Genomic DNA, 72,089 nt, shown 5'->3' on the forward strand with positions numbered 1-72,089 from the left:
GAGAGAGAGAGAGAGAGAGAGAGAGAGAGAGAGAGAGTACACACGATATACGTGGTTCACCCAATGTGGGCTATGTCCATGGGAAAGCAGCCACTCAATGGCTTTAGCACTTCAAAAGAAGAAGTAGTTTACAAAGGGATTAAACCCTTAATAGAGCTCCCGCCTTGCTTCACTCTTACCACCTCACAATCACCTTGTTGCATCAACTTCACACTATGAAATGTGTGTAGAAATGGCCTCCTTTTATAGGCCAAAAGGGTTGCCCTCTCTTATGAGAGGCAACCATGTGTAGCCGCCCTTGTGTGAATAAGTCCAAATCGGACCCTCCAATCCGCCCATGTGTGGTCGCCCTTGAGAAGACAAGTCTGCTTTTGAATTCGGCCACCAGCCATTGAATTCAGCCACCAGCCACCGGCCATTGACTTTCGACCACCGGCCACAGGCCATTGACTACCGGCCACCGGCCAACCGACCGGTTGTTTTCCGACCACTTTCCGGCCGCCGTCCGGCCATAATATTTCGGCGAGGAAAAAAAAAGTCTCGGGGGCCTCTATCCCCGAGGCCCCTAAAGTTGCCTTTGATTCTTGTCCGTGAAAATTTTGGTTTCCAGTGAGTGATTTTCTTTCACGCACGATGGCTTCTCCTCATAATGGGGGCCTTACAAATGTGCGCTTTTACCATAGAAAATTACAAGGGTAAATCAGGCTCCATACTTAACAACCTTACAGTGAGCACCTATTCCTAAGATAAACATGGATCACAAATTTTTCCCGGGGGATATAAGATCTCTATATGGGGATGTTGGGTCTGTCATATCTGAAGAGAGTAAACCACACTCCCTAAAGACGTTGCCATCTTTCATAGGAGAACACGAGACAAAATATGAGGTTAAAATGGTACCTTCTCAGTGGAAAGCCACACCAAAAATGATGAATACCAAGAGCTTGCATGAATTGATGTCTTCTCCTATACAATGCACACTTTACCTCTTAGAGCTACTAAAAATTCAACCACGTCTATGGGGCCAAATGGGCAAACACCTGGAAAAGATGGGGTTGAAAATCCCTTCACATGACCAACTTGCATATGAAAACATGGATGACACCTTGCCTAAGAAGCCACATACAAAACCAATACTAGTAAATAAGGTGGGTGACTACTGTGAAGGAGAAGAAGGAAACACCACCTTACCACTTAAGTACAAAGGAGTAAAGACAGTTGCTATATTAGATAGTGGGCCAGGAATTGCCATTGCAACCAAAGAGATATGGAAAAAATGGGGAAAGCCTGCTCTTAGGAAGACTCAAATGAAACTGCAATTAGCGGATGGATACACGGAGAAAACGATTGGAATATTAGAATAAATCATTGTATCCTCGTGTGGCATAGAGTATGAGCACACCTTTGCCATAATGAATTTTGACAAGAGTAGCAACTTTGACATCATATTGGGCAGACCATTCATGCGTCTGTTCAAAATGGTACAAGACTGGGGCTATGACTATATCTACTTGAGACACAAAGAGGTCACAACAAAAATCAGTGTAAAGATCATAGTTATAGAGATGTAGTGCGAACCCGGGGGAAGACTTAAACTCCACAACTAATTTGGAAAGCAAAGTGCATATTTGGATGTACGGAGCTTTTGAGAGTGGAAATATTAGAAAGCAAGATTGCATCCTAGAGAGTTCAGTAGAAGATGAGGCATATGTACCAAAACCTTTTCCAGAGGAGTTATTTGAACCCTTTGGATGGGATCAAATACTAGCGACTTTTGATGTGTGTGTGAATGAGGCGACCTTGACTAAATTTTGCGATGAAGATGGGTATGATATAACTCCCTTACTTACGATAGAGGTGTTGAAGGAAGCTAATGAAGTTTGTGAGTGTGAAAGCAAAAACGTTTAGACAGATTGCTACATCATGGAGCATGGTTCCAAGGTGCAAACGAAGGAAGCAGAGCAACCACAAGAATATGTCATCATTGACATACCTGAAGAATTGACAAAAGTTGTTTCAAAGAAGCCCTCCACAAAAAGCACAAATGAAAGCAGATGAAGGAAAAAAGTTTCCAAGTTCACCATCAAATGGTCAAAAAATGCAAGACCAAAAGAAGAATAGGGACAAAGAAGAAGATTGACTGTCTCCTACGATGATAAATTCAGCATATGCGGAGAAACGGGACTCAAAATCACATGTTCAGCTGTGATAGATCCAGAAGCAACAAAGAATCTAATGTCTTATGATACGTGGATAATAATGGGAAAGCCACCAATCAAAGAGCTAGAGGAGATAGTGTACACAAGTTCTAAAACGCCAATTCCTAGCTTCGGAGTGGCAAAAGCTGTACTCAAGTTGAGTACCAGGGAGTACAAGGATACTTTCCACATAATCGACTCCCATCACATCAAAGAGAGTCTGGTCCTGAGAGAAATCTGGAGGAACATCTTCTTTCAATCACAAGGAAAAATATTCAACAACAACACCATCAAAAGCCTCCCAAAAGCACCTCAAGTCAATGCAAAAAAGGAGCAACCAACCATCGCGGAAAAAGGTAAAGAAAAAGTCGTTGAAGTATATCAACCTCACAAGACGACTTTACCTTCAACGAGCCTACATCAAATTTCCCGTTAAGCCTCTACATCAAGATCCAAACCATTGCCAATGCAATGGAAACCGAAACAAAAAGTCTATCAACCAAAGTTTCCATCACAAATAAGAATCAAGAAGACGACGAAGGGAATCAACCAAGTGTTAGTATCCAAAGAGCACATCCAAGTCAAAGTCCTAGTTTGGATACATGAAGAACAAGTTCAGCCTCAACAAAAAAAAGTGACAGGGTGGGTAGCATCAAATGAGTCAATCACTGCTTAAGGCTACTTCCAAGGAAACACTAATGTTTGGGCCAAAAAGCCTAAAATAATAGCATGGACCTACCCACCTCAACTAGCGAGTTCTACAACGAACAAGACGCACTGTCAACACAAGGTAAACAACTTAACCAGGAGAAAGAACGACCACAAAAAGGCAAAAGCAAAAATCAAAGCAGCGAGAAATGCAAAAAGTTTGGGTTCCAAAGTCAAACTTCAACGAAGCTGCCCAACACAAACAGGTGAATCAGCGGACAATTCCAGTAAAGCTACTCAAAGCACAAGGATTTTATGGAGGTAACACTCAAATATGGTTACCGAAAGTTGTAGCTCAATCTGGGTCACCCAAGAGAAATCAGGCAGCACAAGCTTCTACCCCAAAGCAAGCAAAGATGACCAGCATCCAATAGAAGCCAATTGCAACCAAGGCTGTTGCAATCTATAGATGGATACCTCATCATCAACTAGAGAATCAGTGCTTCTACAACGAAAATAATCAGTTATGGATATCGAAGCCTAGTGTCCATGAAGTCATCGAGAAAAAGAATCAAATGCAAAAGATGCTCACACAAGGACCAAAAACAAGATGGGTTCCAAAATCTCTAGTGGAAACTCAATCACAAAGAACCCACACACATCCACAATCGCTTCTCATGGGAGATAAAGCATAGGCTACATCAAGCCCTTTCAGAGCTGAAGGACTTGTTTTACAAAGAAGTATCAACATACAACAAGCAAGTCAAGAGGAGCCAAAATATGCCAACCTACTCGACAAAATGGTGGCATCCAAAGACCAACACAATGGAAGAGGCCTAAATTTCGAGAACTTATGGAATTGGGTTTCTGGCCTTGAACAGGTAAGTCCAAGTCGCCATTAAAAATACATGGCATAAAAGTCAGAGTCGGGCAGCTAAGCCACTAAATGAGCGAGGCATTAGTCCCAAACCTTCATGTAATATTCTCTGTGGTCTAAGCGTCTTAGTTATTCTAGGTACTACTCAAGCTGGAAGAGTTGAGTATAATTACGTTATGTCGCTCACGCTGGTATAGGTGAACATAAGAGTCGAAGTCATTGTAGTATAGCGGTAAGTGAAAGAGGAAGTCCAAAAGACACACACTCAGCACAGTAAGATATGAATGGAGAAGCTTCTACATCCAAAACCCTTCTTGGAAACATGGAAGCTATTGAGACATCCTTTGATGTCACATGTGCTACATTTGTTCCTTGAAGCACCCATCAAATCCATCTTTTACACTACATGCTTTTTTTTGACAAATTTTCATATGCATATAGAGTGTACCATAAATGGCATTAGCATTAGGCACTCTTCCTTTGTTTCTCCCAAGCACTCACCTTGCATGACAGGTACTTCAAGTCCAAATGCTCAACTCCACTAATAAGAGAGTATACCACAGGCACTTTTTTCGCACCGGGTTTTTTCCCCTTTAGTCATCGAGGTTTTAACACTAGAATGGTAACAGGACACTTTTGTGTCCTGTTAAGTGACCATTTTGCTTGAATTATTTGAAGAGTATGAAAAGGAATTTCTAGGTGCTATATATCCACAAAGTTGCCTTATGAGCTGAAAAAAACTGAACATTTTTTTTTGAGTATCGATCTCACCATTAACCTTACTCTTGCACAACATTTTTGAACCTAAACTGTGTGAAAAAACGGGTCCTGTTTTTGGCCTCTTTTCAATTTTTGACAACTATACCACTCTAAAATTCATGTTTGTGAGGTTTAGATGGCTAGAGGTTAGGCCTTCATAGTTCTCAACATGTTTTGATGCTTGTAGGGAGAGCTAAGTGTTAAAATTGAAAGTTATGACCAATTTATAAGAATTGAATAATCCGGTTTTTTGGCCAAAATTAGCACTTTTATGATTTTTTTGGTGGCTTTCTTGATATCCAAATTCAATTTTGATTGTGTAAGTGTAATGTATAACATAAAGATAATCTTCCTTGAGTTTTGGGGGACCTAATATGCTATATAGCATAGTATATGATGATGGTTGAGTTTTTTGATTGCTGAAGAATACGATACATTTTAGAGTAGCAAGTATAACTTTCTCAATATTACTAGTTTCTTAGGCCAATTGTGTGTATTTTGTAGGTAGTAACCATATCTAATCATAGACTACAAACTTGGCTAGATATTGAGTAGTTTTTATGGGTTTCTAAAGGTCATAATTCCAAACCCAGTTTTTTCATGTTTGCTGTATTTAGCACTTTTTCATTGCCCCCAAGGTTCCAATTGTAAGAGATCCATTATCCTTTTGACATGCTCCATGGCTCCTTTTGAATCCAAAGGCCCAAAGGAAACTAAGAAAACATGTATATAGTATCTGTATTGAGCATGAATATAGAAACTTTGATTATAGGTCCGCAGAATGGAAAAAATGCAACTCTTTTGTACCTATTTTTTTTGACAAAAAAAAACTAGTGAGGTAAAAGCAACCATATCTTTTGGTCACCAACCCATTGAAGTTAACAGGGCATTTTATCTCATGTCCTACGAAAATACCCAGTCTTATTTATATGCAATCAACCGTAAGAAATTGCTGTTTTGGGCAAAATGCACTGGTCCATCAACTTTGGAGGCTTGTAGTGACTAAGAGATGAAAAAAATTACAAGTTTCTCATTTTTTCCATATGTAGTAGTTATTGAACTATAATCTCATGAAAGGATTTTTCAAAATGAGTGGATCTACTATGATTTTGGAATTTTTTCCCAAAACCCTGAAAGGACACTTTTATGTCCTGTTAGGTTACCATTCTAGTGTTAAGACCCTAATCTAGAAACCCTCATCCTCGACTTCTTGTATATATTTCTTCTACGTCAACAATAAGGAAATGTCTACCCAAATCAATCGACAATGACTTGGAGCAAAATTTGCAGATCTGCATATGCTTATCAAGAGAATCTTTTATCTCCAAGGTTGACAACAAAGCTCCATCAAACAATGGCAAGTCAAAGAATGGACTACAACGACAAGCAATGACAAATTCCGTAAGAGAGTGATCCAGAACAATCAAAAGTAGCTCACACAGTGGTAACCTATTGTAGACAACTCAAATTCCAGTGGACCTTGAAAGAAAATCCATTATAAAGTCCATGCCCCAAAGAGGTTCAGTTCTACAAGCTCACGCACATCAACGTCTATCTTCCCAACGGCCAAGACTGGCAACAAAGAGGAGAATGCGTAACAAGAAAAAAAGTTGCCTTAACAATGACGCTTAAATCAAGTATCAACAACACGACAATTATGAATCACTCAAGAAAGGGGGGAGCGTCATCAACGACAAAGCACTTCCCAAGCTGAAGTTCAACCTTGAAGACAAAGCTGAAGACAACTCTATGACAAGACTACACAAGGTCGTGTCAAGGGACGACACACATTAGGAAGGGGGGAATGTTTGAGGACAGATCAAACGGGCACCCACCTGGCCAAACACGTAGCCGGACACCACATTTGTACTCTATTAATTGTCCGAGCTAGTGTAGTGATACTCTATGTAAATCCTAATTCTAGAGTAACAGGTCAATTCCCTGAGTTGCATGACAATTGTAAAGGTCCGTGTGAGCCAGCCACTGGCCATTTAGAAATCCCTAGGTATAACGGTCAATGACCTTGATGTGAAGGAAGGCTTATTTTTTAGAAGAACAAAGAGCTATGTTGTATGTACGCTCAAGTTACGAGCTACTCCAACTTGTAAATAATCAACTTTTCTAATGATTGGGTAATCCATTTTCAAATCTGAATCTTGCATTGTGTTCCTCTCTCTTTGCTCTTTCAATTAAGTGTAAGCATTGTCAGTTTTGCGGTGGTTCACGACTACGTGTTAGTGAGCCTTAATTGCAAATTTGAGTGCTTAAATCACTGTTTTTAGTCGTTTTGACCATAGGAGAGTGTTCTTAGACCATAGGACGACATTTCTGGCATGTTCTGTTGCAGTTTTCAGGACCTTTTTCATGATGGATTGTGATTTTGGTACCTTGTCAGATTGTGACCAAACTTGCTAGGATAGTGCCCCTAGGTGTCATAGACCTCCTCCTAAAGTTTCATTGCATTTCGAGTCCGTTCGAGTGCCAAAATGGCGTGATGACCTAGAGCTGTGAGAAAGGACATAGGCAGATTTCCCTGATCATTGAGTGTTGGTTTGCTTGTAGAGTTTTTGTGTTTTCTTGTTAAGGTTCACTTCGTGATATTGACAATCTCATAGAGTCTCTGTGCCCCATCCAAGTCACTTTCCTTGAGTAATGACATTATGTTAGTGCCAGAAAGCTATGCTGCAGACGTCCGTCGCGGTGAATCACTAACACAGGGCAACTCCCCAAAGGTCAAGAGTTGCTGCATAAAATGTGGAAAAGCCATACTGACTGGGATGGCATTTGAACTCTTGTGCAAATCATCTACCACATGTGCTTAGCCATGTGCCCTCACATGCTTACATTCTTACTGGATTGTTTATTGTACAGGAGATGGTTTTCACACCAGCTCTACCGGTGTTATGCCAAAGGCCACAAACCCCAACATCCAAGATCATATGGATGCTAAAACTTGCTCGTCAAAAGCACAAGATAGATACAAAAAGTACACTGATGAGAAATGTTGGCAAGTAACCTTCATGGAAAGTGAAGAGGTATTTTTATGTGTGCTAGAACATTCTGAAAGTCTTAAAACTAGGCCAACACCTAAATTATCATCAAGATATTGTGGAACTTTTAAGATGAGTACTCAAGCGAGTTGGAGATATGGCTTACAAACTTTTTTAGCTGTGCACTCTCGTATTCATTTGATTTTTCATGTAAGTCGTTTATGTTAACGCTTGCATAGGGATGACAATGTCATTGAACATCGGATTTTGGTCCATTTCATTGAACCTCCAGCCCATCGCATGAACCTGAGCGCATTTTAGACTATCATGATTTACATACTCGTTGTCGGGGGTTTAAGGGTTTGAAGATAAGCCTAGATAGCATCAGGCTGCTAGCTGTGAGAAAAGTGAGGAGAGGAAGAAGTACCACACTGTACATTAGACCAATAGTTGCTTTGAAATAAGATTATGTATGAAAACAAAAGGATATGCTAACATGAACAAGAGAAGACACACAATTACCAAGCGGCACCGTTATCAGCACCATAATGTAATTAAGCTGTAGTTGTTAGACAAGGGGAACTAGTGCCTTGGAGTCCTGGGGGATTCACTCTATATACAAAATGGGATGCCACCAGCGAGCGGAAAACTTTGATAAAACCCTTATATACGACTCATATTAATTAAGGAATATGACCCCTCTCTCTACGATTATATGACAATCAAAGAGCATGTAGCATAGTGACTAGCAACGTACTAAGGAACCACTTCTATTGATAACTAGATGTACTCTCAATGTGCCTTAGTTTAACTTTCAAACTATGTGTCCGTTTAGTCTGCACTCTAGTTTTTTGTCCAATTCTTCCCCATCTAAATTACTCAAGAAACATGGTCATAAAGTTATGTTAGGTTCTTCTTGTAAATTTGCATCTATACAAATTCTTTATAGCTTTCATCCCTCAACAAATGAACTACAATCACAAAAAACTTAATTGATACAAAGAAGTGTTAGTTCTTGCATGTATCTTTGTAGCTATTGACTCACAAGTTGGAGGGAAGACTCTTTTGTGAAGCCATGGTTTTGAAACAAAAAAACTTCCTCTCATTTTTTCCTTTTCTCAGTTCTCCCCCCCCCCCCCCCCCGCCACCACCCCCCCCAAATATGATACCCCCTCCCTTATTTTAAAGCTTGGGAGATAAATTATTGGGGGTCTACCCCTAGCTTATACACTTATGTAACTTGTGAAAAAACCCCCTCCCCTGCACTTATGTGGTGCGGTATGTTTTCCATGGTGAATCCCCCGGGCTTGGAGTCCACCTCCCAACCACCCACTATATAGCATGGCCCCTAGACCTTTGCCCTAGTTTAGGTCTTGACCCAGTTTTTAGACTTTCTGAATGTTTTGGTACACGTAAAAATACTTCCTTCACTTCCTCAAAGGTAATTTTCCGACGTTTCTCATCAGCGTACTTCTTATACCGATCCTGCGCTTGTCGGACATTTTGACGAGCGAGTTTCAGCATATCCATGAGGTCTTGGAGAAAATCCTTAACCTGTTGGAGCTTTTCGGTTGCCAACCCCACCGTAACAGGCGACCTAGGTTGAAACCCATACATGTCCACGAAAGGACTAAGTCCAATTGTGACATGCTTAGCACTATTGTAGGCAAACTCAAGAATAGGTAGATATTCTTCCCAGTATGACTGTTTCTTGCTAACGTATGCTCTTAGCATATCCTCTAGCACTTGATTAACTCGTTCAGTCTGACCATCTATTTCTCAATGATCGGTTGTACTAAGGTTTAGTTGTGTACCCAATAGTTTGAACACAGCCCTCCAAAAATGACCGTTAAACTTGGGATCACGATCACTGACAATGTTACTTGGCAAACCATACAACTTGTATAGATTGTCCACAAATAACTTGGCTAGTTCTGGAGTCTTAATCGTTGATTTGGTTGGAATAAACTTACATAGTGTAGTCAACCGGTCTACGACCACCCATACCAAGTCATGACCTTGTACAGTGGTTGGTAAACCAACAATAAAGTCCATAGAGATACTTTCCCATTTTCCATTGGGAATCTCCAAAGGATGTAAGAGTCCTCCTGCTTTCAGGCGCTCTGCTTTGTTAACTTGACATTTTTGGCAATGCAAGACATAAGCTTGAACAAAGCCATGTAAACCTGGCCAGTAAAACTATCATCGTACGAGAGCGTAAGTCTTTCTAATACTCGGGTGCCATGCACTTGGACTATCATGACATTCATAAAGAATTTGGCGCCGAATTTTTGTGTCCGTTGGTACACAAACTCTCTCCTTATGGAGTAAGTACCCATTGTCGATGGTGAAATGCTTCCATCATTGTAGTTCATCACTCGATAGAGGAGAACTACTTGTGGAGGTTAACATTACACTACCTTCATTGGAGTGAGAAGGATCCCTCATTTGTACATGGCTCCACACTTTGGAATATGCTTCATCACGCTCATATTTTCCCTTTAGAGAATCCAAAAATTCACTGCAAAGTTCCGTGAACAAGAGAGAATTGATCTCAGGCATACGACTCAGAGCGTCAGCCACCACATTGTATTGTCCTTTACGATACCGGAGCTTGGTGTCATTCCTGAAGAAGCTCGGCCCACCTGTCTTTTCGACCCTTCAAATCCGTTTTTTGTGTAAACCATTTGATGCTTTCATGCTCAAACACAATCTCAAATTGATCACCATACAAATTGATCACCATACAAATAATGCCGCCATGTTTTTAATGCAGACACTATTGTATAGAGTTCACGCTCATAAGCAGAGTAGTTCTGATGTGCTCCATCAAGCTTCTTGCTTTCAAATGTAATTGGCCGTCTGTCTTGTCACATGACTGCTCCAATAGCACGGTCACTGGCATCCGTTTCCAAAACAAATGGTTTCAACGGATCTACAATATTAGCTAGTATGGGATCTGTAGCTAATGCATCCTTGAGCGTATCAAAACTGTGCTCTTGAGCGGGTCCCCACTAAAAACCTTTGCCTTTGCCTTTCAGTTGGTCCGTCATGGGAACAACAATATTAGCATAGTTTTAAATGAACCTTCGATAAAAACCTGCAAATCCTTTAAAAATCTATAACTCCTCCAGATTTTTAGGAGAAGGCCATGTTGGAATTAGGGTTGCAGAGAAACGCACACAGCTTGGAGAAGACGAAGGAAGCTCAAGGCACACAATAGAGAGTGTGTTACTTAGTGTGCAATGGAAAGATTGATAGCCCTAGAGTGATGGGCGTATATACAATGCACGGGGGGAAAAACCTCCTAAAGAGGAAAAAAATGCCCCGGCGGTCCTAGTCTGTTCACACACATCACTACCACATGTATATGGTAACAAATCCCCCCTAGAGTGATGCGGTGAATGAGAGCTGGCACATGAGTAAAGGGAAGTGACATTCCCTAAGGACATGATCAATCCACAAAGGGGAGTAAGCCCAAAGCTTTGCAGAAAGCTTCAAGCTTCGCACAAGCCAATGCCTTTGTGAAAAGATCTGCAAGGTTGTCCTGTGTTGGCACATAAGCCAAGCTGATCTCTCCTACTGAGAGCCTCTCCCTGACATAGTGGTAATGCACCTCAATGTGCTTTGTGCGAGCATGAAAAACTGGGTTCCTCGCAATTGCCAATGCGCTCTAACTGTCAGTGTAGATAGTGTTGGCAGTGTCTTGTCCAACACCCAAATCAGCCATAAGGCGTCTAAGCCATACACACTCAACTGTAGCTGTGAAGACTGCCCTGTACTTAGCCTCACAAGTCGAAGTGGCCACAGTAGGTTGCTTCTTGCTCAATCATGATATTGATAGCCGTTTTTTGGCTTTCCATAATTGCCATAGTAAGCTACCTCACCCTACCAAAATCACCCAAACACTATGGCTATCCCTACCATTTCACTGTAAATAGGCGTGTGTGAATTAGGGGACTTTTCCCATATTTTCTTAAAAACCCTCAGCTAGCTAGTCACTGGGCTAGTTGAGTCAAAAAAATAAATAAAATCAAAAAAATAAAATATATTATGGCCCATTTGTGTGTAAATATTGCATTATATATATGGCCTAAATATAGGGATTCTTATAATTATTATGGTATTTTATTTAAATATTTATACTTAGGTGTGTGTTTTATTAAACCCATGTACACCTTCTTTCATCCTCTTACACCATAAGTATATTTTGCCAATGTGTACATACTCTAACCTCATATTTTTCTTTATACAAATCACTCCCATATTTTCACCCTCACCCTCATGAAAACAAAAAATTGATTTATACTCATTGGTCACGTTTATTATATTATTTACTTGCATACCTTTTCCTCTTTCACCCAAAATAATACAAAAAGGGACCATATCATATGATTTCAATATCTTTCCATATCCATACTTCCTCCATATTTTTATTATTATTTTTACTCATTGTTCTAACACCATGTGCTCATTGAGCTAAAATCCATGAATAGTCCATACACTAGTCCCACCATGTATATATTTCTTTATTCACCAATAATCCTCTTCCATGCATGTGTAAAGGGAAACTTGGATACTTTGTATTATGATATGACAAAGGAGGGGCTCACTCTTGGATGCATTGTACAAATTCAACAAAGGAGGGGGCCACTAAAAGACTTTTGCAGGCATAAAAACAGGCTTTTTGGTGAGAATTTTGGCATCCATCTCCACTCCGAATTTGGAGCGGTGGTCAAAAGAGAAAATGCAGCCCGCGCTCTGAATAATCACCTCAAAGTTTTCCATGATTTTTGGAGCAACCACCGGTGAGCTATGATTTTTTGAGTGGACCCCAGTCTGCCCACTTTTCTCACAAGTAGCCCATAGTCTTCTCTCACCTCTTTCCACACTTCTATACACACACACACACACACACACATTTCTCTCAATCCCTCACTCAAACGTGCACCTTCAATGGTTTCTCTCACCTTCTTCACCATTAACCTCCCCACTTACTTCCATAGCTCTCATATGAGCTCTCCATGTACATACACCATCTCTATGCCTCTCTCTATTATCTCCAAAGTACAATTCCATCTTACTCCTTATATATATACATAAATTCAGCATGTGTATCATGCCTAACCTCTGCAAATCAAGAGATCTCATCCACGGAATTACCATTTTCATCACGATAATCAACCTTGGCGGCGGTGGCGTAAACAAGGGAAGACGAAGAAGAAGATCGATAGTCATTTTGAGAACCTACACAAGTAAATCCAAAACTTCTTCAAGCTTCACCATCACAAGGATTTGTTCACTTCATTCAACCATCTTACTTCAACCATACACCTCATTCTACTCATTGTAAATGTAACATTAACTTTCTAGTGATTACTAACACTAACCACTAACATACTAACACAAAATAGCATTGACCTAACCATAAAAGACACCTCACCTCAAGACATGTACAAAGTAACTCTCTCTCTCTCTCTCTCTCTCTCTCTCTCTCTCTCTCTCCCCTTACTTAAAACTTTACTTTCACCTTATTCACCATCAATAATGCTCTCTTTTGAGCCCACATCCATGACTTAAGCAGACAAAGAAGGCCCGCAATGTTTTGATATTCAAAAAAATCATAATCCTGATTTGTTAGCTTGTAAATTAGGATTTCTAATAATCTTAATGAGGGGTCTACAACCTATAAATAGGCCCCTCTCCCTCTTGTAAAAAAATCTCCAACATCTCACATAGCACCCCAACACTCTATGCGTGAGGAGAGACTTAGGTGTAGCAACCACCTGTGAGCTTCACTCTTGGTGTGAGAGAAGCCTTCAAGCTACACATTACAAGTGAGAGAGCGTGAGTTCCACAAATCTCAAAACCACTATTGTATATGCTCTTTAACCATCGATAAATTGAGGTTTGGTGCATCAAAGACATGATTCAACGATCAAATCTTCGTCCTTCCATTAGTGCAATACGGTTTGATGAATTCAAGGTGACTTGTGTATTTTGAGTTTTTATCGGTTGATCTTGATTTTAGAAAGTGTTTTAGTGTGTTTTTCATTGCCAGTTTTGTGTCCATTGTAAGAGGGTATTGTGGTGAGAGGTCTCCCACACCCTAAGACAGTGTGTGTGTGTTTTGGCAATGTTTAGCAATCACTAAGCATTGAGTGAGTTTTGTACAAGTTCTACGATAGCATCATAACGAACCATCTCCATTTGCAAGTCACAAATAAGGTATTACGCAAAATCCATTCCTCTCTCTCTTCCCTTTGCTCTAGCTCTCTCTGGTCCATTTTATGTGTGTCTTTGTGTGAGGTTGCTTGTGGATGTTGTGTGGTGCATATTCTTCGTTGTGCCAAAATCTCTCTTGCGTCCTAGTTCGCATACCATAACTTGTATGACCGAGTTTAATTTCAAGGCAACAAAAATTGATCTAGAATATGGGAATCATGAAAACTTGTATGACCGAGTTTAATTTCAATGCAACAAAAATTGATCTAGAATATGGTTTGGATTAGCATAACATAAGAAAGGAAAAAAACATTTTCACATAAGAATCTAAAATTCATGTTGAAAGACCTTTCAAAACTTTGTGTAGTTAGTTGATGTCATGAGAGAAAATGAATATTTGGAACTAATCTTTGTGTGGTTCTAACATTGAGAGACTATGACACACTATACCTTTGATGATATCCCAATCTTCTTCGGAAATCTAGAAGAAGATGTTGATGATTTTCTTGCCAATTTTAGAATGGTTTGTCGTATCCTTGGTAAAATGGATGACATTGAAAAAGGGGATTTTCTATTGCTACGCCTTAGAGGCAACGCTGAGCAATGGTTTTGGAGTATGTCTTCTCAGATTGAAAATGGTTATATCCAAATTTCCAAAGCTTTGAAGACCAGATTCTCTAAAATTCCAACAATAGAGACAGCATGGGCTTCATTAGGGAGACTTCAACAACACGGTGAAGACTACTATGCTTATGAGGATTTTTTTTCTCGTCAATGGGGAGGATGTGGATTTAATTCTACATTTCCAGATTATGTAAAAATGGAGCAATTTATTTCGGGTTTGTCTCCTTTCCTAAAGACTAAGGTTACTTGTAGTGGACCCTCTACCTTTGAAGAAGCGGTCACTATTGCCCGAAGGAAGTTTCACAAGTACTTCTGCATCAAAAATGGTTTCCATCATGCTGGAAGATCCAACCATCATGAAAGTGTTTCTATCAAGGAGTCATCTCCTTTGCCATACTTGTCTCCTTCTACTCTGACAAATGTTGAAGAAGTTACTTACATGCCAACTGATTATTCAAGTGCTAAAGTGTGTGGCCAAGATTCAAATGAGGAATCTCTTTCTTCTACCTTTATCACAAGCATGAAAAAATCGACACAAGATATCTCAAATGGCATTGATGATTCAAAAATGGATACATCCAACCTTTTGGCGGAGGATCAATTTCTAGTCCGAGCAGACGAAGCTTTTGTGCAACATGACTCTATGGAGAATGAAGACCTTGAAGGTAACCTTGATCTTTTGGAATGTTCTGAGAGTGTATCTTGTCTAAAAGAAGAGAGTGAAGAAGAAGATGAAATCATAGGTAGGGAGATCATGGACCACATTGATCATAAAGAGATGATTGTGTACATGGAATGCCAACTCCAAAACAAAGTAGAAGAGTGTGAGTTGAATCCATGTGAGAATAATCTTCAAGAAGTGTTTGAGGATGTTGAAAAGCATTGGTATGACCCATGTATATTAAGCATGGAGGAACCTATCATGCAAGAAGCCAAATGTTTCACAAAATCAAACAGTAATCCATCAACCTTTGAGGTGGTACAATGTGAGGAGTTACAACCTTGCCAAAGGGGGGGCTTAGAAGGGGATGAAGAACATGGGAGAGTAGTAACAAATAAAATCATAAAAGGAAACTATCAGAAGGGTATCATTCTCTCCAATGGTGTTTTAGTGGTTGGCTCTTCATTCATGGGACAATCTCTTAGCAAGGAAATCCAAGCTTTTGAAGCCCCAATCATCTTCATATTGGGTTTCAACTCTTCAAGGTCAACTTCTCCTCTCTTCACATATACCTTTCATCGGGGGCATCATACCTTCTTAAGTGGAAGAGGACATGAATACTTGGTGATGAACGGATGTTTCCAAACCTTCTTCATTTGGTTCTTGAGAACCTACACAAGTAAGTCCAAAACTTCTTCAAGCTTCACCATCACAAGGATTTGCTCACTTCATTCAACCATCTTACTTCAACCATCCAACTCATTCTACCCATTGTAAATGTAACATTAACTTTCTAGTGATTACTAACACTAACCACTAACATACTAAAACAAAATAGCATTGACCTAACCATAAAAGACACCTCACCTCAAGACATGTACAAAGTAACTCTCTCTCTCTCTCTCTCTCTCTCTCTCTCTCTCTCTCCTTACTTAAAACTTTACTTTCACCTTATTCACCATCAATAATGCTCTCTTTTGAGCCCACATCCATGACTCAAGCAGACAAAGAAGACCTGCAATGTTTTGATATTCAAAAAATTCATAATCATAATTTGTTAGCTTGTAAATTAGGATTTCTAATAATATTAATGAGGGGTCTCCAACCTATAAATAGGCCCCTCTCCCTCTTGTAAAACAACCTCCAACATCTCACATAGCACCCCAACACTCTATGTGTGAGGAGAGACTTAGGTGTAGCAACCACTTGTGAGCTTCACTCTTTGTGTGAGAGAAGCCTTCAAGCTACACATTGCAAGTGAGAGAGCGTGAGTTCCACAAATCTCAAAACCACTATTGTATATGCTCCTTCATCATCGATAAATTGAGGTTTGGTGCATCAAAGGCGTGATTCGACGATCAAATCTTCGTCCTTCCATTAGTGCAATACGGTTTGATGAATTCAAGGTGACTTGTGTATTTTGAGTTTTTATCGGTTGATCTTGATTTTAGAAAGTGTTTTAGTGTGTTTTTCATTGCCAGTTTTGTGTCCATTGTAAGAGGGTATTGTGGTGAGAGGTCTCCCACACCCTAAGACAGTGTGTGTGTGTTTTGGCAATGTTTAGCAATCACTAAGCATTGAGTGAGTTTTGTACAAGTTCTACGATAGCATCATAACGAACCATCTCCATTTGCAAGTCACAAATAAGGTATTACGCAAGATCCATTCCTCTCTCTCTTCCCTTTGCTCTAGCTCTCTCTAGTCCATTTTGTGTGTGTCTTGGTGTGAGGTTGTTTGTGTGTGTTTTTTTTGTGGTGTATCTTCTTGGTTGTGACAAAATCTCTCTCGCGTCCAAGTTCGCATACCATAACTAGGTGGTGCCCCTATCTTGTTTGGGTTTGGCTGTGGGTTTGCTGTTGTGTGGTGCTTGTGGTTGCCCCAATTGAGCAGCACGGGAGCCTTGAGGGGTGTTTAGAGGTTGCCTCTCTTGTTGCCTGCCCCAGACCGCCTCAATATACATGAACTGCCAAGCATGAAACAAAAACCACTTGTGGACACTCGCGTGTCAAAACAACCAGCCCAATCTTAGTCCAAAAAAGCATGTAAGATAAAACAAGCCAAGATGTAAAGTGCCACTAAGGTAGCGGAAAATCCTCTTGGCAACCTGCCAATGCTTAGACCCTGGGCTATGCATAAATCTGCTGACCTATGAGACTGCAAACTGAATATCTAGCCTCGTGTTGCATACATAAATGAGGGACAGACTCGAGAGAGGTGAACAATTCACGATGTGAGGTAATGTGCTTTGTGGCACCACTGTCGAAATACCACACATGTGAATCTGCAGCAACTAACAAGCATGCATCATGGACAACAGGATTGTAAGTGCACTCTGCACTAAAAGCCCATTCTGCATCAACATCAGCAACACATTCTCCTTTCACAGAAGACTCAACAATGGCTGCATTTGTAGTGGAACTAGCATTTGCAGTGGAACCACCCTCTTTCTTCTTAGCCTCTTTGGCCTTCAACTTAGGACACGACTTGATCAAGTGATCATTAGCTTTACAATAATGGCAATGCATCTTCCTTTTGCCCTTGTCACCAGAATTGCCCGACGAAGTGCTGCCAGTAGAAGCATTAGGAACAAAAGTTATGTTACTCGCAGCAGAACCATAAGAAGTGGCTGCATTGCTGTTACCACCCTTTCTTTGAGAAGCAATCAAAGCCTGCTCAACTCCACGCTGTCTAGTCCTGTTTTTTCTGGAAAGTGACTCTTGCAATAGCAATGTGCATAATGCATCAAACTTGACAACTTCAGGATTTCCTTGGGTCATAAGTCTCCAAGTACTAGCAAAAGTCTGGTAAGAATCTGGTAAGGCATCAAGAAGAGTCTACACAAGGAAATTGTCTGAAATGACTTCTCTTGCATAAATAAGTTGCTCATTGATATCCTTGACACTAGAAAGAAAAGTGTCCATATCATCTTCCTCATGCATAATCTTCGACTCCAGCTCTTTACGCAACAAAGCAATTTTAGCCTCATTGCGACTTGCATAAAGACCAGCCAAACTATCCCAATCTTGTTTTGGAGATTTTGCTGAACGGATGTGAGGAACAATGAGCCTGCGCATCCTTAACATCCCAACGAGCTTGTTCTGTCGTAGGCAAAACAACTCTAACAGCATCAATCCTTGCAGCAAGACCTGCAACATCCTCAACATCGCCTACATCCTCAGAACCAGGATGTGCATCAATGCCCTGCACAATGTTCCATACGCCCTTTGACACAAGAACATGTTGCATCATATAAGCCCACATAGGGTAGTTATCCCCATCCAACCTATCCTCAGCAGCAAACATCTTGAACGCATCTGTGTTGTTGTTGTCAGCCATGGTAAATGCTGCACCTGATGTGAAAACTGCCCGAAAATAGGAGAAATGGAGCGAGAACAACATGCTCTATAGCACAAACCATAGAAGACTATAAGGAACCTGTTATGCAGAAAACGGCACTGACAAAAATTTTGCACAAAATGACGAAATAGCCTGTGGAGTACTGCCTGTAGTGGAAACGGAGGCCGAAATGAGCCCGAATCAAAAATCTAAGCAGACTTAGCTCTAGAAGCTTTCCCAAAATATTTGTTGACTTGCGAACGCTCGCCAGACCTCATTGTAATTGGAGAAAGTGAGCACGCGTGTGCTGGAGCAACTGGTGACTAAGCCCGGGAGGACGCAACCTACTCTGATACCAATTGTTGGTATTTAGGGTTGCAAAGAAACGCACATAGCTTGGAGAAGATGAAGGAAGCTCAAGGCACACAATAGAGAGTCTATTACTTAGTGTGTAATGGAAAGATTGATAGCCCTAGAATGATGGGCGTATATACAATGCACGGGGGAAAAAACCTCCTAAAGAGGGAAAAAATGCCCCGGCGGTCCTAATGTGTTCACACGTATCACTACCACATGTATATGGTAACAGGCCACTGCCGGATTGTGGCCACTTTGGATTGATCCACATATAGCCCATTAGCGAAAATAACATGCCCAAGATAGTAAATTTCTTCTTTCAAAAAATCACCCTGTGCGCTCCTTGCCGCACTGTCGAAGCAAGGGACTTGCCAATACACCGTGTGCGAGCCACAAACGGCTCCAAGCACACAACAAGCCTAAACTAGCAAGCTCAAGAAAGCAAAGGGTGTGTCACTCACCGCTCTACGCTCGCCTTCGTGGTGGATTCCTCGCCACGATGAAGAAGAAGCTGCAGTCGTGCCGCGCTCAACCGCCTCGTCGCCGTCGTGCCTTCGTAATGCTCGATCGCACACACACTCTCCCTCCCTCTCTCCCTCTCTCACACACACACACAAGGAGGTGAAGAAGAAGAAGATGGAGATGGAGCAAGAGCACTCTTCTATTGCACAAATGAGAGAATGAGTAAAAATTAGGTTTAGTTGGCTTTTATAGGAGCTCACCCCATTCACACTTGGGCGCCCATGCTTAGCCAACTAATCCCTTGAATGTCCCAGTTAGAGTGCGCCTCTCATCGGCGATCACTCTTACCCTTTTCCTATTGGTCCGACAAGCCCGGTACCTGACTCTAAATAATACATAATACACGTCCGTCGTAGGTGATGGGGTGTCCGTGAGCCGTGAGGGTTAACATGCCCCCCTTCCTGATGTAGATTTCGTCCTCGGAAGCTATTGAGTTGAAGCTGGTTCGTCGAGGTGGAAGAGCATTTGAGATGAATGTCCTTAGCCTTCTTCAGTCACTGCAAAATCAAACAACATTGGCACAGTAATGGCATTCTCTTAAAAAGCATATGCAGTTTTAGGTAGAAAAATTGATTGGTCAAAGAATTTCAAACAATTTGTTAGCAATGAACATTAAATTGCAATGTAATCAAATGCATAAACAGATGTAAAGGTAAAAAATTAAACAAGTCTGGGGTCGCTAATTTGACGGTCGAAAGGCACTAGAGATCAAATATTAATACCATGGGTAAGCTTCTTAATTTTTTGTGGTCAATTAAGTTGTTTAATCGCGAGAGCCAAGTATTCATGTTCGAGGGCTGACTAGAGGCTATACCTAGAAAACCTTGTAGTTAAGCTACCATAAAAGGAATTTCTCATGAAATCATCGCCTGACTGATTACTTTTCGTTGACCCCCCAAGGTCTTTTCACATTGACTCAATTTTGATGTGTGTGCTTATTTTGTATGCCTTGGGTTTTTTGCTTTTCAAGGAAAAGCGCCCACACTGGGAACCTCTAGGGCTCTAGTACCATAGGCGATACATGTGAGTGAAGTACCAATTTAAGCAGGGATTTCTCTTCCAGCTTAAAATTTTACATTGTGGCACTTTGATTTTTTTGCTTGTTCATTTTCAGCATTTAAATTTTGTAACTTTGGGGGGTCATATAACACTGTTACACTCCCCAGGCTCATCACATTAGTAAACTCCCTTTATAATACTTAAGCTAAAGGTCAATAGGATTAAGCCCACTAGAAAGCCCTAGTACATTTCATACAATGCTGCCTAAATCGGATTAAGAACCTAAGTAACCATTACTTATTAGGAAGGCATTCTCCATGGTATTAAGAGAAGATTTCTAATACCTAGCTTGGTCAAACTAGCTTAGTCAGACTGCTTGATTTTTACACCTAGACAAGTGATTATGACAAAACATTACATTGAATTAAATGTTTGATACTAAGCCAATGCGATGAGTATTATGCTATCAATCACAATCAAAGCAGACAAACATGGATGCAAAAAGATAAGGGCAATGCTAATGGACAAGAAACACCTGTTTGTGTCGATGGTCGCGCTTGATTTGAAGTGTGAATGAGAGAAAGGTTCCATGAAGGTCCAAATCCTATCAATAGCAACACGCTCCTGTACACACTAGGAAACAAAAGGAATACCTCCAGGAGGCACATTAGTGGGAAAAGAGACTTCGCTAATCTCTCAACTCTAAAACAGAAACACTCCTATCGTACTAATCTTACCTACCCTCCATCACTCAAGTGATGAGGATCAAAGGTGTTTTATGGCATAGGTTTCTGTTTCACTGTACCAGATGTGACATGTGTAGGTATGAGTCAATGTTTTGACTTTTAATGTGCATACTCATTTGCTAATTTCTCTTGCTCCTTTTTTTTGTTTTTTGTGAGTATAAAGCTTTATATGTACATTCCCTAAGATTGGTAATTGAGAGGTCAGGGAAAAAGGTTGAGAGGGAAGCAAGTGAATGATGGATGTCGACAAACACTCCCCCCTTCCTTGGGTAGATCATACCATTTGAAATGAGCTTGTCACCCTTTGAAACCAATTGTTCCAGTTGGTAATAGGTGAGGATTTTTGCCAGTAGTTTTCTATTACCCTAGGTGCCTCGTCAAGTTGCAAGGGTGGTAAGGTACTCTCCCAGGATCGAACTTGAAGTGGTTCATTAGGTGATTCTTGAACACTGGGAGGTGTGGATTCTTTTGTAGCTTCATGGAGGTCCACTACTATAGATGGAGGCTGTGTAGAAGCTTTTACCTCTATGGATGTATTACATGAGGAGCTAGAAGCTTCATGGGACTCCCCCCTTCCTGAGCTAGGTGGAACAAATCGTTCTTTCTTTGGTACCCAAACTAGCTCGGGAGCGGGTGTGTAGCATTCTGTGATTTTTTTCTTTTCACGATCATTGATTCGTTTTGGAGCTACGGGATTGGGCTCACTTGGGTCAGGTGATAGGTAAGAGCACAATCTACGTTTTGGCACCCAGATTTGATCATTTCCTTGATAGTAGCCTTGGGCTTCCAATAGTCGTTTAGGGATCCATCGCAACATTTTCTTACTTTTCTTGGAGCGAGTGGTATGTTTCTTACAAGGCTTCTGTTTTTTAGCACTAGATATGGTCACTAAAGAAGCTTTAGGGACCCACTTGTATGTTTTCTTCGTTACATTAGGATGAGTCTTGTTGGAAGCGATATGCATTGCTTGTAGCATATTTAAGGGTATAGGCATTTCATCCCCCTCAGGTGTTACCCAGGTCGTCCCCCTATTTCCCCAAGTGTCTATGGTTGATGCTAGGTGGACCCAATCCACATTGTCCGACTCAGTCATCCCAGGTAGGATATCCATATAAGGAGAATCTTGGCCAATGTCTGTATCCTTCTTACAAGTGTAACAATATTGTAGTGGGGCCGAGTGAACTGTGGTGTCAGAGCGATGATCAATAATGGTTTTACTCCCTAAGGGGTGTACCTTACCAGTCACCAAATCCACTCTAAGGACAGAGTCTTGGAATTGCAAATAGACATGATTTTTAGACCAATCATGAACCATTTGTGCTTCCCTCATGAATGGTCATCCTAAAATCATTTCATATGACATAAGGTGTTTAGAGAAATCCATTACAATGAACGTATGTCGTACCTTGTGTCCTAGAACTTTGATCTTAAGATCCTTGAGCATCCCCATAGGTTTGGCTATGGTACCATTTGCCAACTTTACCACAATGTTAGTAACACTGAGGCGGGGTTTTCCCATGGATTCCCAACAATCTTTTGTAACGATGCTAACTCCCGCACCACCATCAAGAATTCCCTTTATAGTTAATCCCTTGGTAGTGATGGGTAGGGTCGCATTAGACTCGTCGCCTTCAAAATACTGCCCTAATTCGTTAATGGGTACCTCGATCACAGACTCGTGTCCATCTAAGTCAAGTGATTGCACATGATTTTCCTCATCAATCATAATCGAGTCAGGCCTATTTGGTTGCGCAAACTACGGTAATCCCGTTCATAGCTCTCCGTTAAGGAATGCAAGGAATAACTCAGGATCTCCATACAGCTTTGCTATGATCATGGTTCGGACCTCAGAAGACATGAAGTCCACTAGTTTGGCAACATTCATTGGCATTTTGCAGGGTGTAGGTCCTTGACTAGGAACTGGTGAGGATGGAATCTCATATTCCTCAATGGGATCAGGTATTCCTTCGTTAAACATCCTTTCCAACAAGAAAGGTGTATGCTCACTTTCTGATGTCCTGTCCTCACTCCCTTCTTGGATGATACTAGATATGGCTAACGGTCTATGGTTCATGTGGGGTGGATGAACTTGCGTGGGAAACACTGTGTCATGAATTTTGACATGCATGGGTTCTGGTTCTAGTTTCCTTTGAGTTTCCTCCACTAAACCTCTTAGATGTTTCACCTTCTCAATCTCGTCTACTGGGTTTGGGTACGTCCCAATCTTCTTTTTATGATTTTTCCCTTTTTGCCCCTGCGGTTTATCTTGGGGGTCTTGGATTGGATTTGGAAACACTTGTGGTGTTTTCAGAGGCTCTTTATGGTTTTCTCTTATTCGGTTTTCATTTGGTTCCATGTTACGGTTTTCTTTGTCGGTCTTTCTCTTTGTGGTATTGGTTCTAATCTCCATTGTCTCGACTGAATCTGAATCATCCTTGAGATCATTCATATACACGGGGTCATCTCCTGTTCCTATGTTTGTTTTGGAACTTGGCTTTGAATTTTCCGTATTCTGCGACTTCTTCCTTCGTGTCTTCTTTTTCTTTGCTTGGATAACTGACGCGGTATCTCTCTCTTCGAGGATATGGCCTGGCCCTTGAAGCATGGACCGTGTAATCGCATAAGCGGGTGCGACGGGTGGTATTGGCGATGTCACACTAGCAATTTCGACCAAATTCAGGGGTGTGATTTTAGGCGCATTTGGGCTATAGGGACATTGGGCAATCAAGTGATCTATGCCACAACGATTACATGTGAGTATTGGCATTGCAGACGTGCTCCCTTGATTCATTTGCATCTATGCAGCATTCTTTTGCAGCCTAATAGGGCACTCCGCTGCTCGATGTGGTCCACCACACTCGTAGCATTGAAGAGGTGGCCTCCTAGCCTGGGTGTTGATATTTTGACCTCTGGATGCGAGAGCAGCAGCTTGATAAACCGACTTGACTTGTCCCCAACAATCTTCCATGTAGTATATAGGACACTCTTCCAATGTATCAAGTCCGTAGGCAATACTAGTGTCTATTTCCTCCTCACAGCCATCTGCATAAGCATTTGATGGCTCGCAACCCACTTGGTTCATAGGGGAGACTCTTGGATGCGGGGGCTGCGGTCCTAGCACAGGAGGTGGTGGCGGTGTAGCTTGTACAACATTTTGAGATCTAGGGACCATGTGTTGCGGTAGTTGCTCAACAGGTGGAGCAGGCATCAATACAGGAGCTCGAGGTGCATCCGTCCAGGCTACAGGTGGTCTATTTGCCATCATACGTTTGATCATTAAACAATCCTTAGCTTGGTGACCATACCTACCACATGCGTTCCAAGTTCCATTAAATTTTACTCTAAACGTAGGGCACTCACTAGTGCTATGTGGACCTAAGCAAATGGAACACCATTGTTGCTCCCTTCTTGGATACATGTGACTATTTTGAGGGGGTCGATTATCCTTAAGAGACTCTTGGATTGCCTTGGTGAGGTCTGTCAAGAATGTCTCAAATACCTTTGGCTCATTGGAAATGGGCTTTGCAGTCATGGGTTCATACTCAATGGCTTGTGAGCTAGTGGATCTCGTGTCAGTAGACACCCTCATGCCTGCTATCATCAAGTTGTCCTCTAATTGGATTGCATTGGCAGTGACATCTTCCCAGGTTGTGATACCTCTAATCACTAGTCCATTATAGATTCCTTCATTCCTCAACCCTCGAATGAATCGATCAAGCAGTTAGTTATTGTTGAAGCGCTCATTTACAGGGCAGCGAGAGTTTAAGTGCTTTAGACGACTAATGAAGTCCCTTACTGACTCTCCTTCCTTACGTTCGGCCTTCTGTAGCTGAGATGCTACACCCCAAAGCACACCTTCTCGTATGTACTCCTTTAGAAACAACCTTCGAAGGGTAGGGTAGATTGTTTTCTCGTCCACCCTTAGGGTCCTATACCAATCTCCAGCCTTCCCACTTAATGTCAAGCTTAAGGCATTGCACTTATGTAGTTCGTTGCGTTCCCCTAAGGAATCACATACTTGTTCAAACACTTCAATGTGTTTCCTAGCATCTTCGTCCCCATTGAATTTTTGCGTGAGTTTGGCAATTTGTACTGCCTTACTTCTAGGCTCTCTATCAGATGCGTGACGCATATTTTCCGCGATAGATCGACCTATGGTTTGAGCAAACGCTGCCAAGTCACCTATGTGAGGAGGCAGGGCCGGTGGAGGTACTCTTGGAATCATATGTGGGAGAGGGACGAGTACCGGTCTTGGCATATGTGTGGATGATGCAGGATATGGAACATAACCGGGCATAGGTCCACTCGGATAAGAGCTAGGGAGCGACACTCGAGGAGCATAAGCAAGTGGTACAATTGGAGGTGTGGGGGCCATGTGTGCATAAGGGGCTAGAGGCACATACGGTCGAGGCCCCATATTAGGTACTACGACACTAGGTAGTGGCACTGCGCTAACGGTAGATGTCATCGGTACATTCTCTGTCAGGCTTATCCCTGGAGTGAGCACTGAGTTTTCCTTAATAAAGGGTTGAGCCAAGTTAGGGAAGCTAAAGTTTTCGCTCGGAGGCTCAGATTGCATAGAGACCCCAGGTGAAATGACGTAAGAGGGGTCCATGGGACTCATTAGAGGAGTCTCCATTTGTGATAGAGTAGGCTGTTGAGCCTTGCTCGTATCCAGAAATCTCATGGGGCCAGTTGAGAGTATATTTACCCCTCGGTTTTGCCTTTCTAATTGAATAATGCCATGGATAACATTACAGATCATTTTCTGTTGATCTTCGATGCTCGTGGCACTAGAGGTGGATTGTACAATCTCTATCCATCCTACATGGTAGGCGTGGCCAGAGTGTAGATCCGTCAACACCTCAGTGTGGAGGTCGTATGTCCAATGATCATTAATGAACAATCCTTCTAGAGTCGACGTGCTAACGATTTCTTGTGAGGTAGAAGCAATGTTGCTCCCCGTGGTTTTACTTGTCACCAACGGTACTCTAGAGGGAACTTCTGAAGGAGGCAGCTCAACAGGGCCTTCTTGGTAAGAAGTTGGCAGGATATCCACATGGACACTCTTTGGGGGTGTGGGGTCCACGTGCGATGTGAAAGGAGAGTCCACTTCCCCACCCCCTTCGTGTGCTTCATTTGCATCAGGTTCCGAGCAAGTAGCTCTACCTAATGTTTCCATGAAACGGCTAAACATACTAGTACTAGGCTGTGGAGCTTCGGGAGGTGCATGGCCTTCTCTCTCAGTGTTTTGGGTAGGGTATGCTTCCATGATTTCTGAGTCGGAGGAGGAATCACTAGCGGCTATTTTAGGGTCTTGGGTGGTGCTACCTTGTGTCCCCGCTGAGGGTCTAGAGCTTATCGTGGATGGGTAATGGGTGTCCGTATGAACAGAGGCACCCTCAATATGCTCGTGTTCTAGCACCCGCCCAGAGCATAAGTGCATGTGCTTTTGATACCCTAAGGTGTCAAAAAGCTGCTCTAGGAGGCCTTGTGACTAGTTTTTAGCGTGTTTTTTGTTTGTTTTTTTGCTAAATTTTTTAGAGCGTGTCGTGGAATGGGCCGTGTGATAGCTCGAAACGAGCGTATCGGTCAGAGGGTTGTGCCGTGCTTTACAGCCCTCCGTTTGGTCACTCTATGCCTTCGGAATCCCTAAAACTGTCAATTTCCAGTAGGGAACTATGCCCAAACTAGAAAGTCTAAGGGTGCAAGTGGGAAGAGAAAGGAGGAGAGTGGAGGACTTGTCCCACATGCTCTCATTCTCTCTTGAGGGAGTAGGGTATATATATAAGAGTGAGTTTAGTATATATCATAAGATCGAGGACTGAGGCCTGGGCCTGGGCTTGGGCTTGGGCTTGGGAAATGATCCCGATCTATCTTCTATACAAACCAACCCGTCCGTTTTAAGAGTCACGTTTTTTATTTTTGAAAAATTTAACCGCCCGCTCACTCGCGTTTTTTTTTTCCGTTTTTTTTTTTTTTTTTTTTTAGAATTTTTTTTCCAGAATTTTTTTTTAAAAAAAATAATGCAGAAAACGCACAGAAATTGCAGAAATTGAAATGCAGAAAACGCAGACATTGCAGAAATTGAAATGCAGAAAACGCAGAAATTGCAGAAATTGAAATGCAAGAAATGCAGAAAATTGAAAAAGCGAAGAAAATGCAGAAAATTGTAGAAATTGGAACTTGACAGAAAATTTAACACAGAAAACGCAGAAAATTGCAGAAATTGAAACTTGACAGAAAATGCAGAAAATGCAAAAACGCAGGAAATGCTAGCTGTGCACTGCAAACCAGAAAACGCAAAAAACAGAAATCTCCACACAACTACACACCCTTATTCCCTGCCTTTCCTATGATAGAAATTGCACCACAAGAAAGCGTAAAGTGCTAACCGAGCTTAGTGTAGGGCATATCCCCAGCAGTGGCGCCAAAAATGTGCGCTCCTTGCCGCACTGTCGAAGCAAGGGACTTGCCAATACACCGTGTGCGAGCCACAAACGGCTCCAAGCACACAACAAGCCTAAACTAGCAAGCTCAAGAAATCAAAGGGTGTGTCACTCACCGCTCTACGCTCGCCTTCGTGGTGGATTCCTCGCCACGATGAAGAAGAAGCTGCAGTCGTGCCGCGCTCAACCGCCTCGTCGCCGTCGTGCCTTCGTAATGCTCGATCGCACACACACTCTCCCTCCCTCTCTCCCTCTCTCACACACACACACAAGGAGGTGAAGAAGAAGAAGATGGAGATGGAGCAAGAGCACTCTTCTATTGCACAAATGAGAGAATGAGTAAAAATTAGGTTTAGTTGGCTTTTATAGGAGCTCACCCCATTCACACTTGGGCGCCCATGCTTAGCCAACTAATCCCTTGAATGTCCCAGTTAGAGTGCGCCTCTCATCGGCGATCACTCTTACCCTTTTCCTATTGGTCCGACAAGCCCGGTACCTGACTCTAAATAATACATAATACACGTCAGTCGTAGGTGATGGGGTGTCCGTGAGCCGTGAGGGTTAACACACCCTTAGATTCCTTGGCATATAATTTATTTGGTTGTAACAATTTGAACACCTACCTCAGATGTTGTAAGTGTTCTTCTTCAGAAGCACTGTAGACTAGAATGTCATCGAGAAAAACGATGACAAATTTGCCCAAGTACGGATTATTTTCATAAAAATACGAGCATGAGTGAGTTTGTCAAACAACTCATCTACGCGTGGCAATGGGTACTTGTTCTTAACAGTAACCGCATTTAAGCCATGGTAGTCTACGCACATGCGCATACTGTCGTCTTTTTTCTTCACTAATAGGATAGGAGAAGCCCATGGTGAAGAATTGGGTTGGATAAACCCTCTTCTAAGGTAGTCAACAAGCTGACGTTCCACCTCAGCAGCTTCAGAGTAACTCATACGGTAGGGCGGTTTACTGACAGGTTTACTGCCTGCAAAACCACATCTATGCTATGTTGCACCGATCGTGTCGGCGGTAATCCTGGTGACAAATCATTACGAAAAACATCGTAAAATTCCTTTAATAAATTTTGTAACTCACTAGCAACTTTTGCTTGTTTGGAAGTAGCCATTGGTGGAAGAGATGGGAGAGAAGCATGCGGCATTGAGGAATGTTCAACAAATTCAATGTTAGAGAGAAAATAAAACAATGAGTAACACAATAAAACTTGATCTATTTCATTATCAGAAACGAGCTGCAGAAGCTCAGTTGTACATATCAATGGTGAAGAAGGTACATCCTTCTCTCCTAACAACAACACTGATGTGCGCCATGGGATTCGAACATCAAGCTGTTGTGCTCATAGCTACGCTTCAGTGATGGTCCTAGGCTATGAAACCATTCCCTACCAAGGACCACGTCTGCCCTCTCCATGTTCATAACCTGAAAATCCAAGGATGTGGAGTAGCGTTGTACTTCCAATGGAACAGCTCAAACTTGAGTATCCCAAATTTTAGTATCATGTCCATTCATCATTGCTACCTTGTAGCAATGATAAATGGACCCACCGCTACCTTGTAGCGGTGGGTACTCGGAGTTTGAGGCAATTTGAGTTTTTTCACCAATCCGTAATTGATAAAATTGTGAGTAGCACCGTCATCTACCAAGATGCGCACCTTGTGCCCTTGCAGAGCTCCGTATATACGTACTAACTCATGTGGTCCGAAGGTCTATTGCCACATGGAAGCTATGAGACAGCATTCATGCACCACCTCGGTGTGTGTTACTTCCACTGTAGAGAATCATGAGGAAGACTCAAGAAGCAGCAATTGCACCATGTGCAGTGCTTTCTCCTTGCCATGAGCAGCATATTTCCCCTTGGGACAATCCTTTTTGCCATGATCGCTTCCTAAACATTGAAAACATAATTTCTCTTTCTTAGCTTTATCAAAGTCCTCAGGAGAGAGAGGACCTCTGGACCCCTTGTGTTTTGACGTGCTTCTTAAGCTCTAATGTCACACCACGTATAAACCCACGTACTTGATGAAAGGTATCTAGGCCTTCCAACTTGAGGATAACATCCCGATAGTGAGATATATATTCAAGTAATGATGGATATTGGCACATGGAACACATGTCCCAAGCCGTCCAATTCCAATCTGCCTCATTTGTAGGCAAGGATTCTTTGTGAAGCATAGTTTCAAAAGCTGCCCAACTCTATGGTATGATATTCTTCTCCTTGAGAGACATCCACCATTTGTAGGCCTTGCCTTCCAGATTTAAACTTGTTTGTAGTGCTCTGACTGCGTCCGGAGTACGCCGTAAGGCGAGAATTCCATCCCACTTGCTGAGAAAAGATATTCACTACATCCTAATTGCAGTCTTGGTCTTCTCCCTTAAAAGTCGATCGTTTGGTGTTTTTCAACAACTCATCTACCTCTTTTACACTGAGAGTGTGCAAAGCATCGGCAGATGGACCTTGTCCATGATTAGAAGGGCCTTGCCCCTTTGTAGCAACGTGCTCATGCATGTGCGTGTCAGCAGGACCCTTGGACTGTTGTTGCATTAATTGGATTACTAACGTGGATAATTTAGTGACGTTTTCATTTAAAGATTTAAAATTTCCTTCCATGACTGATATGCGTGTCTGAAGTTCATGAAATTCTTGGATATCAAGCAATTCATAAGTGTCGTCACCTGCCATAGCGTTGCGGGCACTCTCCGTGAGAGCATCCGGCCGTGAACCATCATGGGCAGGATCAGGCGTGTTTGCTCGAAATCAAAGGTCATGTTGATATCTGAATCCATGGCGACATAGTGCATAGCAAGAAAAATACCTGATGTCGACAATATGTTCCGTAGATGTAGGATGTACTGCAACCAGTAAATATCAATAAAGAATCCCATTGATACCGGTAATTAGCCTTGCTATTTTTTTTTGTGCTCCAATTGCCATTGAGGATGTAATCTTGCTCCGGGTTCCAAGAAAACAATCCGATAGTGTAGGTGTGGTTTCCTTGAGCACCAATACTGCACTGGTCTTTGTATTTTGGAGAACTTGAAGACGACTTGAATGAAGTTATGAAAAAAATTATATGCAGTATACACAGAAGAACTAGAAACTTGTGCTTGGTATTTCCCGGCCTTGACCTTGAGCCACGGACTACCTTGGCATGTCGGTATGCCAAGCCTTTCCCGAAGCTTAATTCCATGAGCTGCGAGGAGTATTGCAGTGGAGTGCAAAGGGAGGTAGTGCAACCATAAGGGCAACACTGTAGGGGAGGAGAAGGCCGCCAAGGGGCTTGGCCATGAAGCAGGTTGTTGTATGGGAGAACAGGAAAGCAGCGCCACTTGAGGGGCCGGGTTCAGGGGCGACTCTTGCAAGAGCTTGGATAAGATGAGCTGCAAGTCAAGGGAAGGACACCATTTGTGAAGGGGTGGGCAGCATCGAGTCGGTGGAGAAAGTGTAGGAGAAGGAAAGCCACCAGGGGCTGGTCTTGGAAGGCGAGGAGGTGTTGTAGGTTGGGGTGGCCGCTTGTAGGGAATGCCGGGACAAGAGGAAGGGGGGGTACCCTGCTGTGGGTACCAACCCTTGGTTGTGGAAAAAATTAGGGTATCCACTAACCCAAAGGGTTGGGCGTCCACTGGTGTGAGAAAAAACATAACACGGCCGATGGAGAGCTCGCAGGTAGCTCGAGGTGCAAGCCAAGCTCACCCCGCCTTGGGTGTTGGTCGAAATCACCTGCCACAGGCACGCGAAATGCTCAGAAGGCCGGCGTGATGCCATCAAGCCCGAGAGGGGGAGATTTGGCGTAGGTCTGGTTTTGGCCCTTCCCCTCACTAGCCGTGTTTCCCACCCAGTCCGTCTTCATCGTCCTCCTCATAGGAGATGAGCTCCACGGTGCTTTTGACCCCGAGATGCAACTCATGCAAAGCTTTTTGTGGCTCCAAAACACCACACTTGTCCTTTCCCAAAAATAGGAACTTGGCTCTTGATACCAATGTTAGACAATGGGAGCTAGTGCCTTGGAGTCCACCTCCCAACCACCCACTATATAGCATGGATCCTAGCCCTTTTCCCTAGTTGGACTCCCTTTCCACACTGCTAGCCTGGCCTTGCCCTTGTCCTCATAGTAGAATATGGAGTTTAATCTCCCTTACAACGGGTTAACCCGGTTGATTACAGGTAAATAGAGAAATTAGCCACGGGAGATACGTAGAGGAAGTGTAAGCTCTCTCCTTGATCTTGCTCTCTCCGCTCAATAATCTCTCAAGAACCACCTTAAAAATGGGCTAAAAAATTTGTTTCTTATATCCCATTTACTCGTTTTTTGCTAAGTCCCCCCTTTTGCATGTCGAACTCCACCTTTTATAGGGCACCGGACACTTATCCCTGCATTGCATATGGAACTGCCCCTGGCGGGGGGGGGGGGGGGTCTTTCTGCTTAATGCACCACAAGGAGGGGCCCTTGCACTAGCGATATCGCTAGTGGGGGCTCCTCAGTTCCTCTCAAAAGATGTTGCCCATGGCGGGTGCGGGACCGTCGATTGATACCGGGGTGCACTGCCACGTCTCTTTCGCCTAAGCCACTGCCGCACGTCGCCCTTATGAACCAAAACTCACCATCTTCCCTACCCAAGCACTCAAATAAGAGGAGAGAACCTAATGGGGTATGTACGGTGTGCTCAATGGCACACGGATATAGTTCTTTCTTCCACTAAATCTCCCCCACGTGCCGTAATGCTACTCTTAGGGGGAGGGAAAGAGATAGTTCTACCCTTAGGACTGCACATATGCCCCACAATTAAGACCTCTTTAGCACCAAAAGTTGATTTTTGACCTGAAAGTGTTAAGTTAACTTCTTCAAGCCTAGATAAATAGCATCACAGTCAAGCAATATGTTGAGCAACAAACCGTCGGCACCCCCTCTGATCTTTTACCTTGTCTTTGGATCCTTCTTCACATCCTTTAATTGGTACATCATCAATGAAAGGCATAGTAACATAAGGGATAAAGTCCCTCAATACCTTATTCATGCCGTTTATCACATGAGCTATAGAATTAGTAGCACCCTGGTAGAGTGCACATCGTTACCAAACCAAGAGGAGTACACATTGTAGTAAGATCCTTGCTCTCCAAAGCTAACTGGAATTGATAGTATCTAGAATAAAGATCACCCATGGAGTAAATAGATCTACCTGCAAATTCATCCACAATCGGGCGAGTACCCACATTGTGGATTGTTACCTTATTAAACAACGACATATCCTAAATGAACCTTAACGTACCATTTTTCTTCAAAACAGTGAACCATTGATTAGAATATGGCGCACATGATGGCTCAAAAATTCCCATTTGCATCTTCTCGTTAAGCAAATCAATAAGCTTTGGCAGGCGAGCTTTAGGATCACGAATAGGATGTAAGCTCCATGGCATGTGAGGAACAATGAATATAACCATAGGTGAAACAACACTTGGATCCACACATCCAATCTCACTCGGCTCAAAAGAAAAAGCTTTATCGTGTTTTTCAAGCATACCTTGAAAGCACTTGATTTCCTTTTCGTGAAGAAACCATCTTCTCCAATCTTCAGCTCTGCTGCAATTTCTCCTTAGTAACTTTATACCCAATGTTCTTTGGATTTTTTAGTATAGGCTGTCGTGAAGCCTCCTTAATCATTCCATCACTCCCTTCTGGTAGAGGTGTAGCCATTGCCCTCACTTTCTTTGCAACAGTCTTGTACTTTGTCTCTACATGTGCTCCAACTGCTTTACCTGAATCATCCTTAATATGCATAAGTGCTTCATATATACCCAACTCTTCATACATGTCCATTGAGTGGACCTTAACCTCTCCAATTCTGCTTTGTAACCTGTATTGTCTGATCTCCTCAAGCTCTGACATAGTATCTACATAAGATACCTCTTCAAAGATCCCTAAAATCACATCATCTGATTCAAGCACATCACATCCCTGTAATTCACTTTGGATACTTGAAACATATTGTTTTTCCCACTTGGCAAATCATTAAATTTTCTACAAGATACTGAACCTTCAGATGTTAATCCCAAAAACCATGAGAGAAAGCTTCTCTTTGCGAGAACTTCCCCTCACTTGTACCATGATAGTCCCGCTTTATAGTGGCACTCCAAGAAAATCCTGTGCAAACATGTGTTCTTTGAACTCCTATGTATCTTTGGCAGTGGATGATCACGTAAACTATCTTTGTTCTTGGCATGATCAACACATACAATCAGGAATTGAACCGCTTTCTTACCATCTTGGCTCCGAACCCTGGCATAGGCTGAGCCATCATCCAGCACCTTGGTTTTCATCCACACAGCCGCAATGTAGGGTTGTCCCAAAATCAACGGATAGGAGGAATGCTCCTCTATAAAGAAATTTTTGCTCATTAGAGACATCCCCTATTGTTACCTTAATATTTGCACATGCACCATAGAGGTCGCCTGGAAGCATGTTGGAAGCTTCCTGGAAGCATGTTGGCAACTCCAATTTGCCAACCGTCGTCTACATCAATAGGCCATTTCCCCTTTTTGTGCAAGCTTTTTGCTATCAAATTTATCTCCGATCCATGATCTATTAGTGCTAACACCGTCCTTCAATGTATCCAAGCTTCACAATAGTTTCAGTTGTTGCCCTTGCCCAATGAGTCCTTGAAAAGTGAGTCTTGGGTATAATTTCATTGTTTTCCTCATCATTAAAATGAACATGTCTTACCTCAGGTACAATTGGGTGTGAAACCACCGCAGACCTCGCCTCTTCTTCTTCAAGATCTGCCAAATATTCTCCATAATCATCCAGAATTGCTTCAATGTGACGAACCGTCTGGATCTTAACTGATTCTGGCTCCTATTCACTTGGTATTTGCCGCTTCCTCTTGATAATCTCAATAATCTCCTCATGGAACTCGCATTTGGCAATCCCTGAATATCACCCAATGTGAGCTCCACTTTGCTATTCAGAATGCGCTCTTCAAAAAACTTTCTTTAGATCTGAAGCTAATTCAATATCAGATTTAATCTTATACGAGGGACCCCTGGGCTTACCTTGCTTTTTGTCCTTGGGTGCCTCCTCCATAACCACTTTAGGAGCGGGCCCAGGAGTAGGACCTTCCTTTTTCTTGTTGCTGGATCTCGTTGCCCTTTTTGATGTCCCTGCAACTTCTTCATCCCTTTTTTGTTTTTCTTCCATCATAGCCTCATTAGCTTGAGACTTAGCAATGAATGCGTATACTAAGAGGGAATCCACTGGATCAGTCCACCCTGTGGTTTCTCGAATAGAATTCCCTACTTGTTGTAGCTTCCCATAAGTTACCTTACATGCTTTTGATGTCTTCAAAGCATAAGGCCATAGTTGGCCCTTTGTACTTACACCATCATCATCACCCTTTCCACAAACCTGTAGTCCATATGTAGCTATTTCCACAAGAGCAACATTATGTTGTATTTCTTCAACTAGCCTTTCATGCCGCCCCTACCAAAGTTCAAGCAAAGCATCTCACTTCTTGCCCTAAGGTGAATCTTCTTGTCCTTCCAGAAAACCACATTCCTTTTGTAAGCTTCATCAAACTCATCACATTTCTTAACATATCTACGGTCTTCACTATCATGCCACATGCATCAATCCCAACTGTCAGGACAATGGCAAGGCCGGACTAGACAAGGGCAAGGCCGGGCTAGGCAGTGTGGAAAGGGAGTCCAACTAGGGCAAAGGGCTAGGAGCAATGCTATATAGTGGGTGGTTGGGAGGTGGACTCCTAGGTTCTAGTTTCCCTTGTCTAACATTGGTATCAAAATCAAGGTTACTATTTATGGGAAGGCACAGTCATGGAGGAGGGGAGCCACACAATTCTTGCATGTATTTTTGCATGTCGGGGTCAAGGAGGCATGGAGCTCACCCCCTGTGAGGAGTATGAAGAAGAAGGATGGCGTGGGCAACACCTCTTGCGAGGGGGGCGGCCGAAGTGCGTCTTGCACCAAATTGCACCCTTGCGGGCTCTACGGCATTGCGCCAGGCTGGGGAGCAAAGATCGACCGAGGGCCAAAGACCGCTTTGCACTGTATCGACTACCATCTCTCTCGCAAGCTCCTCGCTGTCGTGCAGCTCTGCTGCCATGTAGAGAAAAAGAGCAGAGAAATGCAAGCTAAGCTTCTTGAAGCCTATACATTTAATGGTCAGTGATCATGGCTTGTTAACAGGCCAAGTTTAATGATTAATGTATGTCAGATGTGGCTTAAAAGGGCCAACAGATGCATTAATGATGCCAAAAATGAGTATGTTTGAAGTGACCACAAATGAGAGATTATGATCTAGAATTGTAGTGCTTGAAGTGCTCTACCGGCCTGTCTTTATGGCTCGTCGCGATTGGAGCCACGGAGAAAAAGTTATGGCAATTTGAAGTTTCAGTCGATTGCAGATCCGTACCGGATTGGGCAACTGCAGCTGAGGTGACAGAGATGAAATGAATGCATGGGCTTGAAGTGTTCACTTTGTGGAGTGCGTTGGTCTTTTCAGATCAGTGATCGGAGTCCCTATCGCCAAGATATTAGCCGTTAAAGATTCACCGGGGGCCGCTCCGAGGGCCGGCTCCGTACTAGTTCGGTCCACTCGATCGGAGTGCCATCTAGGATTTTTATAGCCTCAGTAGGGTTTGTATGCATTTTATGCAGCTTGAGAGGTCTACAGGGATTTACGGCTTGTCAGACAGAGTTTCGCTTGTGATCAGATAATAAGGCTTGAGGCCGATGACAATTGTCGGCACTGCTAGCTGGGTAATTTTGGCATTATTCGGGATGCTGATATGGGCAGTAAAATTTGCGATGTTATTGTTAGTTTAGGGTTAATAAGAGCATTGATGAGGATGGCTGGCGTGCATGCCTAATATGGTGTCGTTACGAAGGCACAAAAAGTGGTTGAAGAGCTTCGTGTTCGGAATGTGATCTCTTGGAATGCATTGACTGCGGGACTACTCAAGGAAGTTGTCGTGCTTGGCAATGTGCTTTGTTTGACAAGTGCATGCAAGATGTGGTTCCCGACAAGGGCCAAGAGTTTCCCAAGGCAAGGCCACCCACTTAAGGCATGGCCGCCCACTCAAGCTAAAAATGACCGCCCAAGGTTTAATTCAGGAGGAGCTTTAGTGTGTAAGCAAGAAAAGGAAAGCAAGAGCAAGCGTGCAACAGCAGCCAACGAGCGCAGAGGAGAGAGGGAAGATGGGGCAAGCTGTAGGGAGCTTGGATGAGCTCGACTGCGTAATGAAAACTGAGCAGCAGGTCATGATGAATTTTTTGGCACTGGTTTGGTCGAATGCTATGCAGGTCCGGGTCCCGGCGGTGCCACGTGAGCAAAGTAGCAGTTTTTTTTTAAAACCACCTTAGCAACGACGGCGCCGTTTTTGCTAAGGGAGGGAGAGAGCTATTAATAGGGGTTTTTTGTTGCATGGAAGGGGCATTCGAAGCAAGAAACGAAGGGGAAAGGACGTTGCGAGCTAGGAAGAAGGAGGAGCTCTCTCTCTCGAACTTGCACAAGAGGATGCTCTCGGCTCGTCCTCGGCACACAAACACGCTTGTTCTCTCTCTCGTATTGAAGGGCGAAGAAAAGCTTGGCGAGGAGGTGAGGGCAAGCAAGGCGAGCTCTCCCTCTCTCGCGATCTCCAATCCAAGCAAGTCTCTCTCAATCTCCAATCCAAGCAAAGCTTGTTCTCTCTCGAGCTCGAGCTCGCACAAAAGCAAAGAGGTGCTCTCAGCTTGTGCTCGGCAAGGAAAGCAAAGGAAAGGAAGGGGCAAGCTCCTTCTATAGGAAATCTCTCTCTCGCTAGTTCTCGAAGCCAGTGGGAAGCAATAGAGCTTGAGCAAGCCAAGGTAAAAGGACATTCCAAGCAAAGTCGATAAAACAAGCAACCAAGATCGTCGGAGCAAGCCAAGGCAAGAAAGACAGATCCAGGTTGAGGCTTGAGCAAGCCGGCAAGGGAAGATTTGAAGTAGGATACGGCTATTTCTCTCTCGTGCATAAGCAAGTGACTCAACCTAAAGAAGCAAGAGGTCAAGAGCAAGAGAACGCCAATTAATGGAGTGAATTGAAGCTTGATGATTGAGACAGTGAACTGAATTGAAGCTTGTAGAATCCGCGAGGTATTTGAAGCAGATAAAGCGATAGAGGAAAAATTCCATCACGTCATCCGTTAAAGATTGAACTAGCATTTTGTTAAGTCCGGTGTCATTAACGGCCTGGTTAATCCTAAAAATGGGAGCTTAAACTCCTAGTTAGCAACTCATCCAAGTGACGGTGATGTTAAGATCGCCTTGGCTAAGCACTAAGTTGTACTCAAAGTAATATTCAATTAATTGATGATTGCGGTGATTGCCAGAGTTATCAGTTGTTCTTGTTCTCTCTGTTTCTTGTTCTCTCTCACTAGCAATTGCGCACCATCAATCGACGATGGTCACCACCTATGCCATCACAACCTTCAATCAAACCAAATAACACTATTACGTTTAATGGACATGTGGCCGACCGCCCATCACTAACTGCTACTAACCCTAATTGTACAACTATACACTTGTATAAGCCAATAACACAAAAGTAGAGTGTGTATTGTGCCTAAGTGCATAAGATGGTTAAGAGAAAAAGGGGGCACACAGTGTGTGTCGGCTCTCCCCTCCAACCTATGTGTGTGGCTATGGTGGTGTGTATGTGAGTGTGTGTGTGTGTGTATTCATCTTCCTCTTCTGCTATACTCTCGGCTCTCTCCTTCATCTAGTATTACAGCTGTTTCATTCTTGAAATCACTTCCACACGCGTGCACTTTCAAGAGTGCAAACATGGTTCCAACTTTGGCATCGGCAAATTCAGCATTTCGAGAGCGTTTCCATCAGGTGTCCTTGGATTTTACCCCCCTTTCGGAGCCATTCGTAAACCTCATTTGAGCTACAATCTAGGAGCTGCATTTTCTAGATCTCTATTGGTAGTTTGTGTTGTAGAGCTTCCATAGCCATTACAAGTACCATTGTTGCAGTCTCTTCCATCCATATACAAGAGCCCATGGCTCATTCGGGAGTGTGTAGCCTCTTTTGGAGTGTCCTCATACACACACATAGAGTGGGAGTTTGACGGCATTGTCTTCTTAGATTACATGTACAATACAGGTACATGTACAAGTACATAGAGCGGCTTGATTAGCTTTCTCTGTGATTCTAGGCCTCGGTTTTGGCTTTGGCTATGACATCAACTCATAGGTTATAGGTTTTAGTGCTTGCAATATTTTGGTTCCAGTGGAATAAATTTTTTATGCCTACATGCATATGTTGGCACTTTTGACAGTGTTTGAGCTCTTTTGAGAGCAGTTTGACTCCTCGCAGGGATATTTCTTTGCATGCACATGCTTTTGGTGCCTATTTGAGCGTCGTGACAAACTTGTATGTCTTTGTGGATACTTCTGTTGGGGTATAAAGCCCAATCTGGTCGCCCAGGTAAGTGGGCGGGCCGCCAGGTATGTACACATATTCTTTTGTAAAAACCTAATAAGAACTCACTATGCTCTACAAATTACAGTAGAGCGAGTTCACCATATCGTCGTGCTCTTCTTCTTGCACTCTCTCTCTCTCGCATCGCACTTCCGCTCGTACTCCTTCAACTGGTATCAGAGCTGTCATCTCTGACTGCATGGCCAATTGCCAATTCCCGGAGTCCTTCATTTGCACTGCTTCCTTGTAACATGAAGGCTCATTGCAATCAGTCAACATGACATAATTCATAGATGGAACAAACCTATCAGAAGGTCGCGTGACACGTCCAGATCTACGCACAATAGGTGGCTCAGGCTCAGCCACAACCTGTGGTTCCACTCTATCATGTCCTTGCTCCTCTTGAGCCCTGACATTTTGTCTTGCACGTGCAAGTCCATCTTCTTGGAAGACAACTCTTCTAATCTCCTCAACCCTCTCTGGTTTAGAATGATATTTGGATTCATTAAAGTGAACATCATTGCTGCGGACAACCTTTCTGGATTCGGGATCCCAAAGTCTGTACCCCATCTCACCAGAATTACCATAGCCTAGAAAGATGCACTTTCTACTCTTTGGCTCAAGTTTGTTCCTAAATTCCTTTGGAACGTGAGTATATGCCTCACAACCAAAGACTTTGAGATGCTTGTATGAGGATTGTAAGGAGCAGTAAGTTCACGTTTTATACCTTTTGACTCACAAAAGTCCTGAAAGGCCTTTGAAACATACTCTCCACCATTGTCAGTGCGTAAGCATTTAAGCTTCTTGCCACTGTGATTCTCCACAAGTGTCACAAACGTTTTGAAAACACTAAACGCTTCATCCTTGTGCTTGAGAAAGTAAACCCATACTTTCCTCGAGTAATCATCTATAAATGTCATAAAGTAAGAAGCTCCCCCTAGAGATAGGTTAGGCATAGGTCCACACAAATCACTATGAACAAGTGCCAACTGTGTATCTCTTCTACTGCTTCTATGCTTATGTGGCTGCTGTGTTTGCTTACCATACAAACAATGTTCACAGAATTCAAAATCATTAAATGAAAAGCCAGGCAAATAACCAGAACGAGACAAGATTTCCATTCCCTTCTTGGACATATGTCCTAACCGGCTATGCCACAAAGAAACGTTCGGCTGCTCGGTTACATTGATTACATTTTTAGAGACATTTGATACATAAATCATGTAAAGTCCTCCAGAATTTACTCCATGTGCTACTGTCATAGAACCCTTGGATATCTTCCACATGTTCTGTCCAAAAATGGTGACGTAGCCAGCATCATCAAGTAAACGTGTGCTGATCAAGCTCTTTGTAATTGCGGGAACATGTCTCACATTCTTCCGCGTGAAAGAAGAGCCATTCTGAAACTTCAATTGAACATCTCCAACACCTAAGATCTCACATGTCTGCCCATTGCCTAGCCGAACATGATCTTTAGTGGTCACATAAGAAGTAAACCACTCCTTGTTTGGAGACACATGAAGTGATGCCCCTGAGTCTATTATCCAATCACTCAGTGCATTTCCATCAGATGCTGTAAGAAGAGCTGAGTCCATTGTATTCTTCAAGAAGTAGATGTCTCCTAACACTAGACTGTCATCCTCTGCAACAGTGTTTGTCACATTTATTTCTTGAATCTTCACTGAGGACTTGTTCTTCTCACCATGGTCTAGTGGTTAAAGCTGAGTGATCTTTATGAGAAGCAGAGTGCAGCTTCACAGGTATACTGGCTTAAGAAGCTTGTTGACTTGAAGATGAAAGAAGGGACACCTATGTCCAATCATCTAAATGAATTCAAAACAATCTATAGTCAGTTGTCAGCTCAAGGTGTCAAGTTTGATGAACCTGTTAGAGCTATGTTCCTGTTGATCACATTGCCGGAAAGTTGGGACACTTTTCGCACAGCTTTGAGTAATTCTGCACCTCCAAATGGTTTGAACATAGCAGGTGTAGAAGGAAGTCTGCTTACTAAAGAAACCAATAGAAAGACAATGGACAAAGGCAAAGGAACAGCCTTAGTTGTCAGGGGAAGGACCAAAGAAAAGGCTCATGATAGTCAGCCAAAGTACAAAGCAAGGCTTGTTTCCAAGGGATTTAATCAAGAACAAGGCATTGACTTTGATGAAGTCTTCTCTCCGGTGGTCAAGATGACTACATTGAGATGATTTCTTGCATTGGTTGCCATATTAGATTTGGTGTTGCACCAAATGGATGTCAAGACAGCGTTCTTGCATGGTGATTTAGATGTGGAAATTTACATGCAGCAGCTAGAAGGGTTTGTTGAGAAAGGCAAGGAAGATTGGGTATGCCAGTTGTTAAAGAGTCTTTATGACTTAAAACAATCACCGAGGGCATGGCACCATAAATTCCACAAGTTTATGCTTTCTCAAGGCTACAAACGTAGTGAGTTCGATCACTGTCTATATACAAAGAAGGCTAAGGATGGAAGTTGGCTGATCCTTATTTTGTATGTGGATGACATGTTGATTGCTGGCAAGCACTTGGAAGAAATTTCAGCTTTGAAGTCAAAGATGGCAAAATCATTTGACATGAAAGACATGGGTGAGGCAAGTCATATACTTGGTATGCGCATTGAGAGAGATAGATCAAAGAAGTTGATTTGGTTATCTCAAACAGAGTATATTGACAAGGTTTTGCAACGTTTCAATATGGAGAAGGGAAAGGCACTGAGTGTTCCATTGCCAACATATGTGAAACTTAGCAAACAAGATTGTCCTGTGTCTGAGGAAGAAAAGGCTGAAATGGATAAGATTACATATGTGTCTGCAGTGGGTAGTTTGATGTATGCAATGATTTCTACTCGCCCAGACATTGCATTTGCAGTGGGAGTAGTAAGTCGATACATGTCAAGCCCAGGCAAGAAACATTGGGAGGCAGTGAAAGGAATATTGAGGTACATGAAAGCTACAAAGAGTATGTGTATATGATATGGGAGTCAGGAGCTAAGTGTAAAGGGTTTTACAAACTCAGATTATGTAGGTGACTTAGACAACCGAAGGTCTACGTCAGGGTATGTCTTTACATTGGCTGGTGGAGCAGTATCATGGCGTTCTAGATTACAAGATTTCGTTACTCAGTCTACTACAGAGGCTGAATATGTTGCAGCATCAGAGGCATGCAAAGAATCAATTTGGCTTAATCGACTAGTAACAGATTTGGGAATCAAAGAAGAGATGCCTGTGTTATATTGTGATAGTCAAAGTGCTATAGCTCGCAATCTAGTTTATCACTCAAAGACAAAGCATGTGGATGTGAAGTATCATTTCATCAGGGAAATGCTCGAGGATAAGCAACTTCAGCTTGTCAAAGTTCACACCACAGAAAATCCTGCTGATCTACTTACAAAAGGACTTCCCTCAGAGAGCTTTGCGCATTTTCGCAAGCAGTTAGGTGTAGGGTAGTACATCACTTCTCTACATCTCTTGTATATTAGCTTGTATAGTAGCTTCTCTCACACTTAAAGTACCACATTGGACTTTAAGTGGGAGGTTGTTGGGGTATAAAGCCCAATGTGGTCGCCCAGGTAAGTGGGCGGGCCGCCAGGTATGTACACATATTCTTTTGTAAAAACCTAATAAGAACTCACTATGCTCTACACATTACAGTAGAGCGAGTTCACCATATTGCCGTGTTCTTCTTCTCGCACTCTCTCTTGCATCGCACTTCCGCTCGTACTCCTTCAACTACCATTGTACGCTTTTGTGGAGCCATCCTTTGGCTAGTACAACAGTCCCGACCATTTTTGAGACTTGGTCCGGATGATAGCCATTTCTAAGACTTGGCTATACATTTTTCTGCATAACCTATGTTGTTGAGGGTCTATCGCATGAAGGTTTTATTGAGCTGGGGTATTCTCAAATGTGGAGATGCCTTTTGTGATACAGGTACTGGAGCATCCCTTATGAGGCCTCACCATAGGATATGTATAGAGTGGTATAGGTGCTTTTGATGCCTATTTGGTGGTCTATGTTCAGTTTGACAGTTTATGCGCCTCAATTGGTCTCTATACAGTGTGCTTTTAAGAGGCATTTCCCTCTTTTATGTTTGTGAGTGACATAATTCGTCATTTTGTCTCGTATTTTGGTTGACATAGTCCCAAATACAAAGGAGACTCTGCCAAAATTTTCTCAAAATCTTTTGGTAGTTTTGTCACCATTTTTACTAGCAAAGACCGTGACATTTATGACATTTGAAGTTTGATGGCACTAATTTTCAGCTTTGCAAGAACCAAATGCATGATGTGCTTGTCCAAAAGAAGCAAAAGTTGTCTATTTCCTATGCGGCTAGCATTGAAGATATGCACATGACTCAGTTTCAATGTGAGGAGCCTGATGAGTTATGTAGGTCTACGATTAGACTGCACCTTGGTGAGTTGGTGTACACGGCTAGCAATAAGGTTTTCATGATGCGAAAACTTTTCAACCTTTGTATGAAGGAGTCAGCTAGTGTTGCAAGCCATATTAATGATTTTGATTCTCTTTTTTCCTAGATTTGTGCATAGCGCATGACCATTGATGGTGAGATGAAAGAAATATTTTTGCTTTGTTCATTGCCACCCTCTTAGAGTATCTTTTTCACAGCTGTTAGTAACTCTGCTCCTAATGGTACGCTAAAATATGATGATGTTACTGGTGCACTTTTGTCAGAGGAGATGCGTCGAAAGACCGTGACTAGCTCACACTATGGCAAAACGCATTATGTGCAAAGGGATGATAAAAGCAACGTAAGGCCCGTTTTTCACAATGTGAGTCCAAGAAAGAGGGCAATAGATATGCATCAAAGGGTAGATCAATGTCTCATGGCCGCTGCAATGTTCAATGCCATTATTGTGATAAGTTTGATCACATAAAGAAGTATTGTTGTGCTTGGAAGCGTGACAAAGAGAAGGGAAAAGGTAAAGGCAAACATCACGATGATAAAAATCATGATGATAAAGAGGAAAAATCAAATAGTTCGGTCACGATTGAAGAACGAAACATAGTTTAGGACGGCAGTGATGCCCAAGACATTAATATGTTGAATGAAAATAATAAAGTCTTTTATGATGCATAGGAAATTCTATCTTTGTAGAGTTCTATGCCAGTTGAACTTCTTGTTAGTGGTGAGTATCCCATACATGGATTCTTGATTTGGGTGCTTCGTTGCATGTCACACCTCATAGGAATTGGTTTACTAAATATGAGGAAACCATTGGCTCTGTTACACTTGGTGATAGTTCCTCTTGTGACATTGTTGGCGTAGGTGATATTGCCATAGTTATGGCAAATTGGGTGAAGTTTATCATCCATAATGTGTGTCATGTTCCAGCCTTGACACACAATCTGTGGTTGCTTTCTTGTGGAAATAGCCCACATTGGGTGAACCACGTATATCATGTGTGATCTCTTTGTCTCTCTCTCTACTCTAGAATCTCTAGTGTGTGAAAATTATCTCTCTCCATTAAGTAATCTACTCAATTATCTACTTAGCTATGTCATATTTCCTAACAGATATGATGCAGCAGTGGATTTTCCATGTAATTTGGGCTAGTGGACACTTTGGGTAGCATGTGGGGCCAACACCTTTGGGTAGTAGGTTGCACGTGGTAGTTATTTCATTAGGAAATTAGGTGAATTGGCCAGGACACCATAGTAGTGGAAGGCCTCAATAGGTAATGTACAAGCTAGTCATATGAATTTTTCCTTCTACATATGCTTCTTACATACACACAAGCTTCTTGTTGACACACACTTCTTGCCTTTATTAATGGAATTGACATATTCCACCTGACTTCTAAGTTAGGGGGTTTCCCATGAGTGTGACGTGCTACAACACGCACCCCCTGCAATGTGTGTAGACTATTAAGGTTTGAATAAGGTAACCATTAAAAAAATGCATCATTTAGCCAAAGTTAATGAACTTTTTAATCAACTCTATGGAATTATATAATTCATTGAGATTGAATTGAAATGTTGATATCATCCATCACCCAAGTATATTCCTAAAACAGCTTTCTAAACATAGTCTGACCATTTTAAAATTTCTTGTTTTTTCTTTTGGTTGACAAATTCTAGAGCTTTATTTATGAAACTCATGGACACGGTCTTACAACCTTATTTGCATAAAATTGTGGTTTTCTCTTTAGATGACATACTTATTTATAGCCGTTCTTAAGAGGAACATCTTTGAAAGGTCTTTTATCTACCTAGGTGACATGCTTTATATGACAAGAAGAGTAAGTGTGCTCTTAAGCAAAGACAAGTGCAACATCTTGGCCATCTTATTTTGGCTAAGGTTCTAAAGATGGATCGTAGTAAAGTCAAGGCTATTTTGAAATGGCTCTCTCTCAAATCATTGGAAGAGCTTCAAAAAAATTTCAATATGGCTAGCTAAATATAACAAGTTTTTTGAGAATTATGTGAGGATATCTATGCCTATGACTCACCAATTGAAGGCTCAAGGTCATCAAGCTATTTGGAAATCAGAGCAATTAAGTAGCTTTGACAAACTTAAAACAACTTTATTTTGATAATTCAAGCTCCACTTGTACTAATCCTGGATTACTATCAACGACAGTCATCATCTTGATCTACCTACCAGAGTGATGGAACACTTATCCATCTAAATCACTCACTAGCTTTTCACATTAGACCATTGTACTAGTTTTCCCCTTATGTTGTATCATCTCTTTTATTCGTTGTAGAATTCTTATCTTGGATTAGTAAAGAGAAGAAGGTTTTACCTCTATTTGTGTGTGTGTGTGTGTGTGTGTGTGTGTGTGTGTGTGTGTGTGGTGCATACACACATTGAGGGCGAGCTTTTTGAAATGGGGCCTCTAAACCCAAACCAATGGGCCTACCCTCACAAAATGTTCGTAAAGAGGTACGCACACTACTTGGGGCACCACCTTCTTTTGGGAGTGGATAAGGAAACCAATCAAAATAACACTTGCACTCACCCACTCAAGCAACAAACTTTGAAAACCCCCTTACTCTATATACACTTTGGACACTTGAACACCATCAACGATTATGCAACCCAATGCCGTGCATCAAATGAAATATGCAATTTGTGGAGTAGCATTCACCTTCTCCCCATAAGAATACCCATAATACATCCAAACTCCTCCTCTCTCAAGCATTCATCAAAAAATCATGCGCACAAGACTTGCCTCTCAAACACACAAGAGAATCACTTACATCAAACTAACACACTTTGCATAGAGAGCTCATCTCCATCTATGCAATGCCGTGACACAAATAAAATCACCATGAGAGGTAGCCACATGCATATGTAATGAAGCAAAAGAGAGTTGGAGTGAGAAATTTCTTTAGACCAATTGAATAAGTGTGGAGAAAACAAACCAATGGTAAATTGAGAATATAACACTTACTTGATTTCTCGCACACCTTTTAAGGGGAGGACAGACGCTGGCTAACCATCACGAATTGCGACACTTGAAAGTTTTGAAGATGATTTAATGATCATTAACATAACCATGAGAGAGATCATGATGTATTTACAAGTTATTGAGGTGCTACAAATGATTTATTGGGTTGATGGAGTAAGAGATTGTAGAATAGAAAGAGTGGAGGATAGAGTTGCACTTCCTCCAAAGAGGAGGGTTAGGAGGGAAGATGTGAAAGAGGGAGAGTTGGGGTTTTCTCTACTATTGATCAAGAAACAACATGAAGTTGAAAATATAGGTGTGTGTCCTTGAGTCTCTCCAAGGGGGGCTATTTAAAGTTGTGTAGGAGTGGGATTATGCTACACTTAATTAGGGTGAGTGATTAGCCCTAATTAAGTGTCCTTTGACCACTCATTGAATATTGGACATAAAAGGGACTATTTATTCACCAAAAATATCATTTTAGACCGTGAAGGCTCCATAGGGGTGCATAATGTAGGTGGGCCCCACCATGAGGCCCTACGGGTGGCTTCTACGGGGTATCTCAACTTGTCTGTCTTGGCATTTAGAAAGCATCTTTAGGTTGGTCCCATCACATGCAAGTGACCTTGAACACTCATTGCTCTTCTAAAAGATGAGTAGGGAAAAAATAAGATCTCACCCTCTTGATTTACTTGATTTACAGTTCCCTTTTGCTGCGAATCTGACAGATTTACACTATTTTGACCATAACTTTTTACCTGTAGCTCGGAATGACATGCTTCAAAAGGAAAATTTGACCTTGTCAACATGTTTGATATGAATTTGGACTATTCTTCACGCCCATGCACCAAGGAATTCGTTTTGGAAGGTCCACACTAGGCTAGGGAACCTTTTGCTTCCAAGTCTTCTTGTATGGGCCCTTTGCTTGTATGCATCCAAGGGGAATCATGCTTTTTCAAAAGGCTATGATGCTTAAACAAATAGAGGAGGGTCCAATATTATTTGCTTATGAAAAGAATATACAATTGGAGTCTTTTTGAATGGAGAAAAACTATATGTATATTCTTAAGAGATATTGGGCCACCTATGTAGAGACTTGTAGAGAGGGACCATAATCTTTGGTAAAGACAAGTGGAGAGTTGATTTCCATGGTAATTTATCTATATGGTATGGAAGATGGATATATTATTTTTCTACTACTAATTCACAAGAGGTAAGAAAGTTTGGGGGTAGATAGTTGGTTATTGTATGCTTACTTTTATTTACAAAGAAAAAAAGAAAAGGGTGGTAATATAAATATATGACTAAGGTGACATTTTTGGGAAGAGTACAATGTATGTGTCGCCACAAAGGTTAAACGAAGAGGGGGAATTTACTCTAGATAACTTAATAGCGTAGAAAAGTATATACACATATGAGGAAGAGGACGTTGAGTAGGCTGACAAATGTTGCAAAAAGATGGCTACCATTTTATGCCACTCAACATGTTCTCTTGAAAGAGGTCAAGCAATCTCCTTCTCTATCTCTCAATATTTTCATTGGTCCATGTGATAGCAACACTCCCAAGTGAAAACATGAATCCATTAGTAGACCTATCGTCATATGTGCTACCAACCCAATCTACATATGTGTAATCATAGAATTGTTTGGCTCAAAGGTCATCATGTTATTTGGCAAGTAGAGCAATAGAGTAGCTTTGACAAGCTTAAAACAACTTCATGTTGAGATGTCAAGCTCCATATGTACTACTCCTGAATGACTATCATCGATAATCATCATCATTGGCACAACTTGGTGAATATGCAAAGCTTCACGAGTGATAGTGTAGATGGAATACATCAATTTGATCTACCTACTACCAAATGATGGAACACTTATCCCTATAGCTCACTCACTAGATATTTGCATTAGACCATTGTACTAGTTTTCCCCTTATGTTGTATCATTTTTTTTCTTCATTGTAGAATTCTTATCTTGAGTTAGTAAAGAAGAAGAAGAAGAAGAAGATGCTTTTGCCTCCATCTCTATGTGTGTGTGTGTGTGTGTGTTTGTGTGTGTACACGCGTGCACGTGCACATGTGCATTAGCAAGAGGTCAAGAACTCTCCTTCTCTATCTCTCAACATTCTTGCTGGTCCATGTGATAGCAACACTCCTAAGTGAAAACATGAATCTGCTAGTAGACCTGCGGTCATATGTGCTACCAACCCAATTTGCATCTCTGTAGCCATAGAGCTATTTGGCTCAAGGTCATCAAATAATTTTGGCAAGCAAAGCAATAGAGTAGCTTCGACAAGCTTAAAACAACTTTATGTTGAGATGTCAAGCTCCACATGTACTACACTTGGAGACTATTATCTACAGTCTTCATCACTGGCACACCTTAATGAATATGCATATCTTCACCAGTGACACTAAAAATGGAATACACCAATTTGGTCTACCTACCAAAGTGATGGAACACTTATCCATCTAGCTCACTCACTAGTTATTCACACTTGACCATTGTACTAGTTTCCCCTTATGTTGTATCATCTTTTTTATTCATTATAGACTTATTATCGTAAGTAAGAAAAAAAGAACACTGAGAGGAAGAAGAAGAAGAAGGTTTAGCCTCCATCTGTGTGTGTGTGTGTGTGTGTGTGTGCACACGCACTTGAAGCACTCTCCTTGTCTATCTCTCAACACTCTTGATGTTCCATGTGATAGCAACACTCCCAAGTGAAAACATGAATCTGCTAGTAGACCTGCGGTCATATGTGCTACCAACCCAATTTTCATCCGTGTAACTATAGAGCTGCAACTCAACATCAACCCTATGAAAGCGATCATGACTCAAAGTAGCACTCATAGAGCACAATGTGCACCTCATTGCATGCAAGTGTGACTTTTTGGAAGATTGCCTAAATTGACTCACGAATCCAATTCTGTAACTCAAGTATGAACATGAGATAGGCAAGTAGATCAAACTACCCACAATCTTCATGTACATGGTAGCATTGTCAAGTACTTGACCTAAATCATTCTCCAACTTCAAATTCTAATCCAAGGCCATTGCAATAGGCTTACAATTAGCCATATCATTCTTTTTCAACATGTTCAAAGCATACTATCTCTGTGATATCCATACACCCTCTTGTGTGAAAATAATCTCAATCCCAAAATGTAATGCAAAATCTCCCATATCTTTCATCTCAAATTCCTCAATAAGTAGAGCCTCAACATCCTCTCTTTAGCCACATTATCACCACCAACAATCAAGTCATCTACATAGATGCAAATAATCATAATTCTTGCATCATTCTTTTGCACATACAAAGAGTGATTTTCATCAATCATCCAAAAGACCAAAGAGATGAGGAATGCCACAATCCTCTCATACCAAGATCTAGGCACTTGCTTCAACCCCATATAATGCTTTTTTAACTTGCATACAAGGTCATGTAGACTCATTTTCATATAACCCTGTGACTACATCATATGCACAACTTTCTCCAAGTGTGAGGTCCCCAACCCACCAATACCAAGATCGAGAGGGGATCCTTGACAGGTCTTTAGGTCTGATAAAAATCAGAGTCTCTAAACAAGAAAAATCCAAGGAATAGACCTTTACCATTGACAATGGCTTGGTTCTATAGCCTTAGAAGAAGACCTAGTCCTGTCTTGCAACGGAAACGGGACAACGTATTAAAAGTCCAAAAAACTATTTCGGCCCTATATCTTCCATAATCGGGCTAAGGTATCCTCAACCAACGCTTTTTTCTCCCTAACAGATGTGAGGGCACAGCCGCCGCTGGTGGAATCCTCTTCCAAGTGAAGAAGTTTTCTAAACATTTTTGTGCGCAAGGATGGATAGTTACCTGACTAATCAGGTCCACCCGTCCATGATTAACAACCTTAGTCAATCCCCACTTACCACCCCGCACTCACACATGATTCTTTTGTTTTTTAATTACTACCACGTTCTTATCACAATTAAAATAATGATTCCTTTTATCCTTCATAACAGAATTTTATTAAAACAGCCCTTGAAAACAATATTGAAAACATTCTTTTAGCAAACAAACATCTTTAAACTTAAGATAGGGTACTGTCAATCAAAACATTGTCCATAATAACCATGACGAGTACTCTTCTTGTCTCAAGACCACCTAAGGGTGAAAAAAAAAGGCACCCATTCCTTATTCATAATCCGGAGTGGATAAACCCCCACCCAAGGTTCCGGGTGCCCATACACCAAACCAGTTGCCCATACAACTGGGCGGCTCCCCTAGGATAAAAAAAACGATATCCTAACTTATGTAGAAACATCAAGACATGATACGGAGTAGAAACTCATCGTTCATGGGGGTAACCAACTTATCCGTGGCTAGAAAGCCAATCATTATCATCAATTTATACTAAGGAGTTGGAGGTGTCTTGAGACAAGCTGTCTTAAGGATGATCAATCTTATCTTTCCTCTTTCAGCCAGTTTTAACCCAAACAATTCTTTCCTACATTATAAACGTTGGAAGTTACCTTCCGTTTCAGCCAGTTTATCCTTCCTAACTTTACATATGCAATGCCAACTTAAATATGAACTTTTTAAGTGAACAAAATAGAAATCCAGGTGGGACTGCTCGGCCATCTGCTGCTGGGTTGGAGCCTGCAAACTTTCCTCAGTCGGCCTATGGCTAGGCCCAGCCTCATGGTCATTAGTGGCTTTGTTTCTCTTGTTGCTAACATCCTCTTCCTCAGCAAGAGGATTTTTCCTGGTTCTCTTAGGAGCCATGTCGGCAGCCTTACAAAAAGACTTAATCCAAGTTTAATTGAATAATCTTCTTTTTCCTTGTTTACCCAAAAATAAGGATTTTTGGAGTAAGTAGGTATCTTTAATAGTCAATTTGATGAGATATTCCTTGTGTAACTTATTTATGCTATAAGTAATTTTTCATAATTACCATTTAATTTGGGAAGTCCTTTAACTAGGTTTCTCCTAAGTCTATCTTACATTTTAACCTTAGTAAATTATAAATTTCTATCCGCTAATGGGTTACTCTCCCTAAATTGTAATTGAATATGTTCTCTCTAGTAATTTTCATAAATTTGATTAATAACCTTTTCCTCCTATACTTATGGTCTAAATTCGGTAAAATTTTACTGATAGTAATTTATTATACCATCCATTTATGCTGAGGTAATTTTCCCACCCTTCAATAGTGATTTTAGACCTCAGGTATTTATTTGGTAATTAGATAGATTCATTGACTAATTTCCCTTGTCTATTTTATATGCAAAATCAGCTACTTTTATTGAAGATAAATACCTAAACTATTTATATGAGGTTGGAGTATTTATCATGGATTTCCCAAGGTGTGTTCTACCTCTCATATTTATATCAAAGGATTTTGGATTGATTTACAATATTTCCCCTTTTATTTTCCCCTAAAAATAATGTAATTTTACTAGGATAATTGGGTAAACTAATTATTTGATCTTCATATAATTATCATAGATTACCTAAGATATAATTAACCTTTGATAAATAACTCAAGTCATTTTCAATCTATTTGCTAATTTTCCCTATTTAATTTGTCTTAAAAGCAAAGTAATTCTGCTAAAGTAATTAGATAAATTAATTATCTGAGCTTCAAATAATTATCATGGGTTTCCTAGCATATAATTTACCTCTGATAAATAACTCAATTCAATTTGAATCCATGTGCTAATTTCCCCTATTTAATTTTTCCTAAAAATAGAGTATTTTTGTGAAATTAATTAGATAAATTAATTATCTGAGCTTCTCCTAATTATCACGGGTTTGCTAACATGTAATAACCTCTGATAAATAACTCAATTCAATCTGAATCCATTTGCTCATTTTCCCTATTTAATTTGTCCTAAAAACAGAGTATTGCTGGTAAAGTAATTAGATAAATTAATTATCTGAGCTTTTACTAATTATCATGGGTTTTCTAACATGTAATTAACTTTTGATAAATAATTCAATTCAATTTGAATCCATTTTCTAATTTTCCCTATTTAATTTGTCCTAAAAACAGAGTATTTTTGCTAGAGAATTAGATAGATTAATTATCTGAGCTTGACCTAATTATCACATGTTCCCCAACATGTAATGAACCTCTCATAAATAACTCAATTCAATTGAGTCTATTTGATAATTTGTCCTAAAAACATAGTATTTTTGCTAAAGTAATTAGGTAAATTAATTATGTGAGCTTCTCCTGATTATCATGGGTTCCCTAACACATAAATAACCACTAATAAATTACTCAAAGCATTTGAGATCAATTTACTAATTTCTCCTATTTAATTTGTCTTTAAAACAAAGTATTTATGCTAAAGTAATTAGGTATATTTATTATTTGAGCTTCTACTAATTATCACAAGTTCCCTAGCATGTAAGTTACCTTTGATAAATAACTCAATTCAATTTGAATCTATTTGCTAATTTCCCCTATTTAATTTGTCCTAAAAAAAGAGTATTTTTGCTAAGATAATAAGATAAATTAATTATCTCAGTTTCTCCTAATCATCACGGGTTTCCTAACACATAATTAACCACTAATAAATAACTCAAAGCATTTGAAATCAATTTACTAATTTTTCTTATTTAATTTGTCTTTAAAATAGAGTATTTTTGCTAAAGTAATTAGGTAAATTAATTATCTGAGCTTATCCTAATTATTACGGGTTTACTAACATATAATTAATCACTGATAAATAGCTCAAAGCATTTTGAATCAATTTGATTATTTTTCCCTTTAAGTTTCTCTAAAAAACAGTGTAATTCTGACTAATTAATTAGGAAAATTACTCAAAAAATTATAGGAGAATTTTCCTAGCTTAATGACTATATGATGTAGCTCTGATAATTACCTCAACTTAATCTAAGCTTAATCAATATATTTCCCATTAATTCATGGTTAATTTGGTGAATTTCAGCCCTAATATGATAGGATAATTAATTATCTTAACATTACCAAGCTTAATTACAACAATCAGCAGAGAATAATTAATTAAGAGAGGGTCTATGAGTATACATAGGCCTAATCTTTGATTTATTAACAAAATAGATTAATCTTTCCTTGCTAATTAAAAAGGATTAGGCTAATTACCGTTTAGGTTAATCAACTAGAGCTTAATCTCTAGTGATTTCTGCATAGCGTTCTCTCTAGATGAGAGAGAGAGTGTCAAGGCTCCGAGTCTGTCCAATTGTGAAGCAAGGGGTCCTATTTATAGTTTTCTGGCACTCACAAGCTCTCACAGGCTGTAAAAGGCAGTTGCTTGCAGTTCAAGCAGTCCCCAGCAAGTCAAAAATTGCCCCCTGCTGCTAAATCTAGTCTGGGAGATTTCATCATTACCCCACACAACCCCCCTCAGCTTCCAGAATCGATTTTTACTATTTTCACTGATTTTTAATGATGAAAATTGGAAATATCATTAAGTTCTAGAACCTTATGATAAGAAAGTCTTTGTTAATAATAATTACTGAAACCATCCAATTTTACTTAACTAATTGAATTCCTAGTGTAACCTTTTAGGGCCTATAACTTTTCCAGATTTTATCGGAATCTGATTCTGAAAATTTCTAGCCCACGGTTTTGTTGTGCTTAAGATTTCAAAAATACCAATATTTTCCACGGTCGGACAATTCTACATTGCTTTTTCAATAATCATATTAGTTGAATTAAGCTTTATACAATCTTTAAGGTTTCAGAAATTGGAAACCTTACACCAAGTCTCCATTCCAGAAACATCTATATGTTTCAACACCCATCCTAAAGTTGCACCCGTTGCACTAAACACATTTATGGCATCCATCTTGTCTATAGATCCCATATCCTCATATCCTAATATTCCATATAATAGCTCAAATATCATTCCACCTATTCATGATTTTACCCTATATATTTATGCATAACCTTTGGCCACAAGCCTTTCTTTGTACCTACTAACACTACCAGTAGAATTGTGCTTAATCTTGTTTACAAACCCACTTACATCCAATTGACTTCTTTCCCTCTAGTAATGGCACCAACTCCCAAGTCCATTTGCATCAAGGGTAGCCATCTCCTTGTCTATGATTGTTCATGTGATTTGACCCACTGAAATCCACATATTGAGACATTATCACCAGACTTTTCCACATTTGTAGACATAGTATTTAACATGTGTTGCACATCACAAATAGTCAGTCTTATCTACATTTCTTCTCGTGGTTTTATAATTATTTTGACATTATGAAGAGAATGGGGTCTAGGAGGGCCTCTTTATTTGGCAGTTTAAGGAAGTCAAAACTTTAGTATTAAAAAGTAATCAAAGGACAACTTTTGAAGTCAAACAAGAAAAACGGCTAGTTTATTTGAATTCAAAGTTTCCCTTCCAAAATGGAATATAAAATCTAGCGAGTAAAACCATATCAAGTAGCATATCTAAGGAAAGAGCTCAACCCGTAGATTGTAGATCTTTGATCTCCACTCCAATTGGAGATCACATGTGGGAGTTATGGAATGCCAAAAATCATAAAAATTTTCACCTCCTTTTTGGGGGAAAAAGTGCATCCTTTGACCACTCTTGCACATCTCTTACACACTCGCCATTCTTGCACACATGGCATACACCTATTTGTCAGAATGTTAATCACCTCCATAAGCTCAGGGCAAATAAAGAGGCCCTCCTACACCCCATCCTCTTCCTAATGTGTCTTCTATCTGGACAGTCACAATCAAAGTGACCATGTCTCCCACAACTCCAGAATACACCATTCCTATGTTGAGTTGTATTGTTACGTTGTGCATTTCCATGACCTCTCCAGCTCCCTTTGCCTTGAAAATTTCCTTTTCCATCTACGTTTAATTCCTCAGAACTTCTATGTTGTTATGCTTAGTGTTGTCTCTTTCTTCACTTCCTCCATAGCATGTACCACATTCTCTTTCTTTGTTACTGAAGAGGACCTATTCTTATTTCTACCTTGTGTAGATGTCTCTTCCTCCAGCTCCTTCTCTTTTCATGATCAACAAGGACACTAAATCGATAAATGCAGGAATGTTCTCTCAAACATGGATACCAATCTTACATTGTTTTGTATTCTAGACTTAAATTTTCCAGACATACTATCATCTTATCACCATCAATATATATAGCACCAATTGATACAAGGGACTCACATATATTCTTTACCTTCAACAAATATTCATTGATAGATAGGTTTTGTTTTTGCAATGTATTCAGCTCGGTCTTTAGTAGCTTCCTTGCTTTTGTGTTGGCCACATCCAACAAAAACAGGGTTTCCCAAGCCTCCGTAGGGGTGTGAGCATCTTGTATGTGCCCAATCCTAGTGTCCTGCACATTCAAAAAATCTCATACATTACCTTCTAAGCTCCCTAGTTCCAAGCCTTAAAGTCTTTTATGTGGATAGTAGGTCTCCTTGGTTTAATAGCATTGGTGCTTTCTCATGCTCTCCATCAATGTACCCCAATAACCTTTAGCCATAAGGAAATTAGTCATTTTGAGCTTCCAAGGATGGAAGTTGTTATTGTCCACCTTTTCATTGATAAACTTGTTAATTCCATCATTGCTCAACATACTTTTAGAACTTCACTAGTTTTCACTATATGTGAGCAATCTACTAAAAATGGTATGAGAACCCAAGGACTACCGTGGGAATACCTCCACCCAACCACCCTTTAAATAGTCGCTTGGCCCTTTGTATTTGGTATTTCCCTATCCACACTTAGGCAGCTGGCCCTTTGCCTCGGTCCGTGACCCCCCCTGGATTTTCCCTTGGTCTTACATTACCTCCCCCCCCCCCCCCCCCATGGAGAAGTGTTTTTGTCCTAAAAAATAAAAGTGGTTTTATCTTCATAAGAACACTAAATTTTTCCATAGTGGCATCCTTCAAGATCCAACTATTCATTTTATTGGAACACGGTTCATTAGGAGGTTCAATAGAATCAAGAATAACATCTAGATTTTCCGCATTGTTGTCCTTTTGTAACCATCTTGTGCAATATAGCATGTAAAATCCATATTGAACTCACTTGAGTATGCTAAACAAGCTATTACAATCAAGATGTACCCAAAAGAGTACCTCTTTTCACTTTCCCTAAATAACATAACTCATCAACAAAGTCCTTGACTTGTTATCAATTTTCATTAGTAAACAACCGCATTCTAGCTAGTGTTCAAGTTTACCTGACTTGCTTGGTGCTAATGTACGCGCTTTGCATATCCTTTAGCAAAAGATTACACTTGTAATCTCCCTATCCTCTTTGGATAACTGACCATATTGATGTATGGTTTTTGCACCATTTACATATAGTCTTCTAAAATAACTGGTAGACAAGGATCACAATGGTGTACAACATTGCTAAGGAGTCAACAATGTGATGAATAACCATCTTGTCTAACTTGAAAGATCCACAAGCACCCAAACCAATCCATGATCTCTATTGGTGATTGGTAGACCCAAAAGTAATCACATAAAGATATTGCACATAGAGTGCAAGATGCTTTATAAGCAATTAATTTCATGAATGTGCATGCCATTCCAAATTAGCCTTTGCTAAACACTAGGTCCCATAACACCTAGTGTGCATGCATTTAGCAAAAATAGATCCGAACCTTCATATCCATGTCCGTCCTGACCATTGGTTCTTCATTGGACCATAATGGAATGTGAGAATCAATCACACGTAGGTACCAATGAAACATGTTCATCAATAAAACAGAGCCTTGCTACATATATATATAACCATCCATTAAAGTTGTTTAACAACACATGTACCTTAACAAGTCTGAGTAGGTATTTGACAATTTTTGGCCTCTAAAATTGTTCCTGATATGACGTGTGTAAATGGTCTTATAAATGGATTTGACCAGCACCTAAGGACTTTATTGTGACACATAATTGAAATAGCAAGTGCCAGTGTCAGTCCCAGAGACTCGTATTCTTCACATGTGGAATATGTCTCAAATAATAATGTCTAGAAAAAGAACATCCTTCAAGTACGAGATGTACTTGTGTGTGGAGGTAACTGCAAACACACTACATCGTATGTGAGAGGGATCTCATTAACCTTGCTCCACACTAGCTAAACCAAACTCCTTGATTTCCTAGACCATTTTGTATGCCATGTGACAACATGCCAAAGAAAACCCTGCATATAGGTCCATAACTGCATAATGCAGGAATGTATTTTGGACACTACGGTCCAAAATACTTTGCTCCTACATGACCTTGTCATGTCTCTTAAAGAGAAAAATGGATGAAAACATAGAATTTTATGTATCCTACTTGGAAAATTAAATAAAAACATATTTGAAAAGGAAATAAAACCAAATCAGATGTGTACTTGGAGGTTGAGCATAGTGTTCACTTACTGAAGTCAAATGGACCTGCCCAAATTTCCCACCTGCAGCAAAGGCCTAGGAATGCGAATTGAAAATTAATGAAAATCAAGTAGTATCAATTGGTAACCTTGGGTGTTGACTTTGAAATATAAACCCCTTGGTTAGCTTCTGCAATGTCAAACTGCTTGGTTAGACTTTGCATGAAAACTGCTCAACCTAGTAGCCAAACGGTGACCAACACAGTTGACTGTGTTCAAAAATGTTTGGAATCAACGAAGAAAGTTGAATTTGTCCACTACCCCTTGGTAGATTTTGAGCATCCTTCCTTAAAAGTACAATTGTGTTGAGCTCAAATCATGACTCTCAACACCTATGGAGTGATTGTGTATTAGTGGGGTCATACCCCTGAAAATACCACCCCTAGAGACAAAATCAATTCTACAACTACGAAACAAATCTTGTGCGATTGGAATCTTATTCACAACTAGGTCATGAGAGAATCTTCTTCTTCCATGAAAAAAGGAGAAAGATGTGAAATACTCCCAAAGAAAATAGTCATACTAGATCTTCTCAGGTGTCTACTCAAGAAATTACCTGCATGAATGCGCTCTTAATCTAGTCATGTCGTGTCATGACTCAGTTGGTTGATAGTTAGGTTGTGCCTACTTGCTACCCATAAAAATCATCATTTGGATTGGTTGCATGTTGTGCATAGAGCCAATGATATCAAGTGCTCATCATTGTATGCATATACAATGATCAGAAGCCCATCTACCAGCCTCAAATATTCTTGGATAGAGTAACTAATATTATTGTGGAAGCATAAACAACGATGGAGTGGACGTATTGGCATTTGATTTGCATGCCATGCATGCATCTTAGAAAAATAGATTGATAAAACCTTGGATTCAATGACAGTCTCAACCTTGTGAGCTACTTCTATATGTGCCTTGCATGATTACACGGGCATGGATACATCACAGTGTATTGTTGCCAAACATAGACTATGAGCTTATATCTACTTAATGCCAAATATGTATGACATTATACTTGATCTAAATTCAAGTGGTAGTTCCTCAACACATAAGACTCAAGCCTTGCTTGCCATGAAGTCTGGCAAAGCACTTTGTGTTGCACAATAGAGAAATACTTTTTAAATAAAAGATTAAAGTATAGAAAAAACAAGTATAACTTGAAATTTACTAACCTTGTTGGCTCTTTGAAAGTGGTTGTTGTCACTTGAAGTTGGCTCATAGCGGTATATGCTGAGAAATTGAGAGCTATTGTATGTACCCAACATGCCATCATGGTTTGGGTCATACCGACCTCCAAAAGAAAATTAGATACACATTGTGCTAAGTTTCCCAAAGTCCGTATGCTATTAGCATATTCCAAACTTTGGAAACTTCTATACAAGATGCCCTAAACTGAAGCCTTGCTTTGCATAGGTTCATCAAAAAGATTGGACAAAATACAGCCTGAGTGCTCATAGCTAGCAAGTGCTCCTGGTTATACACATATGTCAAAACAAAAAAGATTCGACCTTGTCGAGCTTTTGTAAAGAAAATTGGCCTTGCCAAAGCGTACATCTTACTGAGAATCCTTAGATTACCTAAGATAGAAATAGATATCTTAGGAAGGTTGGCTATCACATTTTATCTTACTACCAATCTCTACTTAACCGAAGCAACATTTTCTTGTCAAGTTGGCATGGTGAAAACTTTTGCATGGTCAGCTCAATATTGTAAACAATAACTTGCTTACCAAACATCAAAAATCGTAAGATGTAGATATAAAGTAGTTCTCTTGAAAGACTTTCTTTTCATCCTTGTATGAAGCCTTGCTCTGTGTGTCCACACAGTCAAAACAAGCAATATATTTTTCCATTGCATTAAAATCTAAATTTCAGAACTCCATCTGTAGAATCTTGTAAAATAAATACATATACGGATGAATAAACCCATAGGAAATGCAATATCATCCCTGATGACCATGTTGTTTGGTTACACTCACTAAAATTCCATGCATATTGTCATAGTCTTGATTCTCTAACCAAATTCATGAGGAAATGACTTCAACTCATTTCGCTCATCAGCATAGTCGTGCTATATTTGCAGCATTTTCTTGACAAGTTGGCATGGTAAAAACTTTTGCAGGATTAGCTCAAAATTGTAAACTGTAACTTGCTTACCAAACATAAAAAATTGTAGCATGTAGATATAAATTCATTCTCCAGAAAGACTTTATTTTCCTCTCTTGAGTATCCTTGTATGAAGCCTTGCTTCGTGTGTCTGCACGATCAAAACAAGCAATAGGCATTGGCGTTGCATCAAAATATAAATTGCAAAATTCCATTTGTACAATCCTCTAAAGTAAATACAAATACGGATGAATAAACCCATAGAAATGAAATATCGTGCATGATGATCATGTTCTTCGTGAACACTCAGCAAAATGTTGTGCATATTGTCAGTCTTGAATCTCTAATCGAAATCATGAGTAAATGACTTCAACTCATTTCCCTCGTCGGCATAATTGTGCTATATTCGATGCTTGTCTCCACTATAATCGTTTTTTATTACATCGAGTTTAAAAACTTGCCTAGGAGCCATGCCCTAGTAAGTCCAAAACTCCAAACTAGAGAAATAGATACGTGATGACTTCTTCTTGTTTGCAATAAATGATCAGCCTTGCCGAATGCCTTTACTCAACAAACCAGAAGCCCTGTGTGTGCTTGCAGTTGCATGCCACAAGGTAGAATTCTTGCATAGAATTAACTTGTATAGACCATTTAGAGAGCTCATACATTATAAAATTAGAATGGTATGAACTCCAAACACATGAAACCGCAAACCTTGTAATCCATCGTGGTCACCATGCATAGCGAGAATCCATGATTCTTGGATACTAGAAGATGAATCCTTTAACCATTTTCTTCAAACCCACATGTGGAGCTTGATCTATGTATTAATTGGCCTTGTCACATGTAATTTCCCTTGTTGAATTCATGAGGAAACTCAAATTCCTGGTATCATAAAGGTCGCTACAATGTGGTAGCTAACACTTTAAGCTACATGCTTGAGATCAATGCTCTTCCTTTCACAAAAAATAAAGAGAATTCTTGGCCTCTCTTTGAGGGAAGTATGAGCATGATCCACTGTACAATGCACAGTGGATTCATATAGAAATGAGGGATCTTCCTCACTTTAATTTAAGTGTAAACGTTCACTCTGCACACAGTTCTACTTTTTTACAAGCAAAACTACAAGGGTGGAAAGACTTTTCTATCAAGAAGTGATACCTACACCACAAGGGAAAGGTATGTTTGTGAATGGATATGAACACTAGGTGCCAGGGTCAGTCCAGTATGAAACTGAGCTTGGGGGTTGCCTATAAAAGAGGCATAAGGTTGGGTTGAGAGCAAGGTTTCATAGCTATTGTTGGATAAGGAAATGTGTGGTCTCTATAGGCTTGCATGTTCATGCAAATTGTGGAGAAGGAGGAGGTGTTCTTAGAGAGCACCACACGCATGAACCCTTTGTTGCTGTTACGGCATAAGCCGCACATTGCGGTCCTGCGGTCTTGCCGTTGTCTGGACATTGCAGGCTAGGAGTCATGCGGCTTTGGGACAATTCTTCATGGGATATCATGAGACAGAACGGGGTTTTGCACTGTCCCCAATCTGCGCTGGAGTAGTGGTTGTATATGGGGGGCATACCAATCTATGGGGATATCTCTATTTTTCATGTCATCAATATATTTCCCTCTTGTACTCTGTGTTCGGTTGCATATCAATGAAGAAGACGGTGTTTTGTTTCTGTGACTTGTCTTCTATTCTGCATTCATTTTTTTTTATGTTCATATAATGTAAGGCAGTGTGAGGGTATTCATTCCGTAATGCTTATTGCTCCTCTGTGGGCACTAGACATTACATCTAGCCACCACGATGCGTGATGGGCGACCTGCTGTGAGCATTCATGCGCACTAGGTCGCAGGGTCCTCTTGACCCTGTGGTTCAAATTGTGGGGATGTAAGGTCTCTACTTTCGAATTTCATATAAGTTCTATTACGCATTTGAATTTTTTTTAACCATCACTCATTATTTAAGATATTCGAGTTCAAATTATAAATCGTAGGCTGAGAAAACCTAGAATTTAAAATTTACGCTAGAAAATTCTGACATGTTTAGCTATATGAATCACTAATTAACTTATTGCAAGACTTATTTACTGATTGTAGAATTTTCTTTTACTACTGTAAAGTTAATATAAGACTCTAAAGTTTAACTTAAAATTGTAAAGTAAATTATCATTAAGGAAATAAATAAAATAATTATAAAGACAAAAGAATACACAGGGATGACAAATGAAGGCACATGGACTCACCTGGACTCACATAGGAGGGGACAAAGTGGGACACACTGTCACATGAAAAGGAGAGGCTAGTCTTGACTAATCTTAATGAGGGGGGGCTGTGTGGCCTTATCTTTTGATGATAATGACAAAGTGGTCAAGCTGATGGGTACCACAAGGGTACCAAAAACGCGGGTATGATTTTTAGGGGGGAAAAAAGAAAAAATTGGAAAAAAAAATTTAGAAAAAAAAAGTTGGACGTTTTCTTTTCTGCTATAAATAGAGCATTCATGCTCACACTTTAGACATAGAGATTGCCTCTATAGCGCTCACGAAGTGCTCCCACTTCTCTTAGAGAGAAGGCATCCACAAACCACTAAGAGAGCAAAAACTCTAGTGGATTAATAAGGTGTGTATTAATTAAGTATTCAATTAACTTTAGGAATGATGTGTATGTGCTATCTCTTACTCTAATCTCTCTAATAGATTAGTAAGATTCAATTAGCTATGTGTGTGTGTGTGCTATCTCTTACTCTAATCTCTCTAATAGATAAGTAAGATTCAATTAGTTTTAAGAAGGATATGTGTGTGTGTGTGTGCTATCTCTTACTCTAATCTCTCTAACAGATTAGTAAGATTCAATTAACTTTAAGAATGATGTGTGTGTGCTATCTCTTACTCTAATCTCTCTAATAGATTAGTAAGATTCAATTAGTTTTAAGAAGGATATGTGTGTGTGTTTGCTATCTCTTACTCTAATTTCTCTAATAGATTAGTAAGATTCAATTAGCTATGTGTGTGTGCGTGCTATCTCTTACTCTAATTTCTCTAATAGATTAGTAAGAGTCAATTAGCTTTAGAAAAGGATGTGTGTGTGTTCTCTTTTACTCTAATATTTCTAATGGATTAGTAAGATTCAATTAACTTTAAAAAAGAGGTGTGTGTATGTTTTTTCTTACTCTAATCTCTCTAAGTATACCTACTCTCTCTAGTTAGTACATCTTCACTATTAACTTATGCATAGTTAATTGAAAGTTAATACATAGGAGAACTCATCATATTCTTATTATACATGATGAAATTCTCATTCACCAATTTTATTGTCAATTAGATTAAGTAGAATTTTGAATAATACTAAAAATTGATTTAGTTGAAGTATAGAAATTGAAGTTAGAATTGGATTAGAAATGTCATGCATGAAAGTAATACAGTCCTAAACTTTCACTCATAGTTTACACACTTAATTTTTGATTAATTAAGATCAAAAAATATTTGATGTATAGAAATTAGATATAGAACAACAACACTAAGTGTGAATCCGAGTTGGCGAGGGTTCAAATTACAGACTCTCTTTGGAAACAAGAGATTACTAGGGAAATTGACCAATTTAAAGTTCTAAGTGTATAACATAAGTGTAGTACAAAAAAATGGCTCCAAAGCGTGCTCGAACCCAAGGCGCTGATGATCATGAAGCTAGTACAAGTAACGGTGGAATTCCTGCGGAACATGTTACGTCTCCACCAATCGGAGCTATGGTACAGGTTAGTATTGCAGTTTCAAGTTATGCATCATTGCATATGCGAGACCATAGAAATATATTATTTACCTTATGAAAAGAAAACACGGACCGAAACCACAGGGCTTAACCCCAAGAAACTCGGCATATGTTTGACAAGTAGGAAACAATGTCTGGTTAAACTAGTTGCTATAGGAAAGAATGTTTGGCCAAAACCTTCGGTATGGTTTCTCTCAAGTCTCTCTACTTATTGACGCTGGTATTATGTGGCAGTTGTTGAGGCGTGAGATGACGCCTAGGATGGCACCGCTGATGCTGTGGTGGGAGTACACCCAGATTAGTCCAGCTGGATACTGCAGTTTTGTTTTGCCGTGGCGTGAGGATGACGCCCAGATTGGCACCGTTGTTTCTATGGCGGGAGTACGTCCAGATTAGCACAACGAGTACTTGTCGAGCGGTATGGGACGCTCATGAGGACAAGGGTTTTTATAAATAATGTATATACCGATCGGACATAATAGCGCTAGTAGAGATTTTTGAGTGAACCTAATCCAAGGGTTGTTGGTTTAAAATTGGACGACTTCTTGTTTAACTATTGTTTGTAATACTGTTTGAAGGGCTGTTTTAACGAACCAGCACCTTAAATTAAGTAAAGGAACATGTATGTTTAAACAGTGTGGTAGTAATTAGATAACAAAAGAAGGGTGAGTGTGGTGTGGAAAGTGGGAGAATGATACCCCTGACGGTATCATTCTATGGACGGGTGGACCCGATGAGTCGGGTAACTTTCCAACGCTAGAAATTGTTTTTTTTTTTAAGTCATAAATCTTAAAAGAGACAAACTTTGGCGACTGTGCTTCTGAAACATGGGGAAAAAAGCGCACAGGTTGGTCACTCTAAGATTTATACTTTTAGGTATAATTGATTATAGATAGTTTTTAGATAGGTTTATGGTGGTCACGCTCCGCCATAGCGAGATAGGACCAATCCTTCACTAACGGTTCATGCCCGTGGCTACGTAGTAGCTAAGGCAATGTCCGTTGGTTTTTCTTTTTCAGGATTGGAGACCTATCAAAGGTACTCTGCTCCTCTCAAAAAGGGGCAGGGACCTCACAGGGGAGACATCGGAGGAGAGGCAGTTTGGATGAATTCGTTTTTTCTACACCGTAGGTTGAGGAACATGCGTCTCCATCGCCAAGTCCGGTGCATGGTAGGCATATTCGGCGTGCGCGGTGTACTCCACGTAGTTATTCATGTCCTCCTGCCGTGCGTTCACCCTCACCCACTCATGTTGCTCCACCATTGTCTTCGGTAAGCAGTCCTGGGGTTTCACCCGCCATTTTCCCCACCTCCTAATGTTTTGCCAGCTTTTTCCAGGAGGGGGTACAGTTGGGCAAGGGTCGATGGCACAGCTAGTGGCGGGTGGTCAGATTAAGTATAGCCACTGTCGAGGTCTTTCAAAGGAAGACCCCAATGCACATTTGCGACAATTTAATAAAGTGTATGGATTGAATCATCCTGGAGTAGTGGTTTCTCTTCATCAACAATCATTGTTTGAATCTACACTTTTAGGGAAAGCTACCAAATGGCTGTCAGAATACCATGATGATCACTTTCAGACGTATGTCGAAGGGTCCAGAGCATTCTTGCGACGGTTCAAAACGGAAAAGACGGTCCCTCAACATTTGGAAAAGCTTTGGACGCTACGCCAAAAGTCGTTGCCAATGGAGGATTATGCTGCAAAATTCGGGATGCTTTTGCAGTGGGTACCTCAGGCACAATGGCCAGCAGCAGCCGAGGTGTTGAATGATTATTTTCTGCAAGGACTTAATAAGGATCTCAAAACTGCTATGGTAATAGTAGATAAGGTAACTACTCCATTGGATAATGTAATTGCAAGTACTGTTGTAGTAGGAGAAGCTTTAGAGGATACGGAATCCCCAAATAAGTCAAAAAAAAAGATCAACAGAAATCTCATCGTAAGTCTCAGGGAAGTGGCAGTTAGTTTGGAGTCAGAGACAACAGAATCAGATTCCTATGACTCAGGCAGTAGCGGTTCGGGGAAAGAATCGGAGGAGGCACCTCGGAGAAAATCTCAGCGTCAATGGAAAGGTGTTCCATCCGGATCGTTAGAATCTTTTGCGGTGGCTAAAAGTCAGAACGAATTGTGGTGTACTTAGTGCTGAAATCCGGGACATGCCGCTCAAGAGTGTGCAATGAATCAGAAATGGTGTGCAATTTGCACGGCCAACACTCATAATACAGTGGAATGTTATTTCAATGGTCGGGGTCGTAGGAGTCGGGATTCTTCTACATGGCACCCACCACAGTCAGGGTAGGGACAAGAGCCTGCGGTATCGATGGTTCACGCTCATACATCAGAGGTGCCCTTTCAAGGACAAGCAGGTGGATGGGGTCAAGGAGGGGGTCGCGGTCGCGGACGAGGTGGCCGAGATCCTAATCGACCCAAGACCTGCCTTATCTGTTTGTGAGATGGGCACTGGCGGTCTGAGTGTTCAGAGGCTATGGAATATGATCGGAAGAAACAAGAACGTGCTGCTAGAAAGCAATTGAGTGTGGCTATGGTTTAGATTGAAGGGCTAGAGGAATCAGACCCGGTGGTTTCACTAATGACGCATTCTGGAAAAAATGTGGTTCCAACATCGGATGTTAAGCTTCCGGATTGGGCGACTCAAGAAGATGTACAAAAAAGTTCTATGATGTGGATGCCACAATCAATACCACCATTGCAAGCATCAAGACCATCGACCTCTTATCTGGAAACAAAAGAGGGGAAAGTAAGAAATAAGGTGGATATTATGGAAGAGGATAATTGGGATTCAGTTTGGAAAGAGGTTCTTGATTCGCCATTACAAGTACCTTTGGGTTCATTACTGAAATTGGTTCCGAATTCTCATAATGCTTTGCTAAGTCAGAAGTCCAAAGCAATGACTAAGATGGAAGTTGACATTGCAGTAGCTGAGGGTGAGGGGGACGAGTTAGTCCTGTTACCGGTAAATAGGATCACGTATACTCGCATCCCGGAGCTTTCAGTCAGATATCATGGCACATACATCGACAAAGTACTGTTAGATGGAGGTGTGGGAGTGAATATTATTACTCAAGCGGCTTGTGAGCGCTTTGGACTTAGTGATTGGGAACCTGCACCTTTTGTAGTTTCCATGGAAGATCAGAGAAGAGTACAGACAGTAGGATTACTCCAAGGCATTGTCCTGGACGTAGCTGGCTTGTCTTTTGTTGTTTCCTTAGTAGTCTTAAATATTGAGGATCACAGTCAGGATTATCATATTATTTTGGGAGACCATGGTTATGTCAAGCCAGGGTAAAGCATAATTGGGAGGCAAATATGCTTACAGTTAAAAAGGGTCGCAGGAAAGTTCGGGTAATGTTGGGAACATGCAGGCAACCAGTTCATGCAGCATGGCCTATGATAGCAGAGACAATGAACATGGTGGAAGGATTAGAAGAGGATGAAGAGGAGAAATTCTTGAAGGCTACCCTGGATTTAGTTTCTTTATATCTTGCAGACATTTCTATGATTTCGGAGGGGAAATCTTTAGGGGTTTCAAGAATTTCACTAGAGACAGGGGAGCAAGGAAAAAGCTTGCCTAGTCCCGAATCATTGGAGGAAATTATTAAGCAAGAACGTGTGTTTGAAGCACAGATGGGAAAAGTTACAAGGGTCAAGGAAGATGAATTGGAGATGGTCTTTCTAGGGGATCAAGCGGAGTCTTAGCCCATTCATATTAATAAGCAGCTAGGGCAAGTTTTTGAGGAGACTTGATTAATTTGTTGACAAAAATTTAAGGATGTTTTCACATGGGAGTATGCGGATATGAAAGGATTGGATCCAAAGTTTTATCAGCATACAATTAATCTAAAACCTGATGCAGTGCTAGTGAAGCAGCATTCATATAGGATGAATCCGAATGTAGCGAAGCAAGTTAAGGTGGAATTGATCAGCTATTAGTTTTATTACCTCTATTGATAATCCCGAATGGATTTCTCCCATTGTGGTGGTACAAAGAAAAACAAGCAAATTCGCATTTGCGTGGATTATCGAAAGCTAAATGCAGCTACAGTTCCGGATCCTTTTCCTCTTCCATTTTTGGATTCTATTTTGGATGATGTGGTAGGGCACGAGATGTATACTTTTCTGGATGGTTCAGTGGATATACCGAATTCGAATGGCGTTACGTGATCAGCCTAAAACAACTTTTATTACAGCATGGGATGTTTTTGCATGGATAGTAATGTGGTTCGAATTAAGGAATGCGCCCTCAACTTTTCAAAGGGATATGTTTCAAATTTTTGGTCCCTATTTGATGCATTTTATGTGAGTTTTTCTGGATGATCTCAATGTTTTTGGAGCGCAATTAGAGCATTTGAAGCAATTGCGGTTATGTTTTATGAAATGTCGAGAGGTGAAATTCAGTTTAAATCCTCTTAAATGTGCATTCACAGTTTGAAGTGGGAGGTTATTGGGTCATATAATCTCTGAGGATGGTGTTTTTGTGGATCTGGATAAGATAGCCGTAATTATGGAAGCGCCTTCCCTGGTGAATTTGAAACAGTGTCAAGTATTTCTGGGCCAAGCTGGTTGGCATGGGAGGCATTTGAGGTTTGTCGTGCATTTGGCAATCCCTATTAATCAGGTAGCACATGCCAAGGTTTTTAAATGGATGCAAGAATGTGATCTGGCTTTTCGGAGATTAAAAATTCAGTTGTCCAAAGCTCCGATTATGATCCCTCCGAATTGGGATCAGGATTTTCATGTATTTGTGGATGCTTCTGACCGGGCCATTGGCAGTGTGCTGATGCAGGAACATATTCAAGGGTGGTTTCAACCTGTCTATTACACCAGCAAAAGATTATCATCCGCAGAAAAGAATTACTCAATGACAAAAAGAGAATGTTTAGGGATGATTTATTCAGTGAAAAAGTTTCGTCATTATCTGTTGGGCCGGCGGTTTTTCTTTCATGTGGATCATTCGGCTCTTCGATACCTAGTGCACCAACAGAATTTGACAGGAAGATTGGCTCGATGGGTGCTCTTGTTTATAGGAATTTGATTTTGCGGTGACACATCGTCCAAGAGCCCATCATACAGTGGTTGACTACCTTTCCAGGCTAGATTCCAATGAGTCGCCGACGGGGGTGGCTGATGAATTTCCAATGCGTCTCTCTTTTTAATAGGAGCTATTGTGGATGATCTTACAGTTACACAACAACATAGGATGATCCCTAGCATTCCATGGACTTGGTATGAGGAGATGTTTCATTTTCTAGACAATGGAGAAATGCTTTCATTCTTGTCCAGTCATCAAAGGAAATGGATGGCTATTAGAAGCAAGAATTTTGAGATTGTCATGGGGAATCTATATTATCGCACGGTTGTAGAGGTCTTGCTCAGATGTGTTCTACCGTAAGAACAAGGATCTGTTCCGGAGGAAGTCCATACCGGCATTGCAAGTGGCCACTTTGCAGCATTGATCACGGCTAGGAAAGTTCTACAATCAGGATTATGGTGGCCTACATTGTTTCAAGATGCGAGAAGCTTTATACAACAGTGTGATGTGTGTCAGTGGTTGGGACAACCTACTAAAATGTCCTGAATGCCTTTCCAGCTAGTGTTACCTTTGGAGCCTTTTCAAAAATGGGGATTGGATTTTATTGGGCCTTTTAAACCAATAGCATCTAACACTGGTAATAAGTATATTTTGACGGCCAATTATTATACGAATAAATGGGTGGAAGCATGGCCTTTGAAAGATAATACAGCGGTTCTTGTTGCTGGGTACTGGTATAAGGATGTTTTTTCCAGATATGGCTGTCCTATTGAGCTGGTTAGTGATCGGGCTAGCCATTTCTTGAATATGGTGATGGAGAGAATGCTACGATTTTACTTTGTATTGCATAGGAAATCATCTCCATATTACCCTCAGGCAAATGGGAATGCAGAATCAACTAATCAGCAATTGGTATGTATTCTGACAAAGCTAGTAAATATGCATAGAACGGATTGGGATGTGAAACTTCCTTCCTCATTATGGGCTTATCGGACAGCATATAAAGTGGCAACAGGATTGACTCCTTTCAAGTTGGCATTTGGTATGCAGGCAATTACCCCAGCGGAGCATGTGGTTCCGATTTTGCGGATGCTGATTGCGGATAGGCTTCTTTCGAAAAATTCCATTGTTTATCATTTGGATGTTTTGCAGGAGTTAGATGAAGAGCGGTTGCGCAGTTTTGCGGTGTTGCAATATCTACAGTCCAGATGAAAGAAATGGCTCGATTGCCCTAAAGCACGGCAATTTTTATTGGGTCAGTTGGTCCTTGTATTTAATTCCCGCCTTGGGAAGATTCCCGGGAAGCTAAAATTACCGTAGTCAGGACCATTATGGATTTGGCTAACTTGTGGGGAGAGGTGATTTCTGTGCCGGTGAATGGATTTTGTCTACGCCATTATTTTTTACCTACCTCGATTCAGTGCCCCTTTGCTGTGGTACAAGAGCCGGAAGCCACCCTAATCATGATCGGGAATTCTTTTGCATGCAATCTTGAAAAGAAATAAAAGGGCATTGATGATTGCGACACCGTGGCACACCCTATTTTGAGAACTCTTTGTGAGTGGTTTAGTGGATGTAGTGGATACCTTATACTCTCCTCTTGTTTTTTGCATCGCATTCGCAAGGCTGCACTGCATCATTCTTCTGTGCTTCTGTGTATCTTAACCACCATGACAGCCTCCTTGTTGCAATGAATTTTGTTTACTCCAGTGTAGCAGCTGGATCTTCGCAGGGTGGATGTTTGGTTACAAGATTTACGCTTGCATGAATAGGGATTGGCAAGGTATCCCTATTCACCCGCAGGCCACAACATTTATTGAGCAGTTAGCTACTGGTGATATGGTGCAAATCAACAACCAACAGATTCAATTGACAGCTGAAAGGATTTCAAGATGCTACTGCTTGCCAAGTGATGGTGTTGTGCGAGCATCACATGTAATTCCTGCTGCAGAGGCAGAGGTAGAGTTTGGCTTGAAAGTGAAGGGTGAATATAAATTATCAAGGTTCACTGATGCAGTGATAAGGTATGCATATCGCTGGTTCCTGGAGGCAATTTGGTTGCAAGACAAAACTTATATAATTTCGGCCAAAGCGCGCAATGTATTGCATTCGGCCAACTTTGGATCGATGGCTTGGGTAGAAATTGTCAGGGAACGATTGCTAGCAAAATGCCAAAGAGTGGTGGATAGATGGGGCGTAGCACCCCAACAAATACCAAGGTCGGGAAGCTAATTACTTTAGTGTTTCCCTTGAGGGAAGTTTTTGCTCTCACCCTTCGCCCTCTGTGCCACTTTGAAGATGATTGATTTGTAGTACGTGGTACTACGCAGTTGGCACAAGCTCAAAGTCAGGAAGTGCCTATTGTGAGGGTGTCTCAAATACCTGATCGCATAGTGGACATGTCGGGTACATCAACTGCAGTAGTAGCCTCTAGTGCATAGGAGATGGCCATTGCAGGGACATCAAGCCGAAAGCGAGGTCGGGAGGAAAGCCTGTTTTCCACACCACCTCTTGCTACGACATCAACTTTGTCGGACGATTCCGCCGTTGTGTGTTGGAGATGTAGAATGCAGGAGCGGGTGGCAACCTCCACTCCGGTTGGGACTGGCTCTGCGAGTGCGGATACTTCCTTGCAACCAAAAAATTCCGGTGTTACTATCACAGCTGCTATGATAGAAGGGACTCTTCTAGCAATTATGCATGGGAGACAACTGCCGCAAACCCCTCTAGTCAGCTCCAGGCGTGCAGAACATTTTTGCAGCGCATTGTGGAGTCATTGTGTTTGGCTTGGCCAGCTCCAGCAACTGAGGCACGAGTCACCGAGCTTGAAATGTAGGTAGCAGCTTTGCAGGCTAGCATCACCAACTTGACAAGTCAAAATGCAGCATTGAATACTACAGCTTGGCAACAAACTGAGGAAATCCAAGCACTGAGGGGGGCTAACTCTCTGTTTGTTGCTTCTATTCAAGAGGAATTTCTTCAATTGCAAACGTAAAATAGCTTGGCCACTTACTTAGCATCTCATCTTGGTGATGTGATGATTAACATGAATGATCTTGATGCCTTAGTAGTGGAGATGCAGCACGACCTACACAGTTATCTGGAAACTCAAATGCAGAGTTGGAGATCAAGGCTGTCTGTCGAGGTGATAGCATAGCAACCAACTCAACAGGTTGTGGTGAGGCAGCCTGAGCCGCCGAATACTGACAGAGGTAAGAATATTGTCCAAGAAGGTTTTGATATTGCTGATTGGGTGAAAGCTACAAAAGAATGTGCTGAGACCCAGTCTCATGTCTCTCATTTGCAGCAAGTGATTCATCGCCTTCGTAAGGAGTGGCACCGAGTCGGTTTTTGGGTGGAGACATTGGCTCATTCATTTTCACTCAGTCTTCCGCCATGTCCACCTTTTTGGCCTGCACTAAACAGATATTTTTCTCGGAATTATCCTCTTCATATAACTCTTGCAATATATTGAA

Source organism: Adiantum capillus-veneris, chromosome 22 (assembly GCF_014529385.1).
Source record: "Adiantum capillus-veneris isolate H3 chromosome 22, ASM1452938v2, whole genome shotgun sequence".
Classification (NCBI taxonomy): Eukaryota; Viridiplantae; Streptophyta; class Polypodiopsida; order Polypodiales; family Pteridaceae; genus Adiantum; species Adiantum capillus-veneris.